This window comes from Tenrec ecaudatus, chromosome 12 (genome assembly GCF_050624435.1).
Source record: "Tenrec ecaudatus isolate mTenEca1 chromosome 12, mTenEca1.hap1, whole genome shotgun sequence".
Taxonomy (NCBI): domain Eukaryota; kingdom Metazoa; phylum Chordata; class Mammalia; order Afrosoricida; family Tenrecidae; genus Tenrec; species Tenrec ecaudatus.
In genome coordinates this window covers 9,023,078-9,087,441 of record NC_134541.1, presented here as the reverse complement: position 1 = coordinate 9,087,441, position 64,364 = coordinate 9,023,078, and the positions used below count along the sequence as shown (strand labels likewise).

The window sequence follows — 64,364 nt, the reverse complement described above, 5'->3', positions numbered from 1 at the left end:
GACAGTTCTACCTTGTCCTACAAGGGCTTATGATGAGTCAAAATCGACTTGATGGCTGAGAGCTATTTTTTTGAATTTTTATTTTTTGTTTGTAGAGGAAAACAAGACTGGTTCTTTGGGGGTTCTGGTGTGATTGTTGATGCACTCCCAGCCTCGAGGGGTGCAAATAACCCCCCACTGACTGCTGGGAGCCCCATCTCGGAAACTCCCTGCCCCTCCCTTGGCCCCAACCATCATTCATCCCTTAGCCTCGGTGAGCCGCCCTGCCTTTGCGGGGAGTTCCTGATGAGCGAGATCTGAAGGCGCCTTATTAATCTGGCCTTTGTTCTTAGACAGGTCCAGGCCTACTCTTGGGCTCCAGGGAAGCTCACCAAGTCCTGAGACGGGTGATGATGTTCCTGCGCCAGCCCCACAGTGAGTCACTGCAGACGGCTGTGTGTGTGTGTCCACCTGTGCACACACAACAATTTGAGGGCAAGGAGCTGGCAGGAGGGCAAGGGCTGGCAAACACAAACCCTGATGGCTTGCACTTGACTTCTAAACTAAAGGTTGGCAGTCTCGAGGATGGTGGATCCAGCACTCCTGCTGAGTGAGGTGGAAGAAAGGCCTGGCAGTCTGCGTCCATGATGGCCAAGAAAGCCCTACGGAGTGACATCCTACCCTGCAGCACAGTGGGGTAGGAGGAGGGGGGCACTGTCATGACTCAGAATGGGCGGGAGAGCAAAGACCCTAGATGCTTTGTTCCTTCAGTTTGGTTATTTTGCTTAATATCCTTTGCTTGGTCCTGGGTGGTGCACACAGTTCATCCTCCCGGTTACCCATCAGAAGGTTGGCAGTTCAAGCCTACCTACAGACAGCACGGAAGAACAAACAAGCAGTCCCTGAAGACCCTGTGGAGCACAGTTCTGCTCTGACGACACACGCAAGAGCACCAGGCATTCAAATCAGCGCCAAGGCAACTGGTTTCCTGGTGCAATGAGAAGTCTTGGAGCGGCACAAATGACAGAGCGCTTGGCTGCTGACTGAAAGATTGGCAGTTCAAATCCTCCCAGAAGGGGCTGGGAAGAAAGGCCTGGGAGTCTTCTATGAAAGGGCCAGGCCATGAAGAAGCTTAGGGCACACAGGTGTACCCGGAATCAGGCAGGGCTGCGCTGAGTCAGAACCCAGTTAAGTTGATGTTCACTGGGGCTTGCACGTTTTGCTCACACTTAGGCATGAGCGCTGCATGGTGAGATCTTGGACAACATTTGTTGGGTAGATGCAGTTACAGATACCCTCACAGTGCAGCTCAAGCCTCCTAAACAAACAAACCAACACCTCACTGCCCCCGAGTAGAGGCCGACTCACAGCGAGCCTGTAGGACAGGGTAGAACTGCTCCTGTGGGCTTCCGAGACGGTGCCTCCTGACAGGAGTAGAAGCCTCAGCACTCTCCCTCGGAGTGGCTGGTGGTTTCCAACTGTGGACCTTGTGGCTGGCAGCTCACGGTGGATCCACCAGGACTCTTCAAGTCTCCTAGACATAGGCATGGCCCTGTCAGCCAATCTCCTGAAATGCTCTGAGAAGAAGGCTCAGAAAGCAACATCTGCAACAAGCTCCGAGTTACCTGGAGTCATTGCTGATACAGAGAAGAACTGCCCCCATGGGGTTTCCGATCTTTCTGCAAGCTGACTGCCGCATCCTTTTCTAGCGCACTGGCTGGTGGGGTCCACCCTCTGACTTTCCAGTGAGCAGCTGAGTGCTTTAACCCCGGTGCAACCGAAGGATCCTCTGTAGCACAGAAACCCAGGCTAGCTACCGACTCGAAATATCTGCACATAACCAGGCTGTCCAACATGCCTTGGGTGTTTCGACTTCACAGCAAGGGGGCAACTTGGATGTCAATTTTTGTAGTGTGTGCTCAACTTAGTCGCTACAATTTCTACCCTGGAAATTGCATAACTGAATGAAGAAAACTATTTATTTTAAACACACACACACAACACCTTTCAATGATATCCATTCCTAATGGCAGGGCTACGCCTAGCCTACCAGACTAATACATATCATGATAAGTCAAAGAAGGCATTAGGATAGTAAATATATGATCGGTCTGGGCCACCATTCACTGTCCACCCTCAAGGCAAGAGATCTGAATCAAAGTCCAACAGCTGCCTGTCCTATGGCCTTGGGCTAGTAGTCATCTGCTTCTCACAGGTTGAAGTGCTCCAGGTGAGTCTGAGGTTAGTGAGTTCACTTAGTGGGTTTTCACAAGGAGTCCTTCTGGCATAGCCGGCGTAGGATGTTGGGTGCCTAGAAAAAGCAGAGTCTAAAGTCCCAGCACATGGCCTGGGTCACCAAGGGCTGGATAGATAGTAGGGCAAAAGTGTCCAATTAGGAACCTAATACCAGGTGTATTCTACAGTTGGGTTTGACATAAGCATTGTCCAGCACTTTTCTCGATGGGAGGTTTAGGTAGTTCAAATCCCAGTTCAGCCATTTAGCTGCTGGATAAACCTGAGACAAGTTTATTTATCTCTCTAAAATCCCTGACAGTGACAAAGTCATTGTAAGTCCCCGACATAAGCCAACTGCTCTGCCAAGGATCAGAGCAGAGGGTCCTAGGCCGGATGGGAGGAAAGAAAGAAGTAGGATAAAATTACAAAGAAAATAAAAATAAAATCCAACTCCCCAGTCTGATAGAGATGGGTGGAACTCTGAGATGGTGGCCCTTAGAATGAAGCCCTTAGAGGGGACTATAAAGTGAACCCTAACACCAGCGAGGAGGGGCTGCTCAGTTGAACAGAGGAGAGCCAGTGGGCAGAACTAACCAGGAAGCAAAGCTCAGAAGTCCGGAAGAGGCAGGAAAGATAGGGGGACAGAAAGTGGACCCCCAGAAGGAAGTGGGAAGAACACTGTTCACTGCGGGGATGGCACCTGTGTTATGAAACAGAATGTGCACAGATTGCTGGACGGAAAACTAACGCGCTCTGCACGCGTTCCCCTGAACTACAATAGAAAGTTTAAAGGAAAGCCCCTGAGTGTGGGGTTGGTGTCACACATACCACTCAGTGAATGTCACCACCTGCCCAGGGCTGAGGGCCTGACGCCTCCTGCCCCTCGTCCATGGCTCCTCTCTCCCATTGGCCAATGGGGAGACTGTCTTCTTTATCCGATGGTGGGCACTGGGTTGGAAACATTCAGATTTTGGCTGGAAGGTAACAGGTGACACCACCCTAGTGGCAGGATGCCATGGTGGTCCCTCCCCTACTACAAGTGCCTACCCACGGCCACTGGGGTCATTCTGGTGTCCCCTCTGACAGTGTCAGCAGGTGTGGTGCGCACCCTCCCCCTCCTTCAGTGCGCCCACACAAGCCCGTGAGAGCAGGACTTCCCCAGTGGTCGGCCAACCTTTCTGTTTTGACTTGTATCCAGACCCTGTTCTTTCTGTTTCTGTGTCTTAATGGAAAACACCGCGCTTCCCTTCTTCGGTGCGCTTCTGCCTTCTTCTGCCCTGACTTGTGCAGGTTTTACCGTAAAGACTCTAAAATCTTTACAGTTAAGAAGAAAGACAGGGGAGGTGGACACTGATAGAAAGGGGGAGAATGTGGGACAGGACCTCTAATTCTTAAAAGAAGCCAGACCTCCTCGGACCATGGAGCAGGGGAATCGCCAAGACCGTTGGCTCTGAGGTCATCTTAGCACCTGATACAAAGGCATTCCTGAAGTCACCTTTTACCTGAAGAGCAGTGTAGCTCAGACTGACGCCTTAGGTGCTGTGCTCATTTATAAAGGTATCCGGATGAGACCACCTGGGCAACAGGACCCCCAAAACATGGGGTAGACACTTGGGGAGCAGGGAGGTTGAGTGCATGGGGTGAAGCCACTAGAATGGGACAAGGAGAATGTTGACATGGTATGACGGCAGCAACCGAGGCCACCAATGTGTGTCGACATTGCTGAGTGTGCTGGCCTGTGGATATTTTCACCAAGAACCAATCGTTTACACACACACACACACACACACACACACACACACACAAAGAGGAGAAGAGACACACGGATTTGGCTCTCTCATCATTAATGTCATCATCTTTATCTATTACATTGGTCCTGGGGTTGTCTCCTTAACTAGACAAAGACCTTCCTGAAACTATGGGCCGCATCTCCTCCTTTGTTTCTTCCCCAGAGTCGTGGACACGGAGCTGTTTCCTTGGCAGGTGTGCAGTCGGCGCATAATAGGCAATTGATTATTGATTACTTCCTCATTCCCAGATAAACAGAAAGACATCCGCAACAATCCAGTCTTTGTTTTTGGAGGAAGCTGTTGTGGTTACATTCTGGAGCGTGTCATCGGAGGGCAGTCCCGTACAGCACAAATGCTCACTGGCTCTCACCAGCTTTCGGGGGACTGCGCTCCCTCCCCTAAGAGCCGAGTGGCTTCCAGGGCGTTCAGTAACCAGCCGGAGCCGGAGCCTGCTTTTCTCATGGGCACATTTGGGTCACGCGTATGTAAGGCCGAGGGAGGCTAAACCGAACACTTGAAATATCAGGAAGAACACAACTAACCATTGTTTTCATGAAAGTCATTTTGACCCTGTAGTAGTTTTATAATATTTTAGTATACTTTTGTCATTTTGGCGAGTGAAAGTATAGTGCAGGTTTAGCGTGTGCGAGCTCGTGTGTGGACACACACACACACACACACACACACACACACACAAAGTTAGCTTAAAAACCACACTTACTGCCTTCAAGTCAGTTCCAGCTCATAGTAACCTTATAGTGACTCTATGGGACACAGTAGAACTGTCCCCCTGGGTTCCTGAGACTGTAACTAGTGCAGGGAGGAGGGAGCCTCATCTTTGGCCCAAGGAGCGGCTGGTGGTTTGGAACTATGGGGCTTGCAGTGAGCAGCCCAATGTAACCACAATGCCACCGTAGCTGCCTACACAAAATTATAGATCTTAAAAAATACTCTTCAAAATGCAATTGCACGGGTAGAACTTTTGAACAGGTTCATCATTTAAAAATTGCTCCACTTCGAAGGAGAAGAAAAACTATAGTATGTACCCTGAAGTTCAAGTATAATTTTACTATTGCGCTGACAAGGCTGGTGGTTCAAACCTACCAGCAGCTCCGTGGGGAAAATATGAGCCTACATGTTCCTTTAAAGATTTATAGCCTCGGAGACCCTGTACTGCTGGCTGTAATTTACTGAGGCCCTACTATGTGCCAAGTATTTTATAATCATTAGCCATACAACAAGGAGCCCTGGGGCCTAATGGGCTACGAGTTGAGCTGCCAACCCCTAAGTCAGCAGCTTGAACCCCCCCACAAGCTCTGAGGGAGAAAGATGAAATGTTCTGCTTCAGTAGAGATCTACAGCCTCTGAGTGTTGATACTCTCAATTGACTCACCGTTTGCTCCATTAGGATGATTTTTATTCCCGATAAAATGATCCTGATATCTCTCAAGTGGACCAGTGACACATACAAACCATAGATATATGAACAGACTTTGAGTTCCCACTCAATCATACTCCCAATCTAAGAACAATTTCGTTCTTATGACGTGGCCCTACTCACTACTTTCCCTCGTGAAGAGATCATGAAGATATGGGAGTTATAGCCAAGGGTGGTGAAGTAATCAGATGGTGTCTAGCTCTCAGAAAGAATGGCATCTGTGGTCTTAAAAGGCTTATCTGAAAACAAGCAGCCATCTAGATGAGGAGTCAGCTAAGTCCACGTGGAAGAAGCATACCAGCCTGTGTGATCCAAGAATTGTAAACAATAACATCCAAGACTGGAGAAGGGGATTGTATTTGAACTTAAGTTCTGAGCACTTGGTTTGCAGTGCTCACAGTATGGATGACAGTGAAATCCAAAAATCCAATTGTAGGGTCCCCACAAGGACTCCACCGCTGGAGAATCTTCTGTGACCATTGGCCAGGATGTTAGTAGCCTTGTTATCAGACAGAATGCATAGAAAGAGGATGAATGAAATGTAGTTGAGGCAAAACTTAACACATTATTTGCTCTCCCTTTTGATGCATTTAAATTTTTTCTAGTTTGTATTTTATTTTCTGCTTTCTTTTCAATTGAGGTTTTCTCTGTTTCATTTTAGTATTGTTGTTGGGAGGTTATTTGTTGTGATTTCATATAAATCTACAGCGACAGTAACTAGATGACTGCTTTTTAGGGTTATGGTAGAGGAGGTGGGGAATGGGGAGCTAGTAATAGTGAACACAAAAAAAAAGAAAATGTTTTAAAGTTTATTGTGATGATGATTGCATTCAATTGCGTGATGTGTGACTGATAAGTAAATAAAACTGTTAACATTAAAACAAAAAATCTGTTAGAAAACTTTAATGTTTTAATAAAAATATTGATTTGCTTCCTTTCTACATAAAAATAATTTTCTATCTGTTTTAGTGTAAAAATTATATGCCTAGTATTTAAAGTCACTAATATATTTGCATCTAAAATATGTTCAGTAAGAATTAAAAATGCCAATGAACTGTAATTTCTAGTTATCAAGAGCTAATGATCTCAACTTTCCCCACAGTTCTCCCCCCATAAACTCAAACTCACTGCCATTGAGTTGAGGCCAACTAATAGTGACCCAGTGAGCTCCTGAGAATGAGACTGTTTACAGGGGTAGAAACTCCTATCTTTCTCTCTTGGAGTGGCCGGTGGTTTCAAACTACTGACCTTTTGGTTGGCAAACCAGTGTATAACCACTCCCTCAATAATAGGGGCACAATTACAAAATCGTTTCCTGACTTGTACTCTTTAATTTTTTTAACCCACTTCCTATATGGTGCAAGGCCAACCTGTGAAATCAGCCTTGCGTCTAACAAAGACGGGGAGGGCAGGTGCGACTCTGCAGACTGGAAAGTCACAGAGGAAATCGCTGAGTTCCTGATTTGTTTTGTACACCTGCCCCACATGTTATCTAATGATCACAGATTAGAGACACCATCATCAGCCGGAAAGGGAAAGGCAACTGAGGCAACTTTCATCAGAGGGAGGAGAATCAGCTGTTAATATTGCCAATGAGCAGAAACGAAGGAAAGCATGAATAGATATCCCGTCTCAACATAGTTGGCTTCCTTAGTCATAGAAAATAAAACAAGGCATAACATTAAAAGATCTAAAGTCTCGGAAACCCATGGAGAGAGTACTATTTAACTTGTCTTACTAGGGCAGTGGAGAGAAGTTAAATCTATTAGTGGTGCTTGTCTATCCACCAAATGCTTGGGTGGGGCCATGCAAATCAGGTGTAGAGGACGCTCACTCAGGGATTGGTCAGCTTTGGCTCTAAGGGTGAGGCATCTCAGAGGCAGGAAGAATGATCCAGGGACCATCAAGGAAGCCACTGGTGGAGCACATTCAAGACTCTGTTCAGAGTGGAGGGGGCTGAGACCAGAGGCACCAGAGACCACTGCACTGAGACGGGGGGACCAGAGAACAGAGCAAAGGAGCCATTCCAAGACAGAGCAGAAGGGCCTGGACACTGAGACCAGGACACTGTGAGGTGGAGCAGCCGGCAGGCTTCCTGGCCCACAGAACACGGAAGAGGCCAGCGGATCGTGTGGCTGAGGATCAGAGATTGACTGTGGGCTAACCACGACCCTGCTGTGGACCAAAGACTAACCTTCATGTTTTCTGATCCTGACGGGTGGTAACTATTCACTCTCTAATCAACCCCCATCATCATGAATATTGCCTGTGAGTTCTGAGTAGTCCTGGCAACAGGTTAACAAAGCCAGCGTGGTGGTTATATAATTTCATGTCAACTTGAAGATATATAAAAGTGTAGGGGTGGTGTTCAACCTGTCAATCAGGTCACAGCCTCATAGCGCCTCCTTGTGGAGTGTGGCCTTCTTATAAGGAGTGCCCTGGGAACTGACCCCCCACCCTCTCTCTGCCTTCACCTTCTCACTGGGGAGCCGCTTAGGGGACCTACCAGAGCCCTGTGATACTTCCACCGCCATTGGATCCACAAGACTTTGCAGCCATCGGCCTGTGATCTTCTAGCATTCTGCATCATTACATGCGGCTGGGTGATCCTGAAGAGGAACATATGGGCTAGCGTCAGACTCATGGACTTGAGTGGGACTGGGCTGGGATGTTTTTTTTTTTTATATAAAAATGCTTCTCGATATAAAGCTCTTGCTTACACATCTATGAATGTCACTGGATTTGTTTCTCTAGGTGACCCGGCCTCACACACCCAGCAAAGAAGTAAGAGTATAGTGGGAGGAAGGTTTGGTGTCAGCAGAGGGAGAAGGCCAGATGGAGGGTGGAGACATGTCCTACCTCTGCCTCATGGCAATCCATGTTGAGTGGGTGTGGAGCTAGTTTCTCCTCCCTTGTCTATACAGCCCAGAGGAGGTCAGATGTGGAAGCCGCATCATTTTCTCAGCCACTACGAGTCAGACCAGACTCAATGGGTTGTTGGTGGTGTTGCTGTCAGGGGCTGCTGGTGGGTTCCGGCCCATAGTGACCCTGTGTACCATAGAACAAAACAGCCCAGTCCTGCGCCATCCTCACAAGCATTGTTCTCTCTGAGCCCATTGTTGCAGCCGCTGGGTTAGTTCATCTCTTCGGAAACGGCTTGACAACACACACCAACGAGCCATGCATCCATGTGGGGAGGGACTGCTTTCTGTTTTACCTTGGGAAGATCTTGGATCCTTGCGGAGTTGAAGCCTGACCTAAGTTTGAATGTTCCCTGGTACACGGTGCCACGGTGGCCAAGTTTTCTCCCTTTGTCCCCTTCTATAAAACGTGCAGGATTATAGTGTTTCTTCTATGTTACTGTAATAGTATAGTTGTAACACAATTATGTAGCTTGCTACGGGATGTCAGCTACTCCCAGGATGCAAGAAGGGTGCTTTGATCTCTGCATTTCCAGGACCTTTGACGGTGCCTGGACAGGTCAGATTCTTAATAAGTATTTGCCAAAATAACATGCTGCAAAAATAGCAAAGATCAAGTGCCCTATTTTCCATAGCTGTGCTCATTGGATGTGTTGGACCACAGAGCACTAGTGGCCCAGGGGGCTAGGGGCCAGGCTGCTAACTGCAAAGCTGGTAGTTTGAGCCCATCAGCAGCTCCCGCAGAGAAAATGAGGCTTTCTGCTCCCATAAGGATTTACACTGTGGGAAACCCACAGGGGCAGTTCGATGCCTTCCTATAGGTTTGCTATGAGTCAGCATCAACCTCATGGCAGTGAAGTTCCCTCTCCCCTCCCATCCTTCCTCCCCTTCCCTCCTCCTCTCCCCACCCCTCTTCCCCTTCTCATTCCCCTTCCCTGCCATCAAGTTCATTCCCTTCCCTTCTCCCATTTTCCCCCTGAAGACCCCTAGTGGCGCTGTGGAGTAAGCGCTAGATGACTAACTAACAAGCCTGGTGATTCAAGACTACCAGGCACTTTGCAGGCGAAGGAGACCTGTGTGCCCCAGGGAAGATTTGCAGCCTGGATACCCTCCCTATGTGGATGACTCAGAGTTGGAATCGCCTTGACGGCAGTGGGTTTGGAATTTTCTGGATGGCTCCAGGAAAGCACAGCAGCTGATGAAAGCTGTGTTTGCTTGTTGTCAACTCTGTTCCAACCCAGAGCGATCTCGTGCAGCAGAAGACCAGAAATGCCCCGCGAGGAACTTCTGAACGGTGAGTTTTCTGGGAGCAGACTGCCGGGTCTTCCCTCCTGTGGAGTCGCAAGGTGGTTAACCAGGTCAGCACCAGGGCTGTTTGAATGTTTGGGAACACGTCTTAAAATAAATAGAAACAGTGTGCTTTATCATTGTTTTGAAATGCCTGAGATTGACCAAAGGAAGATACCCTTTCTTAAAAAAAAACAACCCAGCATCTTCTCCAGAAAGTGGGGGAAGGGACAGGTGGCTACCTGGGAAACACTTCTGGTAGCTGTAGTGCTTGGGTGGTATATAAAAGGTTAGTGGTTGGAACTAACCCAGAGGCACCTCAGAAGACCAGCCTGGCTATCTGCTTCTGAAAGCCCAGTGGAGCTTTGGCACTCTGCCCACGTAGGATCACCATGAGCCCAAAGAGACTCCACCATGAAGAACAAGAACAGCAGCAAATGCCTGGGAAATATTAGCTGTTCTTATGAATAATAATTCCTAAAAGATATAGAACTATCTGATCCAGACTGTGCCCCGGCGCCATAGTGGGCTATGCACTGATCTACTAATTCCAAGCTCAGCAGTTCAAACCCACCAGCCGCTCTGCAGGAGAAAGATGGGGCTGTCTACTCAAGTAACGAGTTACAGGCCCAGAAACCCACAGGGACAGCACACTCCATCCTATGGGGTTTCTATGAGTTGGAATTGACTTGGCGGCAGAGGTATTGTTTGGATCGGATCTGATCCAGAAGGAGCCTCGGTGGGGGCCAGAAGATGAGTGCTCTAATCCATGGGAGAATGACGAGGGCAACTTGGGACCCTCTGGGCACAGTTCTCCTCTGTCCTGCGGGCTCACTATGAGTCAGGATCCACTTCACTAAGGCACATTTGGCTGCTTTGTTTCCCTTTATCTGATCCAGAGTTGATTCAAGCCAGTTAATGAGAAAACAAACAAACAAACAAATAAACCCAACTTAAATTAAGAAAATCTTAGTGAAAAAATAAGACTGTACTCCATTAGAAAGTAAAACAAAAGATGTAGGTGGAGGAATAGCTGCACTTCCAGGAGTCACGAAGCATCCTACAGGAAAACACCACCCATGTCCTTCCTTGCTGGAGAAGTGGTCAGTGTTTAGCTGGTAAAGCAACCAAAGGGCAGTGGTTTCACATCAAAGAAAAGAAGCTGATGGTGCCCAGCTATCAAAAGATATAGCATATAGCATCTCGTGTCTTAAAGGCTTGAAGATAAACAAGTGGTCATCTAGCTCAGAAGCAACAAAGCCCACATGGAAGAAGTGCACCATCCTGTGTGACCATGAGCGGTTGAAGGGATCAGGTATCAAGCCTCACAGAACCAAAAAACCATATAATCACAAATGAGGGTGAGTGCAGAGTGGAAACTCAAAGCCCATCAGTAGGCAACTGGACAGCCCCTTACTGAAGGGTTGTGGGGAGGAGACGAGCCAGTCAGGGTGCAGGGTATCAACAATGAAACATACAACTTTCCTCTAGTTCTTAAATGCTTCCTCCCCCCACTATCATGATCCCAATTCTACCTTACAAATCTGGCTAGACCAGAGGATATACATTGGTACAGATAGCAACTGGAAACATAGGGAATCCAGGACAGATGACCCCTTCAGGACCAGTGGTGAGAGTGGAAATGCCTGGAGGGTGGAGGGAATGTGGGGTGGAAATGGGGAACTGATAACGAGAATCCACGTATAGCCTCCTCCCTGGGGGATGGACAGCAGATAAGAGGGTGGGGGGAGATGTCGGACAGTGTAACATATGACAAAATAATAATAATTTATGAATTATGAAGGGTTCACAAGGGAGGGGTAGTGGGGAGGGTGGAGAAAATGAGGAGCCGGTATTAAGGGCTCAAGTAGAAGGCAAATGCTTTGAGAATGATGATGGCAACAAATGTACCTATGTGCTTGACACAATGGATGGATGGATAGATTGTGATAAGAATTGTAGGGGCCCCAGTAAAATGATTTTAAAAACAACAAACAAACAAACAAACAAAAACAAAAGAGCAAGGGGAGAGAGGGACATTTACAAGGAGTTGTCAAGTCATAAACTTTCTTAACGGACACTTCCTAGTCAAGCAGTAGTTCCTGATCTCCTGAGACCACAGGATTAAGGCAATGTTTCCAAAGCACACATGGGGTAGATCTTGTGATCGAATGTCTTGAACTTGACTGTCATACCCTCCCAGTGACGAGCCGCTCCCTACAAATGGGGACCCTCAAGGACAGCATAGAACTGCTCCTGTGGATTTCCCAGGCTGTCACCCTCTAGGGGGGCACAAAGCCTCATCTTTCTCCTGCAGAAATGCTGGAGGTTTTGAACTGCTGACCTCCGGTTACCAGTCCAACAGGTAGCTCCCCATGCCACTTTAGACACCGAGAAATGAAACGTTTTGCTTATTTTAAAGTGGAGTTTTCATTGAGGGCTGAGTCGTCCTACTTAGATATGCGACTTCATCCCTCCCTCTGGAGAGCTTCTTTTGATGGTGGCACCACATGCATCACCCAAAGAGCACACGGAAAGTCCTTCTAGAGGAATCCTTCTAGAGGAATCAGTAAATAAAATGTGACGTTCACACACTAATATTTATACAGCTGCACATTGGCTGTCACTTGAATGTGGATTTTTTTGAACTTGACCGCCATGTGTTCTGTGCTGGAAAGGAATCAGGGTTTCACAGACGAGTTGTAGCCAAGAATCGGGAGACACTATGATTTGGGTGGGGAACCCTAGTGGTTATACCCTGGATACACTGGACTGCAGTCCACATGGTTGGCAGTTGAAAACCACCAGCCGCTCCTCAGGAGAAAGACTGGGTTTTCTAGTCGGGTCAACAGTCAGTCTCAGAAACCTGCAGGGGGTGCTGTGAGCTGGCAATGACTTGATGGCAGTGAGGGATAAGTTGATATCAACTCCATGGCAGTGAATTGTTTTTTGGGGGGTTATTAATTGGATTCATATAGTTGGGCAGTAAAATAAAAAATCCATTGCACTTATTTATATTCATATGTGTAGTATGCGTAGAACCATCTTGGGGTTAAATTTACATCTCCACATATCTTAAATACAAATGAAGAACCTGAACAAGACCATCATGAAGACATTCTGGGATGCTAAGAACATAAAGGCATGCCCAGGTTACATGGCTTCCCATTCAAGTGGAAGACCGCTCCGTAGTGATGGAAGTGGGAAGGTGAGGTGTCAGAGAAATATGTAAGGAACTCCACTTGTATGCTTTGTCTTCTATGTGATGGTGGTGTAGTCGTTATGCATTGGGGTAGTGGTGGGGTGGTGGCTATGCGATGGGGTAGTCCTGGGGTAGAGGATATGCACTGGGGTAGTGGCTGCTAACCACAAGGTCAGAAGTTTCAAACCACCAGTCTCTCTGAGGGAGAAAGACAAGGCTTCCTACTCCCGCAGAGAGTTACACTCCAGGAAACCCACAGGGGCAGTTCTACCCTGTCCTAGAGGGTCCGTGGGAGTCAGCATCGACTCCACGGCAGGGAGTTGGGTTTGGTTTGGTTTGGTGCTACAGTGGGTACATAGGAACTCACTCAACTATTTTCTAAATATTGGTGTGTGTCTGGTAGTTCATTCTTTAAATGACATCATCACTGATACCTACTCTCTGCTTTCTTTCATCCCATCAGCATGGAACTCAGGGACAGTTCCATAATGGATTTATTATTGCTAATTATTTTTGAACCCAAGGAAAATTTGCATTGCTTTTGAATAGCAAGAGCCTGCCTTGACGGATCTCACTGGGGCTGTTGGCTTGGTTGGAGCATTCATGAATAAGAGTTGATGCTATTTTGCCAACTGGAACACAAGAAAACTCAAGGCCTGTCCTCTTATCTTTGTGGGGGGGGTGTTCAATTCAATTCACAGGGTACTTAAAGAGCTAGGTTTTCATGCCATCTAGTCCTCACCATCTAGATTTCCATACCCGATGTTCCAGCAGCAGAGAATGTCTCTGTCACCTCCCGTCTCCTCATCCTTGAGCAATATCCCATGACCGTGTTTGCAGCAGCAAGGGGAAGTTCGCCAGAGCACAATGCCAGCCCCATGTGGATAGAGCAACTTGGGATCTTGGACGTTTACATCAACATTCAGCATTTTCTTCAGAGTCCATGACCTTCCACTGGAAACCAATTGAGTACATATCTTCGATGCGTTCTTGAATTTGTAAGTTGAACTTATTTACCTTTGCGGCTCCACTCGCAGGGACAGGCGTGCAGTGACCTCCCGCCTCAGGGAGATAGACACGCTATCCTGAGACTAATCAGCTGAGCTAGACCAACATTTGCTCAAGTATGAAGGTCATCAGAAAGTATACATGGACAAGAAAGAAGAACCGCCCGGAACAGGACCAAAGGGCAGGGAGGAAGTAGGAAGTGTGCTGTTACAGTGTAGCAATAGCCATGGAGACTGTCGTGAGACATACTGTGTATGGATTGTTGAGTGGAAAACCAATGTATGCTGAACTGTCTCCCAAAGAACAATAAGAGTTTAAGAAGACTGTGACCGTCCTGTGCCATTTTTACTGAGAGTGTACACAGCAGGGCAGGCGCCAAGGCCACGTTCTCTGCAGGCACAATTCGGTGATTTGGATCGGGGAGTTGGGCAGCCCGTCCCACGCTCCTCTGAACTTTTCATGGCACACACTCACTGCTCGCCGAGATTCCTTCCTAATCTAAAACCCAAACAAAACATGTCCTGGAGTCTAGCCTACATACAAAAATGGACTTTCAAAAAAATTTAACAACGAACTATATCTATTAGTTAAAGATGGACCATCCTCAGAAGCATAAACGTGGACATAAACCATCTTACTTTGGGATTCGAAGCGCGGATCCTCAAAATGAAACCTATCTTAGGCGCCGTTTCCCCCTTTTATTGTGCTTTCCATAGAGCGGCTTCATAGCATGTGGAGCAGGCAAAGACACCTCCTTGATTGAGATCTTGGGGGAAAGGCTCCATTCCCTTTCAATCATTCATCTCCTGGACCCATCACAACACGCAGTGAAAGTGCCTGCAGGTAAGACGAGTCCTCGCGTCAGTGATGGGAAGCACGCCTTCCTGGCACATAAGCAGCATTAGTTGTGGTGGGAAGGTACAGGAAGTCCTTGCTTAAGAACACTTGAGTCATGGGTGGAAAATCCTGCCCGTTCCTGAGTCCCCTAAGATCTTTCATGGTGGCACCTGCCCTCTTCCCCCCAACTCCAGAAGAGAACCAGTCGGGGCTGGTCTCTGTTCCGGAGGCTCTCCTTGTCTCTGCTGATGTAGGCGTTTGGCAAGCTATGGGAGCTGCAGGCTGATGTTCTCTGCGACCGACCGCTGTGAGGATTCCCGTAAACATCAGCTGGGAGGTAGCATCGGCGCAGCCATGCTGGGCTCACTTATCTTTCAGGCACTGGGAGGGCACCGTTGCTATTCTGTGCTCCTGGGTGTAAAGGCCATAAGGAGTGGTGGGAACTGGGCTGAACCAGGAACCACACAGAACCACAGCTTACTCACTCAGGAGTTCAATTCTAAATCAGGTCATAAATCAATCACTGTTGATAGTTCCGATCCCTTCGGCAGCTGTTCCTGGGAGACCCACTGCTCCCGGAGACCCACCAGGTGTCTCTCATGCTCGCCAGCGTGTCCCCCTGTGGTAGGGATTAAATTGTGTCTCTCCGGAAATACATGTCAAATGGGCTAAACCATGTCTCTGAGTCTAATCTAGACACCCACTTGCCTTCAGTCTGGCATCAAGAATTATCCTGTGTACTCTCAGTCCTCATCCGTGTGCTGTTAATGGGGCAACCTACCAGATTAGACTGTGCTTTGAGTTCATCTCTCGAGATATAAAAGAAATTAAACATATTTTTAAATTCCTTGACTCAAATTAGCATGAAAACACAACACACCCAAATCTTTCGGCTACAGCAAAAACAGAAGTCACAGGGCAGTTTCTAGCAATAAACACACACATCTGAAAGGAAGAAAGAACCCCAAACAACTAGTTCACCCCGTGTCTCCAATGCGTAGAAAAAGGGCACTGGAATACATCTACAGCTGCCAGAAGAAAAGAAATGATAAAGACGAGAGGAGAAATAAATGAAGCCGAAAACCAACAGAATCAAGACAAGAAGTCCGTTCTTTGAAAGGATTAACAAAATGGGGAACCCACTGGTGTGCCTAAAAAGGAAAAGCAGGAGACGAGGCAAATTACATGACAAGCAAACAACACGACATGAAATGGTCAACGGTGCCAACAGGACCAACTGAAATAAGAAGGATTGTAATACAACTCTATGGAAAAACTGTACTGCGACAGGTTTGAAAACCTCGAAGAAATGGGCAAATGTCCAGAAGCTCACTACCTGACTAAGCCAACACAGACTGATATGAAACAAAAGCTGATCTATAACAAAAGAAGAAATTGGCCCTTTCATTAAACTCTCATCCCCAAATAAAAAAGTCAGGATCCTGATGGCTTGACGGGTGAATTCTACCAAACATTCATCGAGGAGCAGAAACTGATTCTTCTCAAATCATTTCAGAGTATAGAAGATGGTGGGAAACTCCTGAATTCATTTTATGAAGCGAACATAACCTGGATACCAAACCCAGCCAGACTCATCACTAAAAATGAAAATTAGCCCCAGTATTTCTCATGAACAAATTCTCCACAAAGTACTAGCCCATGGAATCCAATAAAATATCCCCAAAGTAATACATCATGGACAAGAAGAACAAAGATGCCATTCACTTCCCACTGTCCAAAGCTACTACACAGCCGCTGTAGTCAAAACTGCCTGGCACTGACACCGTGAATTTAGTAAATCCATCTGCCTACGAACGGCTGATCATTTACAAAAGGCTAAGATGTGTTCAGTGGTGAAGAGATCATCTGTTGAAGAAATGGTGTGGCAAAACTGGATAACCATTTGCATAAGAATGAAACAGGACCCAAATCACATGCCTTAAACAAAAACATATTCTAGATGGTTCAAAGACCTGAAAGTAAAACCTAGAATACAGACACTAGGGACACACTTAGAGACCCTACTATACGGCATCAACCCATTATCAAACATAATGAAAAAAGACACACACAATACAAGACAAACTCGATGACTTGGGCTTCCTAAAACTTAGACACTGAAATGCATCCCAAAATTTTTTTTACCAAAAGAGTACAGAGAGTCCACAGACTGGGAAACCAAAATTAGCAATGGCGGATCACACGAGTGGCTAATCTCTATACTTTATAGAATCCTTCAACACCTCAACAAGAAAAAAGCAGATAATCCCAATGAAAGTGACCAGAGGACATGGACACCGCCAAAGAAGGCATATAGGTGGCCCACACCGATGAAGAACATTCTTGGTCATTAGCCATTCAAGAGATGCAAATCACAGCAACAGTGAGCTATCTATCATCCCACCCCAGCACGGACCGCAAAGTTCACAGAGGCAGAAGCAACAAATGCCCGTGAGGTTGTGGAGAAGCTGGAGCTCTCAGCCCCTAAAGGTGGGGTCCCTGGGGAAGGTGGGCCCTTGCTTCCTCACAACGCTAGCAATAGAAGCAGCTTATGACCCAGCACCACCCCCCCGCCCCCCGGTTGGAACCTATGCTAGAGAAATAAGAGCTAGGCCATGGGCAGGTATGTGCGCGCCCATGTCAGTCTCGATTCACAATAGCAGACAGATGGAAATAACCTAAATGCCACCCCGGCATGGACACACAGCGGAATCTGACGTGACTTGAAAGAACACCGATGAATCTGCCAAACACATGATGGCAGAGACGCACCAGGTTAACATCGAGTGAAATCCATCCGTCACAAAAAGACATGTTGTATGAGACCATTCTTACAAAAAGCCAAGAAAAGATCTCCACATTCTTTGATGGCTATTGGGAAAAGAGGAGAGGAGAAATCGTGGACCAGAGAGTAGGCAAGGGTTAACTTGGGGGAAGGGAAAAAAGAAATGATGGATGTTTGCAAGAGCTCAAGGCAACAGAGGCCAATACTGTTATATACACAATCCTGCAACAGTGGTGGTCTGTGAGGCGATGCTTACATAGATCCACAGGGGAATGGGGAGGAAGAATGGGACTGTAGACGCCTATCTGACAGGGGATATTTGTCCGTGTGCATGTACCTTTGCTGCAAAGGTGTCCCTGACTGTGGCGGAGCCCAGCCTGAGCAACATTATGGAAACGTCTTAGACAAAATGGACTTAAGCAGAGTTGATCCCGGGGCAGTGGGGTGGGATGATTTTTCAGAGGTGTAACATGCAACATTTTTCTCAGAAGGACAGGGGGCTGGTTGCAACAAACCAGGAATTGTTTCTTTATTACTTGTTACTTATACCTGCTGTGGGAACGTGGAGAAATGATGAGCCCTCCTTGCCCTTCCAGCGAAATGAAGATCCTGCCTGTCATTTGGACTGAATGAACCTGTCCAAGGTTAAGTGTCTCCTGCTCAGGGCCAGTACCAGCCTGTCGATGAGTCGACCCCATGTGGTTGAGAGTGGAATTGCACTCCGCGGGGGTTTTCAATGGCTGTGAGTACTTCCATTTCTGGGCCTTGTAGCCACCTTTCAACCAGCACCTGTTGGGTTAGTGGTGAAGTTCATAACTATATGCTTCATGTAGGGACTCGCAGGGAGAACGCCGACGTAGCATTCTCCCCCTCCTCCTGGAAAGCGTTGCAGTCCTGGAAACTCACAGGGGCTGTTCAACCCTGTCCCTAGGGTCGTTGAATCAGAATTGACCGGATGGTCTCGACTTGGCTTCTGAGTGTCTCCAAAGCGTGTGAAGTGTTTTTAAAGAGAGAGAGAATTTCCCCAGGGCTTGCAACAATGTAGCGATGTCTATCTTGCCCAAGTCTTTGCTAAACGCTCTTGCTCAGCTTTGCAAATAGCAGCTCGTTGTTACTGGACACCAAGAAGCCATGTTCCACAGGAGCCGAGCTGTAAGAACTAGTAAGATAAATGGGCTCAGCAAGAGTTTTCAGGTTCGTGGGATTCATGGCAGATCATGCAGGATTGACCATCTGCCAAATATTTGATATCTTTAGAAGCACAGGTATTCATAGGCCTTTTATTGAAGCAGGGTTTCATTAGGAAGAGTTCAGTATCGTATTTGGGTCTTGAAAACACCTTTACCTCAAATACACTTTAGTTCTACTATTGGAATCCTTGCTTATGTCAGGTGAGGATATAAAAACGGAAAAAGGTGAGGCTTTTTCTGCCTCAGAAACCCACCGGGCAGTTCTACCCTGCCCTGTAGCATCGCTGTGATTGGGAATTGACTCGATTGTGGTGAGAATCCTGACCCAGCCTCAAATAAAGCACACTCACTATCCTTGAGTCAATTCCAAGTACAGGGCAGGGTGGAATTGCCCTGTGGGTTTCTGGAGCTGTAACTCCATGGAAGTCAACACTCATCTCCCTCTCGAGGAGTGGCTGGTGGCTTTTAATGGACGACATTCCAGTTAGCAGCTCAATTCGGAACCACTAAGCCACCAGGGCCCCTCTGGTCGATTTTGGAGCCTCATAAAATGCAACGATTTTTCCATTCAAGGCACAACAATTGGTCTGTACAACAATTGCTTATAGAAATGGAGGAAGGAGAGTCAGGAATAGGAGTGGGGAAATGGACTGTCTGACTAACCACCTCCATGGACAGCTGCTTCCTTTGCCATGAGACCCGAAGAACTGGATGGTGCCCAACTACTATTCCTGAAAAATCGGACCAAAATTTCTATACAAAACTACCGATCAAAACTACTGACCAAAATTTCTACACAAAACTACTGTCACCAGGAGCACAACTTGACTGAGGCAGTAGGTGATGTGCTTGTGTGATGCGGACGCCAGGCTCAAGGTTAGAAGCGTGTTGCTACTGGTTGGGTGCCATGAGTCCTTTCCAACTCATGGTGACTCTGCAGGACAAGGAAGAACTGACCCCCTGGGGACTTTTGGCCCCATCATTACAGGAGCAGATTGGCATGTCTTTGTTGTTGTTGTTAGTGGCCATGAAGTTGGCGACCCTCTGTACAACAGAGCAAGACAGTCCCTGATCCTGCTTCATCCCCACAATTGTTCTTATGTTCAAGCCCATTGATGCAGCCACGGTGTCAGTCCATCCTGGTCAAGGTCTGTCTCTTTGTTTGCTGTCCCTTGATTTCACCAAGCGTGATGTCCTTCTCCTGGGATGGATTTCTCCTGACCACACGTCTAAAGTCTTAGGTTTTTAATAAATCATTGCTGAATAAACCACACCAGGGAAATCAATATTTTCATTCAAAGACATGCTATTTGGAACAAGTCCTGACCACCATAAATAACCCCCCAAACCTCGCAGTTTAAGAGTAGATTCATAGTGACCTTACAGGAGAGAACAGAACTGCTCCTGTGGGTGTCTGAGACTAATTCTGTCTCTCTCTCTCTCTCTCTCTCTCTCTCTCTCTCTCTCTCTCTCTCTCTCTCTCTCTCTCTCTCACTCACTCACTAAATCTTGACTGGAAGAGAAGGACTCATCTCTCTCTGGGAGGAATGGCTGGTCGTTTTGAACTGCTGCCCTTGCAGTTAGTAGCTCAACCTGTAACGGTCTGTTTGCTAAAGGCTTAAACGCACTGCACTGAAAGGCTTTGGGAAATGTGATGCTTCTTGCGAGGTAAAAATTAAGGTGAGTCTTCAAACTAGCCATCAGTAATGGCACTTCACCCACAGACAGCTAAGTTTCCTTGATACTGATTGGCTGAGTGAAGTATTCCTAGGACAGATGAGGGGTTTGCTAGGGGAACTCCTTCTGGAGCAAGAGCGCTACTTGGTGCACGAAGGAGGGATTGCTCGCGCAGCAAGTCCCACTGGTCGCCCTCTCTGCACCCCCTTCCAGGCGAGAGCTGCGACTACAGAGACGCGGGCCCGGAGGGAGACAGGAGCCACAGGAAGCACGCGCGAGGGCCACCCAGGATTTGATGGGGGTGGGGTGGGGTGGGGGAGCAGATGGTAGCGTTTAAGGACAACTTCCCTGGAGGCGGGGCACAGACTGGAGTCTAAGGATGAATAAAAAGTAAGCAGGTGGGAGAGTGGGGAAGAGCCTGTGGGCGGGGCGGTGGAACAGAATAGGCAAAGACCGCGAGGCGGGAGGCAGCAGGCGGTCTCCAAGGAGACGCAGGAGGGAGGAACGGAGGGAGTGAGCGGGGAGAGGCACTCCAACCGAGGTCAAGCTTCGTTCCGACATTCCGGACGCGGGACACCTTTTACTTCCCTGCGCCTGGTGCCCGGTCTCAGGTTCCACTCTGACCCGCGGCAGCCTTCGTGTGTCCACGTGGAAATGGGTTCTCAGTGACCGATTTGGGGCGAGGCTGTTGGCCAGACTATTCTTTGGAGACACGAACTCCAAAAGTTCGGCGACCCCCCTGAGGATGTCAGCGGTTCGGGGCACGGGGTGAATGCTACCCGTCAGTGCCCGGCAGCATACAGTAGGTTTTGCGCACTGCCAGAGAGAAAGCGAGGCCGGCGCACCAGAGCCCCGGTGCCGCAGCGGAGTGGCCGTTGGGCCGCTAACCGAAAGGTTAGCGGTGCCAAGCCACCAGCTCCTCGGCAGGAGGAAAGACCAGGTTTTCTACATCCGGAAGGATTTACAGTCAAGAAACCCACACGGTTGTATGAGCCCCTAATAAATCGATTAACAAATAATAAAATTCTACCTTGCAAGTCTGGCTAGACCAGAGGATGTACACTGGTACAGACAGGAACCGGAGGCACAGGGAATCCAAGACAGATGATCCCTTCAGGACCAGTGGTGTGAGGGGCTATACTGGGAGGGTGGAGGGAATGTGGGGTGGGAAGAGGGAACAGATTACAAGAATCTACATATGACTTCATCCCTGGGGAAAGGAAAACAGAAAAGTGGGTGAAGGGAGATGTCGGACAGGACAAGATATGACAAAATAATAATTTTAAATTATCAAGGGCTCATGAGGGAGAGGGGAGCGGAAAGGGAGGGGAAAAATGAGGACCTGATTTGGGGGGGGGGCTTAAGTGGAGAGCAAATGTTTTGAGAATGATGAGGGCAATGAATGTACAAATGTGCTTTACACAATTGATGTATGTATGGATTGTGATAAGAGTTGTATGAGACCCTAATAAAACGATTTTTTTAAAAAGTTAAAAAAAATAAAGTTTTAAAAAAAGAAGAAACCCACATGGGCCGTTCTACCCTCTCCTATAGGGTCGGGATGAGCCGGTTTGGGTACTGGGGTAAAACACTCGTGAAGGTGGATCCAAATCCAAACCCAAACTCACTGCCATCTATTGGATTCTGAACCGTCTCTGTGGGTTTCCCAGACTGTAGCTCTTTATGAGGATGGACAACCTTGTCGGTCTCCCGCAGAGCGGCTGGTGGTTTTGAACTACCGACCTTGTGTTTAGCAGCCCTGTGTGTTCCTTCAAGTCGGGGACGTTACCACGATCCTTGCGCGCCCCCTGCAGGCAACGCATAAAATGACAGCCTGGTAGGAAAGGTTTGCTCCTCCCTACCACTTGCTCCTCCTGGCAAGCCAAAAGGCAATTCCAATGGGGTGTTCCCCCTTAACTCTTAGACCCAGGAGCCAGGGAGAGAGCGGCAGGTTTCTGGGGCTCCCACGCTCGAACTGCTATTGTCAAGTGATGTGATGAGCTTAATATTGCTCTGTGATAGGGATCTAAATTAAGCAGCAACTTCAACGTGTCTGGACAATTTTTTTAGCTAGCATGCTAATTCCAGTAAGGATTATTCCCACCCCCACCCCCTGCTCTCAAATTTCCAGCCAAATATTTAAACTTCTTTCTTTGTATCTTCCTCGGGGTGCTTTTTTATGCTGGAAGTTAGATCGTGCTCTGTTTATGTCTATGCTTTGTTATTAATCACATTTTTACTAATAACGCTCCTCTAACATATGAAGGGGTACCATGCCCCCCAAGTGGGAAAAAAAACACCACTGGGTGGAGCTTTTGTTAGTTTGCATTTTTCCCTGTTGGGCGGGCATCCAGCAACTTTCTCTGAGTTAGTGCACCCAGTGGCATTGCCTAGGAAGGTTCTCTCTGGTCACAGTGAATTTTTTCATAAAAGCAGTTTCACTTGAAGCTCTGTTTTTGTGATGGCTGATTTAAAAGTACAGCATGTGGTTGTGAAAGTTTGTTTCCTTCTTGGGGAAAATGCCTCAGAAACTGTTATGATGTTGAACGCAGCTTACAAGGACAGTGCTTTGGGTAAAACTCAAGTGTATGAGTGGTTTTGTAGTTTCAAAAAAGGTGAAATGTCAATTTATGACAAACCTCATTTTGGATGTCTGTCAACTTCCCAAACAGATAAAAAATGTCAACAAAATTCATGCACTTGTGCTCGAAGACCAACAATGGACCATTGAGGAGATGGGGAAGTTATCCGGACAATCTGGGTACTCGGTTCAGCTAATTTCAACAGAAGATTTGGGAATGAGGAGGGTCACTGTGAACTTTGTGCCTTGGGTTCTGACTGACCGGCAAAAAGAGTGTTGAGTGGAAACATACTATGGTTTGAAAGAATAGCTCCAAAGCTACTTGACTTTTCCCCCAAGGTCATTACTGCTGATGAGACATGGTGCTATTCTGATGGCCCCCAAAGCAAACATCAATCAAGCCAGTGGAAGACACCATTGTCACCTCACCCCCCAAACCCCACAAGCTTGTCAAATGAAATCAAAGATCAAGAAGATGCTCATTTGTTTTTTGATGTGAGGGGGGGTTGTACATTTGGAATTTGTTCCACCAGGTCAGACTGTTAATCAAGCTTTCTATTTAGAGACCTGAAAAGATTGTGTAACAGTGTGTGACCAAAATGGCCTGATTGGTGTGTCTCCCTCCAGGGACTGGTGGGATTCTGGATTCTGAGTAGAGCATGCCAGTGAGCCCCCTCTCAAAAGTGGGACATTTGAAAGACCTAGTTCCACTCATTGCAACCTGATGAACCACAGAACGAAACACTGGCTGGTCCTCACAACCACTGCTCTGTCTGAACCCACTGATGCAGCCACAGTGTTGTCCTATCTCCTCGAGGGTCTTCCTGTTTTCTGCTGCCCCTCTACTTTACCAGGCAGGATGTCCTTTTCCAGGGACTGGTCTCTGCTGAAAACATGTCAAAGGCCATGAGATGACGTCTCGCCATCCTTGCTTCTGAGGAGACTTCTGGTTGGACCTCTCTGAGATAAATTTGTTCTCTTGGCAGGCCATGGTACTTGCAGATTCTTCACCAGCATCATAGACCAAATGCATCGATTCTGTTTCAGTCTTCCTTATTTCGTGTCCAACTTTCCCAAGCACATGAGGTGATTGAAAATACCGTGGCGTGGGTCAGGTGCACCTTAGTCCTCAAAGTAACCTCCTTACTTTTCAACACTTTAGAGATGCAATGTGTCGTTTGAGCTCTTGACTGCTGCCTCCATGAGCATTGATGGTGGATCCAGCAAGACAAGATCCTTGACAACTTTAACCCTTTCTCCATTTATCATGATGTCACTTATTGGTCTAGTTGTGAGGATTTTGGTTTCCTTGACACTGAGTTGTAACCCCAACGGAGGGCCGCAGTCCTTGATCTTCATCAGCCAGTGCTTCAAGTCCTGCCCCATGTCAGCAGGCAAGTTTCTGTTCTCTGCATTAAGAAAGCTGTTAATAAGCCCCCCTCCAAACTTCATGAAATACAAAACAATGCCATTTTCTCAATATTTGGTTTTTTGAAACTGAGCTTATTATTTTAAATAAAACTACACAGATTTTTATGTTTTGGAGAAGAAAAGATCATGCATCTAGAGGCAGAATCAAGCCCTCTGCGTCCAGTGGATTCCAACTCACAGAGACCCATGAGGGCAGAGTAGCACTGTCCCTTTGGGTTCCCGGGCTGCCCACATTTCCAGCAGCAAAAAGCCTCATCTCTCTCCCACTGCGTGACTATGGGATTTGAAGTGCTGACCCTGGAGTTAGCTATCCAGCTCCTAATCTACTAGCCTACCAGGGTTCTTATCTACTGTGGTTGTTGAATCATATCGTCAACGAATAAGATGAAACAAAATGTGTATGCACTGTTGAGGGTAATAATGAAAAGTGATGATCTCTTCAGTCAGACCCCAAAGGGATGAACATTAAAAAAACACACTGCACTTTAAAAAATAGTAATACTGTTGTTAGACACAGTGCTTTCTCCTTCACATCATCTGAGCTGTTGGGACACGGCACTTATGCACATGTTAGGCTGTTCCTTACAGGCGCTTTAGCAAAATCTCCCTTGGCTGCCAAGAGGGTGCAGAATTTCCCCTTTCTTCTTGTCCAGGCCCCACCCCCGGATCGGGCCCCGCCCCCGAACCGGGCCCCGCCCTCGGACAGGGCCCCGCCCCCACGCTCCCGGCGCTGGCGCCCCCTGCTGCCCGCGGCTGGTATCTGCGGCCGCTCGCCACACCCCCCTGTTTCTGTCGGCCCACAGGGGTTGCCTGTCCCTTTAATTGGGATGTACCAAGTATTTTCGGTTTTCAACTTCCTTTCTGAGTCCGGGACGGTAGGGGACACGGGCTGAAGGTCTCCAGACGGCGGCGTGGAGGCTCTGGCGCGTCCTCCAGGCGCTCGGGGCCCACAGGGAGGGAGGCAGGGCACGGGGGAGGCTGGCTGCCTAGCGCCCCTCCCCGCCGCGCGCCGTAGTCGGGCCCAAAGATGGCGGCCACCATGAAGAAGGCGGTGAGTGGTGCGCTCGGGGGACTCGGGGCTCGGGCCGGGGGCGGCCGGGGGGCCGGGGCCGCTGGTGGGGGGCGCGGTCTGAGCTCCGGCGTGGCGCCCGGGTCTGAGCTCTCGACCCCGAGGCGAGCCCTGCCCGCGTCGGCGGCCCCGGGCGCCCGCTCAGGCCGCCGCCCGACGGAGGCGAGGGTCGGGGTGGGGTGGGGACCCTGGGCGGGCGCCGGGCCCCGCTCGCCGTGCGGCCCCCGCGGCTCTCGGGGGTGAGGGCCCGCGGGCCGCGGTGACTGCCTCCTGCCGGGGTCCGGGAAGGCGCCCCCTCCCCCCCCCAAACTCCCCCCGCCCACACACGGCCGGCCTCAGGTGAGGCTGCGGGGCTGGGCGAGGTGGCGGGCGGGGCGGGGCGCGGCCTGCACCCCGAGTGTCCCGAGTGCCCCGTGTGCAGGCGGGGACATCCCTGAACTTGGGGGCGAGAGCTGGCGCTCCGGGGGGCAGACGGCGCATCCCTTCCCGCAGCCATCCAGCAGGCACCTTGGTCTCCCGCCCTTTCCTGGGGGGGGGGGGGAGAAACTTCCATGCGGAGAGCCCCAAGGTGACTCAGCTAATAAGTAGTGTACCCTCCTCCCCTAATGCAAATAAATAAACAACACCAACCAAAAAAAACAAACACCCCACTGCCCTAGAGTGTGTTCCCTTCATCCTCTAGGATGTGTGCGCGTACCCCTAGTTCACAAGTTAAGTAAGGATGCGGAAGCCCAGGGAGCCCTGGCATGCTGCAATGTGAACCTGCCACGCCCACAAGCTCCCCCTTTCCGAAAGCCTCGTTTTTCTGGGGTTAACTTGCCCACCCTGGTTCGTAGTGGGTATGTGTCTGGCCTCTCAACCACAGGCCAGCAGTTGGTAAACCCATCAGCGGGGTCACCAGAGAAAGATGAGGCTTTCCACTCTTGTGAAGAGTTAGCGTCTCAGAAACCTGGGGCAGTTCTACCCTGCCATATAGGGTCTTTGTGAGTTGGAATCAACACATGCCAGTGAATTCTCATCCATTCTGAGACTTCCTTGAAAGAGCCTACTGCTTTTGTGCACCCCAATTTCTAGGACCGCAGAGCCCCAGCCACCTTCCCCTGGTCAAGGTGACCAGCTGCCCTGCTTTTCCCAGTCTAGAGGGGTTTCCGGGGCCACTGGACTTTCAGGGCTGAAACCAGTAAAGTCCTGGGGAAAACAGATGAAGGCGTCACCCTACTGAACCCTAATGACCAGGGGCATCGGAAAGTGCGGACAAATGTGATTGAAAGACAAAGGAAGTGGTCGGGGTACGCTGTGACCCCCACACTACCCAGAACTCAGGGCCATTGTGGCGAGTCTAACAAGCTTTATGGGCTGGGGGCTTCGCTTCACTAAGCATCCTATCGCAGTCGACTGCCCCCTCTGGGTGTCTGAGACTTGCTCTTCACAGAGGTAGAAAGCTCATCGTTGGCCAACTAAAAGGGCTTTCTTATTTCAGGAGCCGTGAGATTCCCGAGCCATGTAGCTGCGCCCCTTTGGGTGTCCCAGGGTTAGGGTGAGCTGCGGTAGCTACTGGGACAGCGCCTTTTCCCTCCGCCCCCAGACCAGTAGACCAGAAGCCCCGTTGTCCGCCTGTGAGTGAGCCAGGCACTGCATATTGATGCTCGTTTGTGCCAAAAGGAAATCGTTTGGGATCTTGAGCACTTGTACCACACACTAGTTAGGCTGCTAACCGCATTGTCGGCAGTTCAGAACCACCAGCAGTTCCGAGGGAGAAAGGTGAGGCTTTCTACTCCCATAAAGATTTACCGTCTTGAAAATCCATAGGGGCTGTTCTACCCTGTGCTGTAGGGTTGCTCTGAGTCGGATTTGACTTGATGGCAGTGAGTTTGGGCACCTCCCATCTGATTCTGACTTCGCTGGGCAGTCTCAAGATAAGATGCAGCCTTCCTCTCTTATTGTCTTTCTAAGCCCTGGTTCAGGGGCTTAACCCTCTGAATTGTGTGAATGTCCCCGGAGTACAAGGGCCCTGCCTCATGTGTGTGTGTGTGTGTGTGTGTGTGTGTGTGTGTGTGTGTGTGTCTTCAAAGGGTTCGTGGGAAAATTCCACCATCTCTTCCATTTCTCCATGAGCTTTTTGAAGCCCTTCCTAAGTATCTCAGTCATGTGGAGGAGTGGAAGGTCTCCCTGGGTCCCTGCCGAGGGTCTGAGGTGGGAGCTGCTATGAGCCCGTTGCTGGTATTGACAAGAGCCCAGAGTCACACTTGCTGATGCTGCATATTTTCTAGGTCAGAATCAAGTCCCCTTATTCCTGGGAGCCCTGGTAGTGCAACGGTTAAGCACTGGGGTGCCAACAAAGGTCATCGGTTCACTGCCATCCCGGGAGCCCTGGAAGAAAGTATTGGCTCTGTGCAGCTTCCTGCCTGGGAAGCCCCGTGGGCAGTTCTGGTGGTCTGTCGCTGGGCGTGGCCGTGAGGCCTAACAGCATCAATGATTCTTGTCCCTGTTTTATAATCGAGGGGAAACCTAAAGCGAGGATGTTGTTAGGGCCCTGGCCAGGCTGCTGACTCTCACGGCCCTGTGGACAGCAGCGAGCCTGCCCGGTCCTGGACCGTCTGGACAGTCAGTGCTGCGCTTGAGCCCATCGCCGTAGCCACCCTGTCAGTCCATCTTGTCGAGGGTCTTGCTCTTTTTCACTGGCCTTTGACTTCACCAAGCACGATGTCCTTCTCCAGGGACTGCTGTCTCCTGACAACATTTCCAGAGTGTGAGGCGAGGCTCTCCGTTCTCACTTCTAAGAAGCATTTGTCCATTTTTAACTGCGAGGCCCACCTTTGAGAATCTGAGGAAAGCTCAGGACTCCTCCCATCTCCCCCAAACACATGTGCACACTTAATACCTGCGGGCTCCAGGTCAGAAGACTGGGTTGGAAGCCAGCGCCACCACATAACAGCCGAGCAGCACGAGGCAGTTTCCTTCAACTGAGGGCACGTTGCCTGTGAAACCGAGGTGCTAGTGGTCCTACTCAGTAAGATTGATTGAACGTGTAGCCCAGACAATAAAGCATCTAGACAGTGCTTTGCACATTCCAAGGGCTCACTAAATAGTAGCTATTATTTTACCGATTCCTCATAGTCACCAAACACTTACTTTAGCTGCAATGTAATCACATTAACTATTTAAAAATATACATTTGTTTGTTTTTTGAATGACAAACTCATTCATGTTGAAGACATGTAAACAGGTTTTACGTTAAAATGGGCCAGCCTTTCACTCTGGGGAAGAGTCTGAATACAATACCAGGCGTGTATCGTCTCCCCCCATGTACATACGCGCGCACACACACACACACACACACACACACACAGTCTGAATACAGTTCTGAATACAGCCACTGCCACACAGAGTGGGCCTCTGCCTGGTGTCTCATTGGACTGGAATCTCAAGTGTGCTCTACTGCTGGGAGGCTCAGTAAACGCATGGAAAATGCCCACCCTGTACATTCTCATCCACTCTTATTCTTAATTGTGGTTTAAATTTGCAGTGCTTTGTAGCCTAAGCATTATTCCACAGAAGAGGCTGTCACATTGGGAACGAACACTTCCAGGAAAGCAACAGCAGCCAAATCCGCTACCCCAGGATGCCGCGGGGCCCTGGAGGACAGGCTCACACTGCTCTGGAAGGTTGCTGGGATTTTAAAGCAGGAGTGCTCACACTAACTCACCACGCGAGTGCCTTACAAAATGATCAAGTCAAAATGATCTACCAACTACAAACATGCAAAACATGCATTTATTTATTATATTCATTCATAACTGCATTGAGAATTCTTTATATGTACAATGTATGTTTATGTACCTTGCATAACCTGCATGAGTCCATATTGCACAACACAATTCAATAACTATGTACATTTTTGGTCATGACCCGAGTTTACTGTGATGACATGCACTGAATGGAATGAGCCAGGGCTGGAGAGTCCGGACAGTAGCTGCTGCCAGCCAGCCTCAAACACACTTCCAAATGACCATCAGTCGTGGTGGAGCGGTACCTGGACTTAATGATCTTGATGTGGGCAAAGGCTGACTCGCGTCAATAAGTAGAGCCGAATCGTGCAGTCAAGGAGGTAGCACACTGTCTCATGTTTGGGTACTTTCCCTCTGCGAGTGAGTTCCAGAACTGTTCCTGCCTCTGGACTTCAGCTGAATGTCGGCTTGTAGTGTCAGAATCTCCTCTCATTCCTTTTGAGAGTGATGCATTTTTGACTTCTTTTTGGTCCAGCTCCCCCACTCATTTTAATACCCTTTTTTACGTTTAAGAGGAAAAAAACAAGGTCTAAAAATTGGCGATAACTCAGCTTGTCAGTTTTGTCGCACTTAGTGCCGTTGTTTGCACACATGTGTGACACCGAAGATTGCATCTGATTGGCCGCGCTGTACATCAGTTAAGTGACGGGATTGAGGATAGGCTTACGTCTATTTTGTCAATGCCATGAGATCTGCCCGCACTACATTTGCAGTCGACTAGGTCACGATCCACGTATTGAGCACCCTGCTTTAAATTCTCACAGTAGACAGCGGCGTCTTTCACAGAGCAGCTCGTGGGTTGAACCCTGACTTCATGGTTGGTGGTCTAAATGCATAAGGCACACGTTTGTGACAGTCTACAGCTCTTGTAATTCCTGAGGGCAAGTGGCTTCCCAAGTTACTTGGGAGCAAGTCAAACGTGAGCCTACGAGGTGAGGTCTTTGTTAAAGTTCACGTCACGGAAACGTTTGTTCACGTCACGGAAACATCGCGCATGTTTTTCAGGCTGCAGAAGACGTCAACGTGACTTTTGAAGACCAGCAGAAGATCAACAAATTTGCCCGCAATACGAGTAGAATCACAGAGCTGAAGGAAGAAATAGAAGTTAAAAAGGTATTGGCAATATTTCTCTTGGGAAATATTTTTACAGATTCTTTATAATACGGTTTTCTGTTCAATAGCAGCTCGGCTCATCAGATGAGTAACGCGCGTTTAGGCTCTGTGCGGGCTCATGGTTGAGGGGACAGAGCCTGCTCCAGGGTGGCTGGAGAGCCGGCCGGGAAGCAATGCGAGGCAGCAGGCTGAGTTCCTGGAATGGGTCTCAGCACCTCACCTCCTAGACCTGGCTGGTGACGGAACCCTGCTGGGGAGGGAGTTGTTTGCAGACTTCGCCTGAGGCGGTGCCATTGTCTCCCCGCCACCTGGCCTCTCCCCACGCAGCTCTCTCTAGCTCAGGTGCATTGGATGGGTGGAATCCAGGTCATTATGTGTTTCCCCCTCATGGTAGGAGAGCCTGAGAAATGTCTGTTTTCTTGGTTGTGGGCTTATTTCAGTTCTACCTCACAAACCAAATCCAACTGCCATCAAGAAGGTGCTGATGCCTGGCGACCCTAGGACACAGTAGAACTGCCCCTGTGGGTTTCTGAGGCTGACAGTCTTTACAGGAGCAGAAAGCCTCATCTTTCTCTCATGGAGCAGTTGGTGTGTTCCAACTGCTGACCTTGGTTAGCAGGCCAACTTGTAACCCACTTCATTACCAAGGGTCCTTCTGGTCCTGAAAGCATGCTGAAGGCACCTAGTTACTTCTTAAGGATTGCTTGGGAGAGGCATCTTAAGGTCTCTGAGATTAGTCTGAGTACAGTGTGCTGGTCCTTCCCGGGAAGCCTGGTGGCCCCAGACAAGGGCGTGGCTGGTCACTGAGAGGTCGGCAGGTGGACCCAGGAGCAGCAATGGCCTGGCTATCTGCCCCCAGGAAGGCTGCAGTCTGGGGGAATCCTGTGCAGTCCTCTCTTCCACAAATGCACATGTCCCTGTGGTGCCTGTGACAGCCCCACTTCTGGTTTCTCCGAGAGTGGGTCCCCTCATCTCAGGAGGGTGGGCTTCAGGCCTCTGTCCAGACTTCCTTTGCTCTTTGCTTTCGGGCCGATAGAAGCAACTGCAGAACCTAGAAGACGCTTGCGATGACATCCTGCTGGTAGAAGACGACTGCCTCATGATTCCGTATCAGGTTGGCGATGTCTTCATCAGCCACTCCCAAGAGGAAACGCAGGAGATGCTGGAAGATGCGAAGGTAGGTCGGAGTCTGTCTCCGGGAGTCTCATTTTAAAATAGGGGTTTGCACTGTGTATGAAAAACCACATAAGGCTTCTTCCCTTGGGGACATACAACAGAAAAGTTGATGAAGGGAGACACGGTGGGCAGGGTAAGATATGACAAAGTAATAATTTATAAGTTATCAAGGATTCATGAAGGAGGGGGCACGGGGAGGGAGGGGGAAAATGAGGAGCTGATGCCAGGGGCTTAAGTGGAGAGCAAATGTTTGAGAATGATGAGGGCAACGAATGTACAAATGTGCTTTGCACAATGGATGTATGTATGGATTGTGATAAGAGTTGTATGAGCCCCCAATAAAATGACTAAAAAAAAAAAGGAAAACCACGTAAGGGTCCGGGAACTGAGGCACTGGCCTGCCTCTGTTAAGCTCGTGCTGCATCTCAGTTTTATGTCGCCCCTCAGTGGCTCCCAGAGGTCCGCTTGCTGCTGTCCCCGTGCAGAGAGCAGTTTCACGGCTCACTTAGGGTGAAACACAGGAGGTGGTCTGCTAACTCCAGAAACGCGCGCACTGAGCACACACTATTTAGACAGAACAGTCTAGAAGGGAAAGAAAGATGGCCTGTCATCCCACGACCCAGAGATGCTGCTAGGTGCCATCCAGTTGGTTCCGGCTCAGCGGCCCTGGCGCGGCAGAAGGAACCACTCCCAGGCCCTGCGCCGTCCTCCCCTTGGTGGCCTGCCCCAGCCCCTAGGGACTGCCCCTGTGTCAGTTCGTCTTGTCAGGGCTCTTCCACTTTTTTGCTGCCCCTCTACTGTCCCAGGCCTGAGGTCCTTCTGCACGGCCGACAGGCCCCTCCGATAACGTGCCTCAGGTAGATGGAGTGAAGTTTCACCGTCCTCACTTCTAAGGGACATTCTTGCTGTACTGCCTCGAAGACAAATATGTCTGCAGTCCGTGTGACTTTGAGTCTTCCTCTCCAGCCCCCTAATTCAAATGCTTCAACTCTGACTCAGTCTGCCCAGCTGTCCCCTACATCTGAGGCCGTATTGAAAACACCATGGCTCGGGTCAGGAGCGCCATAGACCGCAGAGTGACATGCCTTTGCTTTTTAAGACTTGAAAGAGGTTTTTTGGCGCCTGACTTGCCGGCACAGTCCGCCGGTAGCTTCCTTGACCGCTGTTTCTGTGGGTGTGGACGGCGGGCCCTTCACGCCCCCATCTTTCCCTGTCGTTCGCCAAGTGGCTGACTGGCAGCAGGGCGGATCTCTGGTTTTTTATGGGAGGGGGCCTTTGAGCTAGTCTGTCCCGCCCGGGCGCTTCACAGGCAGTTCCTGCAGAGCGTGCCACCCTGCTGCTGTCACTGCAGTGCGGGGCTGGGTTGTGGGCAGCGGGTTGAACCCGAGTGAGCAGGTTACACCCCAGCGTGATCCATGCATTTCCACGTCGTGTGTTCTCTTTCACCCTTGGGTCAGTTACCGTTCTAGTTGAAGTATTTTATCATTCCATTTACTATCTATTTGCTTGACAGCGTATTTCCCACAGTTGGCAGGACTGACCCTGGAGGGCACTGGAAAGAGTGGGGGGCACACAAGCAGGTGCCGGCCCCTGACCCTGGACTCTACGCCAGAGTGGAACGTCTTTTGTTGACGGGGGTGGGGGGGGGGAATGTGTGCGGTGCTGAGTCATGCTTTCCGAAAGGTGGGTGGAAGACCATGCATTTGGGCCCCGGTGATTCATCTGACCCCCCTCCCTGACAACAACAGCCCACACCCGGCAGCATTTCATCCTGTCACACACGGGGGCTTCAAAAAGTTGGGAGAAAAGCGACGTTTTCATTCATTTTTTTTCACCAACTCTTTGAAGCCCCTTCCCCGTCTTTGGACGGGGTCACACTGAGTCACAGCCAGCCAGCTCATAGGGCAGCAGAAGCAGCAGGACCTCCTCTCTCCCGCCTGACCGCATGCCTGCCAGCTCTGAGCTGTCCCACCTGCATCCTCACCTCAGGGCTCCCCTGCTAGCCGCCCCCAGAGCTGGGTGGGCGGTCCCGGCCTGGGAGCCGCCTGTGTGCGAATCACTGACCCGATCACTGGCAGAGCTGCATCGCCAGTTCTTGGCCTCCTCGCTCTTGCTCCTGACACAAAGGGGTTGCTCTTGGTGGGCTCTGCTTGTTCTGTCATGTGTAGGATCCTAGCCCAGCAGGGGCTTGGCCGTGGCCCGTGGGCAGAGCTGTGTTGTCACACCCCACAGGGCACACAGTCCCCCTCGTCCTGAGGCCTGGGAGCTAATGAACTTCCGGCCCGATTCTGGTCATGGGCGGTTCGTTTAGATCAAGAGTGTCAAACTGGTGGCCTGCAGGCCACATGTGGCCCCCAAGGTAATATTTTGTGGCCCACGATGCTCTGAAATAAAATGAAAATAGAAAAATTTTCTATGAAGAAAATAGTGCTTAGAGGAGATTGAGGCAATACCATACACACAATTCCCTCGTTACATTTTATTTCAGAGCATCGTGGGCCACAAAAAATTTCCTTGGGGGCTGCATGCAGCCCGTGGGCCACCAGTTTGACACCCATGGTTTAGACTAGTGTTGGCATCGTGAGTTTACCTAGGATTCCTGGTGGTGCAAGGGTTACATGTTGGGCCGCTAATGTGCAAGGTTGGCAGTTCCAACCCAGCAGCCCCTTCCCTGGAGAACAATGAGGCCATCTGCTCCTGTGAAAATGACAGCCTTAGACACAGGGTCGCTGTGAGTTGGAATGGACGTGGAGGCAGGGATGTTGGTTCAGTGGGTTTATCATTTCCTGTCGTTTCTTAATTTGTTTTGTGGGAAGTTGGGGAAAGCTGTGTCAGAGACCCAACCCCTGTAATGGTTTGCCAGACGTCATATATACTTCATTTTATTAAAAAATCCCCACACTTGTTGATGAACTCCTAGCGAACCGTATCAGACAGGGCAGAAGTGCCTCGTAGGGTTGGGCACAGACTAGCGCGTGTCTGTCCTTTGCACGGCTGACGTGTTTGACCCTCCAGCCCTTCAGAGGGAGCTGTGCATTTAACCACTGCAGCACGAGCTCGGGCTCCCATTGTAAATTCCCAAACCAAACCAGTGCCCTCGAGTTGGTTCTGGCTCCCAGCGGCCCGGCTCGAGCCTGGGCAGGAGCAGGCAGCCTCGCCTTTCTCAGCTTGGAGGGGCTGTGGGCCTGAACTGCTGACCTTGCCGTGAGCGGCCCAGTGCTTCACCCATCATGTCACCACGACTCCTTTTTAAAGACTATCATGAGGAGAAGATAATTCAGCAATGAGTTTCTTCTTAACTCTTGTGGTTTTAAGTCAGCAGAAGCTGCAGGAAGAGGCGTGGCTTCTTCTGGGAGAAGTCCTTGAACATGGACTATGAGTGAAAGTGGTGTGGCGCCGATAACCAGTGCTGTGTGCCGGCTGGCCAAGTTTAGAAACTTCTTGACCTGAGATTTCTCCCCTCTGCTTCAGACCACATGTCTAGACATTATCGAGTGAATAGCATTAACATGTCCTCTTTCTTTTTCCTCCCCCAGAAAAATTTACAAGAAGAAATTGATGCCTTAGAGTCCCGAGTGCAGGCGATTCAGCGGGTGCTAGCAGACTTGAAAGTCCAGTTGTACGCAAAGTTTGGCAGTAACATAAACCTTGAAGCCGATGAAAGTTAAACCTTTTATAATACCTTTTCTTTTTTAAATTTGTTTAATAAACCTGAATATTGTTTAAAATGATAATTTCCCTTCTTCAAATGATAATGGAAAGCAAAACTTTTTTTTAAAATTTTCATTTATTTAATGGAAACTTGCCTATTTTCACATGTCTTGCTTATTTATTTTATATTTTTAAAAGAAGACAGTATTCATCTATGTATTTTGCATAACGATTATATCAAGTCTAGGGGCTGTATGTCATGTTATTAAAATCAGTTAAGCAACCTGTTTCCGTTTCCATATGAATCATTTAGAACATCGGTCCCAGCTGCCAGTTAGAAGAGCAGTCTTGTGTCGTGGCTCCGTCCGTCTGCACTCAGGCTGCTGTTTCCGGACGGTGAAGTCCTGCCCCGCCTGTGCCCTTTCCTTATCACACGGCTGAGGCGCTGGCACGCGGACAAGAGATGTGCGTGCCTTTTATTTAAGTGTGCACGCAACATAAGGAGCACTGGTGGTATAGTGGGTCACTCGTGGCTGCTGACCACAGAGTCAGCAGTTCAAACCTACCAGCTGCTCTGGGGGAGAAAGATGAGGCTTTCTCTGTACAGGGTGACGTTCTCAGAGACCCCCAGGGGCAGGTCTACTCTCCTGCAGGCTCTCCTGTGAGTCGGAAGGGACGATGGCACTGGGCTTGGTCTGTCTGCAGTGTACAAACTGACATCCAGCATGTCTTACGCAGAGAGCAGTAGCAATGACTGGGGTATGCATGATTCTGCTGAGATTCCTACAAGCAGAGCCTCACGAGCTGTGTGTGTGTGTGTGTGTGTGTGTGTGTGTGTGTGTGTGTGTGTGTGTGTGTGTGTGTGCAGGGATGTGGCACAGTGACACCTGTGAGAGCCGGAACCCGAAGGGGCCACCTCGTTTTTCTGGATCTGGTGAGTTTCCCGCCATTGGTGGGAGGCAGTCTTACCTTTCTGTGGCTCTATTACCGGGACCTCCTTGGCTGTGCGTCTGACAGGTTTCCACCTGGCCCAGCTTCCAGCTTTCACAGGTTGTACTGCATCGAAATGGTTCTGTACCTTCCTTTAAGGAGAAGTTGTAGACTTCATTTCTTCTTTGTAACTGACTTAGGTTTATATTGATAATGACGTGGACGTTGCGTAGGTACAATTCCGTAAAGTAAGGCTTGTTTCTTAGATAGAAGCCTGCCTTTACCTCCCTCACTTTTCCCAGCAAACCCCGTCATTTTGGTGTGTGGCAAACTATGATCATGTCAGCTTTCCAGCAGATGGCGCTGACAGGCCAAACTACTACTTGAAGGGCCACAATAGAAGAAACCCTCAGGATTAAATCTACACAATCTTAAAAGAAAGGTGGGCTTAACCTTCAAGACCAAACATCACATGGATTATTTTGTCATCGCTGAACGTTTATAAACACCAGGTCAGGCTTCAAGATGGACACGCGGTCTGTAAAACCCTAAACCACATACAGGGGGGACCTTGACTGCAAAGTCTCCCCGGATTCTGGAGATTGAGCCCCACAAGGCCGTGGTCAGCGCTCAGCTAGAGGAGCGAGGCCGGGGCAGGGGGTTGTCACTGTAGGAGGTGGGCAGATGCAGGGGGCTCATTTGATGTCGCCCAGGCAAAGGCAGGCAGTGTTAGAGGGCCAGGGCCAGGGGAGGGAGTGATTGCCTTTCACCCCAGAATCCAGGCAAAGCGACTTTCAGCTACCGAGAGCCATGGCCTCCGTCCAGGGAAAGTGCCAAAGTACCATCCCTGAACTCCCTCCGAAGTCCATCTGTCACCTAGCACCGGTCAAATGCAGCCAAAATCCAGAGGTGCTCCATGGATGCCAGGCTCACGGCGGGGTGCTGGAAGATGGCCAGCGGAGGGCAGGTAAGGGTTGAGCGGAGCCACCTGAACAGTGGGCACTCATCAGAGCTCAGTGCTGGGAAAGTGATCTACACGTAACTCAGCTGTCCAGTCGGTTCCGACTCCTAGTGACCCCGGGTACAGCAGAACTGTCCGGTCCCGCACCATCACAACTGTTAGGCCTCCGCCCATGGCTGCAGCCACCGTGTCCATCTATCTCATGGAGGCCTTCCTCTTTCACTGCCCTACTTCCCCAAGCAGGATGCCCTTCCCAAGGCCTGGTCTCTTGCGCACACGTCCAGAGTTTAGGAGACAAAACCTCATCAATCATTCTTGCTTCTATAGTCTGACTATATTCTAAAGACAGATTTGCCCAGCACATTAGCTCGGAAGCCTCATACCAGAAACCAAACATCTAACATCAGTGAGGGAGGGAACGCATTATTAACTTCATAGGTTGCTTTCATCCCCCTAGGAAATGCTGGGGCATCAGAAATACTTGCTATTATGTCCTCTGTGTTTTCTCATCTTGGTTAGTAGTTGGGGGAGATGAACTCAAACTTTGTGACCCCCTTACCCCCAATGCAGGGGCAATGCATGAACCCAGAGGGGCCATTGGACATCTTTGATCTGGGTTTGTCAATGCATTTAATACTGATGAGAATCTTAATTTTTACACCCAACCCTTACTTTTAACAACAGCCATTTCTGTTTTTAAGCCAAACGGACCAAAGACTCTTGCAGAATGAATTGGACTTTTGCATGTACAGTATGCTGTGTTAGCTTGGGGTTTTCATAAGGTGAAGAATAAACCCCTGATAATCCACTACTATTCAGTCGATTCTGAGTCAGGGACTCGACAAGGGGGTAACCCCCAAAACAGATTTTTTTCCCAAAGCTATGCATTCAATTTTTCTTACAAAATAAACCTTATTCACCTTCAAAGTACTCTCCATTACACTTAATACATTTGTCCAGTCTGTGATTCCATTCTTGGAAACAGTTTTCAAACTCATCTGTTTGGATGGCCGACAGCACCTCCCTTGTTTTTTTCTTCACTTATCTATCATCAAATTGCTGTCCTTCCATGTCCCTCTTTGTGGAAACAGAAAGAAGCCACACTAAACAAGATCAGGTGAGTCAGGTGCATTGGGCAAGAGAGCCATGCTGTTTTTTACCAAAAACTGGCACCCTGAGATGGTTGTGTAAACAGGTACATTGTCATGGTAGAAAAACCAGTTCCCTGTCTGCCACAAATCAGGCCTTATTTGTTGCACACTGTTACACAATCTTTAAAGCTTGATTAGCAGTCTGACCTTGTGGAATGTGTTCCAAATGCACTGTGAGTTGACATTTTCATCCATTCGGGATGTCCAGAACAAGGTTTGTCGTCAATCGACATCACCTTTTTTGAAATGAGAAAACTACTTGCACACTTGAGTTTCCCAGTGTATGCTGTGTTTAATATCACAACAGTTTTTGCAGCATTTTTCCCAAGCAGGAAACAAAATTTCACAGCCATACCCTATTCTTTTAAATCGGCTGTCTCAAAAAAACAAGGTTCACGCAAAACTGCTTTCATGTAAAAATCCACTGTGTCCAGAGAGAACCTTCCCAGGTGACGCCACTAGGGGTACTAAGTCAGAGCGAGTTGTCAGAGTGAGTTGCTTGATGCTTGCCTAGCGGGGAAAAATGCAGTTATTTTGGGGGTATCCCTCATATAAAGGATTTTCAAGGCTGTAAGCCTTCATGGGAGCAGCCAGCCTCACCTTGCTACCTCAGAGAGGTTAGTGGGTTTCAACTGCTGACCTCGTAGCTAGCAGCCCAATGCCTCGCCCGAGCGCCACCAGGACACCTTAAGGACATTGGAGAGAACGCTCAGTTACGGGTCTTACGAGATGCTACATGGTGCCACCATCTGGGCTTTTTAAATGCTCCAATCTGATCAGTAATTTTCCGTCGCCCCAACCACCACCACCCTCTCCAAGCCCTCAAAGCACCAGCCAACAGCACCTCAGGCGAATTGAGGGAAGGAAGAAGTGTTCCATGGGCTGGGTGGGGTTTTGGCCACTCAGGGCTGGGAGCGTAAAGGGTTTGGCACCACGATGGGAGCGGTACTTAAAGAAGTCATGCTGGCAGGCGTGAGGCGGGCTTTGCTGCAGAGACTCCAGGTGAACGCACTTCTGGTGCTTCTTGGAGCCAGTTGGCAGAAGAAAAGATAGGAGAGGGAGGCTGGGACTTGGAGCAGCGGTGACATGGATTGGGCTTGACAGTGATTTGAGAGCTGAAGGGAGCATGGGGAAAGGCCAAGCTCTTGTTCTGAGCACAGACCAAGAGAGAGCTCCCCGGGCCCAGAGTTTAAAGGCACTTGGAATGCATTTCTGTCACCAAATCATAAGCATGTGGTTAATCATGCAGGCAGTCTGGCAGTCTCTGGACCATTGTTCCCAAGGGTGGTCTTCCTCAGCTGGCCCACTAGACAAAGCTGGCTTCAACTACCCACTTCGAGGCTAGCCCACTTGTGCTACCCATTTGTCCTACCCAAGGAGGGCTAGCCGGCAGGGTGGAGGAAGAGGATGGCGGGGTGGACCTTGCCTTGGATACTGGGTTGGAGCTGTTGGATGAAGCTTGGGTGAGTCCTGGGCGGTGTGGACTAGGGAGCAGGGCAGATGAGGCAGCATGCAAGGTGAGCTGATCTGTGCTCATGGCTTAGTCGGCAATTCCAGATATGGGCCCTGGGGGCTGCTACCACAAGGTGGGCAGTTGGAAACCACCAGCCCCTTGGAAGGCAGGAAGACGAGGCTATGGCCCCTTACAAAGTAATTGTCTCAGAAACTCGCAGGGGCTGTGACTCAGGAGGAAGCTGCCGTCGGGTTGGGAGAGAGATGCTGGCCAGACCGAGGGGCAGAACCTTTGTTGTGCTTTGAGAATGTGAAATTATTTAGTATGGATTGTGAAGGAAGCACAAGTCAACCTGTGCTTGCCTTGCTTACTGGGCACTCCATATCTGTCAAGATTGTATCTCTGAAAAGAGGCCTTGATTCTGTAGGAAGGCGCTGTGGGGGCGGGGGAGGCGCAGGTTCCAGTGAGACCTAGAAGCACAATCTCTGGGGTGGTGAAAAAATATGATGCTCTCTACAGATGAGAAAGGAAGCGAATATCAGCCCGTGCTTACCTTGCTTACAGGGCGCCTGACACTGGGGAGGTCTGTTGGAGACCCGGCCGTCACGGCCTCCCATGCTTGAAGCAGACACAAATCACCTGGGGACCGATTAAGGCGCAGCCTTGGCATCGGTGGCACCTGGGGAACTTGTTAGCAACGTTGCCGTTTCCACAGGATGAAATCTGGAGAAAGAGTGGCCCCCTGTGGGCAATGGTAGTGTCATCTACTGGGCCTTATCTACACGAACCAAAAAGAAAAAGACCAAACATAAACCCAAACTCAACTGCCCTCAAGTTGATTCCACCCCTAGAGGACAGGGTAGAACTGCCCCTGAGATGGATGTAGAAAGCCTCACTTCTTGTCCTTGAGCTGCCTGGTGGTCTCCATCTGCTGACCTTGCAGTTAGCAGCCCCACCAGGAACCACTACCTGATCGGGACTCCTGCTTTCAACAACGGTCCCCAGACACTCCGGGCTAGGCCCGGGTCTTCACATGCTTCCCTAGGACATTCTGACTGACCACTATTGTGTCCCTCAGGCTGTGTGGGAGACTGGCCATCCCGAGGGATTTCAACCCCCCCACAGAACTGTAGTGTTGGAGAAAGAGGCAGGAGGAGTGCATTGTGGGGGAACCTAGCCACCTGGAGGAGGGATCAGGTGGAAAACAGATTCTAGAAGCTGTGGTAAGTTAACGATAGAAGGCTGGAGGGGACGTGTCACTTAAGACCTTGACAAGGCCAATGGAGGGCTTTTATTTATTTCTATGTTTTATAGGCGGCACGGTGGGTTATGCCTTGGGCTGTTCACCACAAGTCTAGGAGTTTGAAACCACCAGAAGCTCCACAGGGGAAAGATGAGACTTTCTACTCCCGTAAAGCATGACAGTCTCGGAAACCACAGGAGCAGTTCCGCACTGTCCTATAGGGTCACCATGAGCCGGAATGGACTCAATGGCCATGAGTTTGGTCAATATTAAGGTATAGATTATATATAAATACATGCAAATGCAAACATTTATTCAGACAAGAGTTAGATGCAAAGGAGTTGAACCAAGCAAGAAAACGGACAGACGTCCTGTGAGGAAAAGTGGGGAAAGCAGCTCAGTGGGTCACAAGAATCCACACCTCACAAGGACGAGCTTCCAGTAGCAAGGATGAAGACAGACCATGAGCCTCATCCCACTAGAAAGGTCTCTGGAGAAAGTACCTTTTTTCCCCGAAGACCAGATCTTGGGAAAAACCCAATTCCACTAAACAAAGAAACCTCCCCTTGGGAAAAACCCAACTCCACTAAACAAAGAAACCTCCCCTTCGGATACTGACTTTGAGCCGCATAACAGACACTCGCTCTTACAGGGGCTTCAGCACCATGTTGGCCATTCAACGCCCCAGGCGGCTAAGCTCCAGTCTAGCGCAAGAGGCCAGCCAAGGGCTGGTGATGAACAGCCTGCGTCCGTACGGCAGACCTTCCGTGTCAGGTGCTGTCGGAGCCCTGTCTGAGGAACTTCAGGAGAAACCCCACCCTGTTACCACCATCATGCTGCCGATGAGGACACAGATGGCCAGGGCATCCAGGAACCTGCGCAGGGTCCCACTGGCCCTCCACAGGGAAGCCAGCATCCCAACCTCAGCAGGACAGGCCCAACCTCTGCCGTCGGCCACTCCAGCACAACCCAGCCTGCAAATACAGTCTCTGCCAGCTGCGTCCTGATGGTTCCTGTGAGGAGGGGACCGTGACTGCCACAGGCGTAATTCCCAACACGTGACCCACTCCGCCATCTGATCTTCACAATCCCCCTGCAGTTTGGAGGACCCCTGCGGTTGTGGGTTTACTTGGTCTGGTGGAGTTCAATGAAACCTGTGCTAACACAGATACAGGTGAGCCTGTACACAAGGAACTGCATACAAACCTGCCTCGGGCGTGATCCTGTGGGAAATGGAGTGACTGGCTGGCAGAGGTAACAGAGCCCTTTAAGTAGCACCAGGGGCCCCGGCGGCTTCTGTGGGCTCTTGCACGTATGTCTGCTGTTGATCCTTTCAAGCAAGTCTTCCTGCCTCTTTAAGCCCCAAACCAACGCACTGCCCTCGTGTCAATTCCAACTCTACATAGGGTTTCTCAGATGGTCAATCTTTGGGGGAGCAGAGAGCCTCAACTTTCTCCCGTGGAGCAGCTAGTAGGTTTGAACCACCGACCATGTGGCTAGCAGCTCAATGGTTACCCAGCATGGCCACCAGGTCTCCTTCTGGCAAACCATAAGAACCAGTCCCGTGATCCAGCAAGACCACTCCTGGTTATGTATCTAGTTGGCATCATTGTCGAGGACCGTCAAAAGGCATTCCAGAATGCTCACGGGGGCCTCTTCCCTAACAGTCAAGATGAGTCTGAGTTATGGTACTGGGGAAGAACATTGAAAGCACATAGACTGCCAAAGAACCAATGCATCTGTCCTGGAAGAGGTACCGTCAAAATGCTCCTTAGAGGCAAGGATGGCGAGGCTAGGTCCCATGTGTTTTGGACATGTTGTCAGGAGAATTCAGTCCCTGGATATGTTAGACAGGGTTCTCTCAAGCAGCGGTTCTCAACCTGTGGGTCATGACCCTTTTGTGGGTCAAACAATCTTTTCACAGGGGTTCCTGATTCATAACAGTAGTGAAATTAGTTATGAGGTAGCAACAAAAATAATTTTATGGTTGGGGGGGTCACCACAACATAAGGAACTGTATCAAAGGGTCACGACATGAGAAAGGTTGAGAACCACTGCTCTAGAGAAACAAAACCAGGACCCTTATGATGATTGATAGATAGATAGATAGATAGATACATACATACATACATATATACATACATACATTGGTTTACACAGCAAGAAATAATATAACAGCTAATTAGTCCACACAGCAGTACACAGGGCTCAATTCAACTCACTTTCATGAAACAGTTAATATACTGGAAGTCTTTCAACTCATATGGAATGCTGGGTCCGAGGTCAAGGAAGCAGGAGGCAGAGTTCTCCCTCTGGCAAGGCAGGCAGAGTCTGCCCACAGGCAGCAAACAGCAGGGTGGGTCAGTAGCTTGGGAACTTAGGGAAGCCGGCCTGTAAGGGATATTGAACTCAAGCAATGCAAGGTGACAGGACCCACCAGCCTCAAGCTCAACGATGTATGCACCAGCAGCGTGGTGAAGCAGGTCTCAAAGAAGCCTCCAGCTCCAGTGACAAGATCCATGATCCACAGGTTGCTGGGCCCCCAGACGGTGTAGCACACAGGCTGAGGCAGAGAACTATCTAAAGCAGAAACACACCGGAGAGCAGGGGTGAGCCTTGCAGAGTCGTTTATCTCTTTGTCCTCCAATCAAAATGTGATCTGATTAATCCCCCATGTTCCAATTGGCCAGGTTGGGACAATAAACCTAAGGACCACATTGGAGAAGGACATCATGCTTGGTAAAGTTGCAGAGTGGCCAAAGCGAGGAAGCTCTTAGCTAAGATGGATTGATACAGTGGCTGCCATTCAGGGACTCAACTTAAGAACAACTGTAAAGACGGCACAGGACCGGGCAGTGTTTCATCTGCTGCACATACGGTCGCTAGGAGCTGGAACCTGCTCCACAGCACCTAGCAACAACAGCAACCCGGAGGACCAGGTCCCTAGGCAGCACAGACGCCTTGCGCTCCACTACTAACGTAAAGTTTGGCACTTGAAAGGCCCCCCGTTGTACTGCAGAAGATCTGGAGCCCTGTTTCTCCTATGAGCAGAGTCAAGAGAACATGATGGGCAAGTACTACTCTGAATCACTTGGGGCTGTCACGAGTCCTAAGCAACTCTAGCATGCCCAACAAGAAGCAACAGGCAGGTCTCTCAGTGGTGCACACAGCTATCATGCTAGGCTGGTAACCAGAGGCTTGGAAGTTCGGGTCTGCCCCGAAGGTCCTCGGTGGAAAGTCCTGGTGATCTACTTCTGAAGGAGCAGCCATTGAAAAGCCACTGAAAATGCTCCAACGCACGAGGGCCACCAGCGCTTCGAGTTGCCTCGATGACAAATGCTTCCTCTGATAAACCCAGGGCCTTGTAAGAAGGACGGGAGACTAGGTCATGAGAAAAACTACAACTCACTACCACCCAGGCAATTCTGACGCATGGAGCCTTGGCGGTGTACTGGTTAATGCATTTGGACTTCCGGCCAAAAGGTTAGCAGTTCTAAATCACCAGCCACTCCTGGAAAAATGAGGCTTTCTGCTCCCATAATGAGTGACCCACCGTGGTAGTTACATAATCTATTGTCAATTTGAGACTTAAGGAAGAGGGGGTGGAGTTTAGCCTGTGAATCAGGTCATAGCTTGGTGACCACATTAAGAGGTGCTAAGGAGATAAATAGCTCTGGAGGTGGGATACTGACCACTCCCTGTGAGACACTCCTGTTGACAAGACGCATGGAGCTACGCTAGAGCCCTGGAGCTGAAGGAGCCACACGGAGACCCCTGCCAGCATGGAGATGCTTCCACCGCCACTGGATCCACAAGACTTTCCACCCACTGGCCTGTGATCTTCCTGCATTTGGCGTCATTGAATGTGTTACGTAGGTCTGAAGATGAATTTATAGATTGCTACAGGACATATGGGCTAATATTGGACTTTTGGACTTGATCTGGACTGGGCTGGGATGTTTTCTCAATATTCAATTGCTCTTGTACATACAGCTATTTCTTATACACATGAGTCTCCCTGGATTTGTTTCTCTAGTCTACCCGAACTAACACACCTACATAATTTCCCCAATCCTCTATTATGGTAGAGGGGGAGGTTATCTTTTAATAATAATAATAATAATAATAGTCCTTCATGGAACTTATTAAGTCCTAGTATTTAGAATCCTAGTGGCCCTGTCAGGTAAGCATTGGTCTGCTAACTGCAAGGTCAGTGGTTCAAACCTATCAACCATTCCAATGTGGAAAGATGAGGCTATCTGTTCCTGTAAAAATTTAGTCTCAGAAACTCTACAAAGAGCCGCTATGAGTAGTAATCAGCTTGATGGAAGTGGTTTTGGGTTGGTTGTTTGGATTTGGTTTTGGGTAGAGTTTGATTAGCAGTTCTGGTGGAGTAGTTGGTTAAGCTTTGAACTGCTAACCACAAACAAGGTTGGCTGTTCAAACCGTCTAGCCACTCAGGAGACGAATGATGAGGCTGTCTGCTCTTCAAGTATTTACAGCCTTGAAAACCCTCAGGAGTAGATCTTCTTGGCCCTATAGGGTCACTGTGACTCAGAATCAACTTGTTAGGAGCAGCTTTTTTAGTAGGTGGCATTTGGTTGCAATTTGAAGCCACCCAGTGGTCCTCAGGCTAGTGCTGGTGATCGGTTTCCCAAATATTGCAGCTTACAATACCCTATGGAGCAGCTGTGCCCTGCTGCACGTGGTCCATGAGACGGCACTGAACAATGACAAGTGACAGGCTATGTTTGGAGCATAGCATGAGGCTTAGCTAGAGCAGCAGGCCTGAACCCTGTGAGGGGACGTCTCCTCAGCGTCACTTTTCAGGTGAGGAAACAAAGGCTCCGAGGGAGGAAGCTCCTTGCCCCAGATGACCTGGCTAGTTAAGTGCACAGCTATGTCCCCTCACCACGGAGCAGTCCCCTTGCATCTTGACAATGACAGGGCACACAAGACCCATTTCCCGAGACTCTCCTGTGAGGGGGGCGGGGTGCAAAAACCATTCAGGCAGAAAGCCTTCCTCATGAGGCCTAGGACATGGCCAGGCCTCGATGCAACGTGGCTATTTTGATTTGCCCTATTAAAAAATGGGGGCTCCGAGAGGTTGCTCAAGGCCATGCGATGATGTTAACACTGCATTTGTGCCGCTTGATGGGGACGCTATTGTGTGGTGGGTTCTAAGTGACTTACATAATTGACCTGAATCCTCCATCAGGTTGTGGTTGCCACAGGCCCCGGCCTGTTTGCCTCCCTCAGCTCCTTCATCCATAAAACAAATACTATTGAAAATGTATTTTCCAAGTGCATAAGAACACATATTAATGGGGTGCAAACAGTTCACATGCTTGGTGCTCAGCCAAGGTTGTAAGGTTAGAGGGGCCTCCGAAGAGAGGCCTGGGATCTTCCTCTGAAAAGTCAGCAGACAGAATCCCCGTGGAGCACAGTTCTACCCTGACCAACATGGGGACGCCGGGAGTTGGAGACAACTCCTTGGCAAATGGTGGCTTTTTGCTTTCTGGGTTTAGGTAATTTGGCCTTCTGCAGCCCTATCATCTATAAGAGAAATATTTTAAAAATATATTTCACAACTTCAGTGGCATAAAAAAGGTATTTAGTGTCTTCAGTTTTTAAGAGAAAGCATTCTAATGCGTCCCTAAAGTACCGAGGACCCTACATGTCCACTCTGCTCCGTAGAGAAAGCAGACCTGCCTGGATATGGCCACGCTGGTCAGGGTCCGACACGCAGAGTGGTGGCTGAAGACAGAGTTCATTTTTGCTACAAAGACTTCTCTTGCACTTTCCAAATGGCATAGTTACCATGACAGATTCAGCCATCAGCAGTAAATGGCATTTGGGATCCTATGCTGGTGAACACTTCAATTTAATGAAACAGCGTAAAATCATCCAGGAGAAGAAGAAGAGAAAGAAAACTGCCATTCATAGAAGCGACGAGTTTTATATAATTTTACCAGATTTGAACAGGGCTGGAGATAAGGAATGAATGAACTTCTATATAAGGCTAGAGTTTAAATAGAAAAGAAAAAAACAACTCACCACCATCGAGTTGATGCCAACTCATGCCAACTCTATAGGACAAGGTAGAACTGCCCCTGTGGGTTTCTGAGGTTGTAACTTTTTAATGGGAGCAAGAAGCCTCATCTTTCTCCCGTTGAGTAGCTGGTGGTTTTGAACTGCTTACATGGCAGAAAACAACCCAATAGGCCTTCCTATAAATGAGGAACCAAGTTTTCAAATACACCTTTCCAATTGCAGGCTAAAGACTAGCCCAGTGGAGCCCCTCTCAATAAAGAGATGGGTGGCATGAAATATCACAAAGGATACATATTTCCCCGGAGGTTTGTAATGACCTGTTTGTCAAGAGGCGGAACTATTCTAGAAGGTCTTTAAAAATGTGCTGTGAGGAAGGGGAAAGAATTTCCCTCCAACAACTCAGATGGTATTTATCCATGGGGTTGAAAAGCGCTTAGCTAGGAGTTTGTAACCTTTTTTATGGAGTTCTCAAAAAGCAAAGAAGTACACAGGAATGGGGAGCTGAAGATTCCAGTAAATTGCTCAAAAGGAAATCCGTTTAATAAACAGAACACCGAGGGAGGTCATTGAAAGCACCACTAACAGGCAAACCATTGGATCAACTGACAACAGGCAAAAACTCAGAAGCGGCAAATGGTCAAATTCAGAAACAAAATTGGTGACATTACAATGAGATAAAGCAAATCATAACTGATTAGGAGGAAAATTGTACTCCAACAAATTTGAAAACTTTGATGAAAATGGATAAATTCCTAGAAACACAGGACCTATCTAAACAAATACAATTAGAGGTAGAAAATGTAAACAGACCCATTACAAAAGAAGAGATAAATGATGTCATTGGAACACTGCCAACAAAAAATAGCCCAGGACCAGATGATTATGTTAGAGAATTCTATCAACAGTCACAGAAAAGTGGTCACCAATCCTATTCAATCTCTTCAAAATTATAGAAGAGGAAGAAAAAGTTCCAACCTCTTTCTATGAAGTCAGCATAACTCTGATGCCCAGAATGGGAAAAACATACCAAAAGAGGGAAAATTACAGACCAATATCCCTCATGAACATAAATGCAAACAATTCAACAAAATTCTAGCCAACGAACTTCAGCAGCGTATCAAATGACTCATGCACCGTCATCAAGTGGGTTTCAGAAAAGGATTACCAGGGTGGTTCAACATTTGAAAACCAATCAATGAAAGTCACCACATAAATAAAGAAAAAAACAAATCATCATGTCAATTGATGCATAAGGCATTTAGCGAAAGTAAACACCCTTTCCTGGCAAAAAAACGGCTCAGTAAAATAGGGAGAGAAGGGGAAATTTCTCGACCTAGTTCAGGATATATCTGTGAAACCAACAGCCAACATTTTACTCAAGAGAGAAAAACTGAAAGGACACTATTTGAGAATAGGCTTGAGACAGGGTGCTAATTATCACACCTTGTCAACCTTGCACTGGGCATCTGAGCTAAAGCAATAACAAAAGGAAGAGAAATACAAGGTACCCACATTGGAAAGGAAATACAAGAGGACCTCCATTTGCAGGTAACAAGATCCTACATATATAGACGACCCTAAAGATTACACACACACACACACACACACACATGCACACAACACAGTTGGAACTAATAGATGTATTGCAAGGTACAAGATCAACACACAAAAACAAATTAGGCTCTTCTACACCCCCAGAGACTACTTTGAAAAAGAAATCAAGAAAAAAATACAATCTACACTAATTCCTAAATTGGTACAATACTTAGGAATGAAGCTAGCACACAGACCCGCTAACCAGTAGTTAGAAACCACCACCCACTTCACAGGAGAAAGGCAGGCTTTACTCCTGTAAAGAATTACAGTTTGGAAAACTTACAGGGGCAGTTCTACCCTGTCCTATAGGGTTGCTATGAGTTGGAATTGACTCAATGATAGTAAATGAGTAGGGATCATAAAAGACTTATCCAATGAAAATGAGAAAGGAACATTCTAATAGACAAACATGAAAAGACATCCTTTGCTCATGGATTGGAAGATTTAACAGAATGAAAATGGCAGGCCTACTTCAAGTGATCTACAGATTGACTACAATACTGATACAAAATCCCAACACCATTCTTTACTGAAATCAAACCAAAAAAAAGAACCAAACAAATATGAACCAACTTAACATGGAAAAGAAAGGTACCCTCAGTAGCCAAAACAGTATTGAAGAACAACAGAGCAGGAGGTCTCATACTTCCCAATATCAAAGCATACTAGGCAGCCACGGTGTTAGCTTGGGTTCTCCGGAGAAGCAAAACCAGTGACGCTTGTATGTGCATGTATGTAGAAAGAGATTTATGTCCAGAAAAGGCTAACACAGTAGCAGATGTGGATTAATCCAGTCCAGTTCATGACAGTACTATGAAAGATAGAGGCAAACAGGAAGAGGAGAGGGGACTTTGCGGGCAGTAGCAGTCATGGTTTGAGTGTGGACATCTTGTTTCCCACAGAGCTGGCCACCCCTGGGCAGGCCCATGAAGGCTTGGGGGGCGGTGGTCCATGCCAGGCTGGGGTCTCCTGCAGTGCTAGCACCTGGCACATGGGCACCGGGTGCCATAGGGTGTGTGTGAGGGGAAGAGCAGCCAAGAAGAGACAAGAAGCAGGAAGATGAAGCGACATGCAGGAAGCTGTTGGATGCAGAGCTGAGTGGATCTGAGGTCTGATGTTTGAACCTGAGGTTGGCAGTTCATTGATGGCTCCTGGAATCAGAAGGCACTATAAGAGAAGGTTGACAAACCAGATGCTGGATTCAAATGCAGCAATAGAAGTCAGTTAGCTTCCCCCAAATGTCCATCTATACGAAGAGCAGGCCACACCCTGAAAGAAAGCTCCCTCAATCATATGAAGACTGTGACCAGATTAAGGAGGCCTAGTCCCCCACACCTGCTTGCCTGCTTCACAGAAGGGCTCATTGTGGAGCTGACCGCACTATGTTAGGTCATTGGATCGTGGCCCACCCACGTCAACACAAAACCTAACAAACTGTCTCAGACACCATCATCAAAGAAGTCTGGCATTTGCTCCATGATGGACGCATAGACCAGTGCAAGAGAGCTGAGAACTCAGAATGAAGCCCAACCATCTAGAGACAACTGGTTTTGACCATTCATGAGTCAGGAACAATCTCTTTAATAAATGGTAGGAATGGCCCAATGTACACGGAATGAAATGCTGTCTGGTCCTGCACCATCCTCACAAATGTCACGTTCATGTCCATTGTTGTAGCCACTGTGTCAATGCACCTATAAGTACATATCAATACAAACATGTTGTGCAGGCACCTATAATCGCTGAAGACAATCACAAATATTCCTCAGACATAACCAGACACTGTCCAGCATTGGTTGGGTTAGAAGACTTAGGGTCATTTGTTTCATGGGACAACTCAGTCAATTGGCAAAACACACTTTAAAAAAAGCCATGGTCTACATCCTTACAAGGTGAGTAGCTTCTGGATCTTAAAAGCTTGTGGGCAGCCACCCAAGTCACTGCTGTGGGTCTCAACTTGCCAGGAAGAGGACAGTCAGAAGGCAGCCAAAAACATAGAGTAGAAACAAAGCTACACAACCCACGATCTCATCAATTCCCAGAGGAATTAGATGGTGCCCGTTACAACCACTGATGGTTCTCACAGCAGACAAGAGAACTCATCTTGCTTATAATAGAAAAACAGAGAGCAGAGTGAAAATCCTTATCATTTATTTAAGGCCAGGAGAGAGCGAGAGCGAGAGACTAGAGAACTAAGACTGTTGCCCTGAGATATCATTTAATCTTAGAGCAGAGCCTGTCCTCTGTGGTCACTATTCAGTGACACAATAGAGTGGCCCGCAAAATGCAGCATATTGCACATAAGATCAGTGCCCTTCTTGAGCGCTGTCAGTCTGAGACTTCAAGGTGAACAATTTCTCGAAAGGAAAGTTGAGAAAACCAGGCAACAGGGAGGCTAGAGGACCAGAAAGGAAACAAAATGAACACCATTAAACAGAACGTGGGACTCTGTGATAAGTGTAACTACTGCCACAACACTATTTGTGGAAATTGCCAAATGGGAACATAATTTGCTGTCTGAAAGTTCCCCCAGAAAACTCTAAAAACGATATTTTTTTTAAGAAAAAGGAAGCAACGTGTGAACTTTTTCCAGTAGATGAGGTAGAGTCATGAACAAACTTTTAAAAATAATAGTTTAGAAAACATCTAAAGAAGCTTAAATAACCACCAGAGAGAGTTTGCCAGTAAGTCCATAAAGCGAGAGGTTACTAACCTCTAGAGCTGCTGTCGGGGATCATAGGGAACCCATCTGCCACGCACCATTTTTTATTGACACTTTGAGGCAAAACTAATAAAACTCTTCATATCTATTAAAATTTGGACACTCATGTTCACTCTTTCTCAAATGCTGCAGACCAGCAAATAGCAGGACAGCCCTTTCTCTAAAGCCTCCTCTTTGCTGAAAAATGGAAGCTGCTGACACAGTCTAGCATTTCCACCCCACCACGGTCCCTGGCCCGAAGCCTATAAGAAGTGATGGGAACAAAGTAGGTGATGTGGTTAAGTAGGTGAAGTTGAACACCCTTCACCAAGAAATAGCTTAGGTTAGTAAAGATTGTCTGTCTTGAGTGCTGCATGCTCTTAGAACTAGCCAGTGCTAAAGGTTTGATGGGAAACTTGGGAGGCAGTGAGCTTCCGTTAAAGAGGGGAGAACAATTTGGAAAAGGAGGGCGAGGAAGGCTGAGCGCCTTGCAGAATGCCATCACCGTCACAGAATGGTGCTTGCACAAACTGTTGATGTGGGGGGTGTTTTCAACAACAACAAATTAAAATGTTTTGTTAAAAAACACTTTGTTTCTGAAGGTGAGCTTAGGGAGCTGTTTTGAAATGAAATATAGTTTAAAAATGTGCTTTCTCTATCTTTCCAGGGACTCCAGAACCCAATGGTAGAACTGAAAGGAGTCTTCCATGTATACAAACCAAAGCCTACCCCACTGCCATGGAGTTGATTCCAATTCATAGTGAGCAATATGTTTCCAAGACTGCAAGTCTTCTCTGTCTCTCAGCCTCTTGGGATGGTGCCTTTCACACCACAGCCTTGGAAGAACTCAATTCTATTGACTACCTGAGTGAACTTGGAGACAGATTCTTCCCCAGTTGAGCCTTCAGATGAGATCTCAGCCCAGCTGGCACCTTGATGACAGCCTTGTGAGAGACCATGAATCAGAGGACCCTGCTAAGCCATGGGTGAATCGCTGACCCAGTCTAACTTTAGAAAGTGGAAGACTAAAGATTCACACCTGCAAAGTTCATGGTGTAGAGTCTATACTTCAAAAACTTGATTCTCCTGCTTCTAGCGAAATGGATAATGGGATGATATAAACAAATTCCATCCCTTGTTTGTCTGTTGGTTTGGTTTTTTCTGTCATGCTTAATTGCAGGTTGCTATGATACTGGGAGCTATATCACAGGTATTTGAAATACTGACAGTCATTTGTTAGTGGAGTTTCCAGACAGACTGAAGAATCACCTGGCAATTTTCTTCTGAAAATTAGCCAATGAAAATCCTATGGACTGACCAGTTATCAACCATCTGGAAGTTAGTGCAGCATTGAGGAGCCTTTTTCTCTGTTTTGCACAGGGTGGCTAGAAGCCAGAGTTTAGTTTAATGACAACCAGTTCCCACAACATGTGTACAGTGCTCCTCCCAGCACCTGATACACCCACGTGCTCAATATGTGGTTTTCATGGTTTTATGAAAGACGCACGGTGATTAGCTGACAACAACAGATCATGCACAGAACAAGGATTTTATGATGTTTTGATGAACAATACCCAAATCATTCAGACATTTCAGGAAAACTGCCAAGTCAGCAAAACTAGTATTTTTAAATCACTTAGCTCTGATGACATTAAGATATTTTCTGTTGCCTAGGACTGTGGTACAGTTAATACTTAATATGGCTTTACCTAGCCATTGTAATTCCCACACAGTACTTGGGTGGAATGTGATGGATTGAACTGTGTTCCTCCAAAGATGTGTCAACTTGGCTAGGCGATGATTCCCAGCTTGGTGTGGTTGTCTTTCACGACATGATCTGATGTAGTAATTATCCCCCACTTTGTGGTGTGTTGTCAGGCATGGTCTCTATGCCTCTGGTTATGGTCCCGTTGTGGACTGAGTTGTCTCATGTTAGTGAGACAGGGATAGAGTAGGATGCACCTTGAGATACTTGAAACTCTTACCTGAAGGTGCGACTCCAGTGACCACCTTTACACCCATACTCAAGTGACCGCCCTTATCGTTCTGACCAAAGTCATGTCCTTGCATGAGTCACACCTTTTATCTTACAACAGATCAGGCGAGAGAGAGGTGTGTAGAGGAGGAGACAGGAACGGAGCATGTCCTTTGGACTCTGAGTTCCCCTGCTGGAACCTCCTAGACCTGGAGACTGAGCTGTAACACCGAGATGGCAAGAAGCAATGGCGAAGCAACAGCACCAGCAAAGGATAAGGGGGGCGGGGGAGGGGGGAGAGAGAGAGAGAGAGAGAGAGATGCCTTTGCTCATGAGACATACTGACAGAATGGAGTGCCTCCAGGCACTTATTGGAGCTAGGCTTGCTGATTCAGGAAGGAGAGAGCTGAGCACCTTTGGGATGAGGCTTACTGGGGAAGTGGGCTACCCCAAGCCATTTGTTGGCAGAGCTAAAAGAGCATGGTCACACTTCTTTAAGGAGGGCCAGTGGGAGAGGCCTAAGGTGCTGAGACAGGAGTGCTTGCAGGCACAGCTGAGGGACAGTCCTAACGGAAACCTTGTATCCCGAGTCCATGCTGACGGTGCGTGCATGCAGCTGTGCATGGTGTGTGGCCACAGCAACCCCTGACCAAACCCGCAGGTAAGCAGGGAGTGCCATGGGAAGGACAACTGCTGTCAGAAATGGTAGAAAGATGGAGGGTGGAGTCTTATCTGACCTGCACCTCATAGAAAGCAGCCTCTGGGTGTTGCTGTGTTTTTTTGTTTTTGTAAACATTTTTAACAGTTTTATTGATCTAATTCACACATCTTATTTTTTAAATGATATAAAAAAGAGTGAGACAGTTAAAATTTATTGTGCCAACCTGGCCGATAAACACATTTGGGGTTAATTGAAGGGCAGAGGGATAAATGGCTCAGTGAGCTTTGCCTTTCTAGTTCTCAGGTCTCTTGTTTCTGATAGTCAGGCCAGGGTGCATCTGCCTTAGCCAGTTTCCTGCTTTACTTGGCAAGGCTCCCTTACTGCAAAACATCCCCGAGGAGAAGCCATATGGATCTACCCCGATGCAGCCCTGGGTGCTGGAGCAGCCGTGTGGAGATCCCTGCCAGGGCTGAGATGCTTACACGTTCACTGATTCAGCTTTCCTCCGGCAGTTGGCATCATTGCTTGTGTTTTGTGAGATGCAGGAGGACTTGGTGGATTGGTTTCAGATATATGGGCTAATGTTGGACTTGTGGGTTTGGGCAGCATGGGGTTGGGATGTTTTCTTGATGTGCACTTACCCTGTATATAAGCCTCTCTCTTATACACATGGGTTTCTGTGGATTTGTTTCTCTAATGCACCCAGATTAACACAAAGAGCATGCAATCACCACCACACCCAATTTTAGAACATCTCCTTCTGTCTTGTACCCCTGATTATTAGCTTCCTCTTTCCCTACAACCTTCCCTGCCATATTCCTGTTGTTGTTAGGGACTACCGAGTCAGTTCCAACCATAAAGGCCCTCTGAGCCACAGAACGAAACACTGCCCAGTCCTGCACCATCCTCGCCATTGTTTCTATGCTTGCACCTATTGTTGCAGCCACTGCATCAATCCATCTAATTGAGGGCCTTCCTCTTTTTCTCTGTTCCTCCACTTCACCAAACATGACGTCCTTCTTCATGGACTGGTCTCTCCATAACCCTAAGAAACTATTAATCAGTTACGGTCTCCATAGATTTCCTTATCCTGGATTTCGTATAGAGGAAAAACAAACAAAACAGAAACTCAACAACAACATAAAACAGAGCAAACCTCAATCAAAAAGAAAGCGGAAAACATTAAAAAAACTAGAACAAATCTAAAATGGGCCAAAGGGAGAACAGATGACAACCTGCCTACCTCTGCGTTAATGTACTTCCCTGTGTTCTCTGCCGGATAGCAAGGTCAGGCGGTCGCAGTTGACAGCGATTCTCCTTTGCCCGTGTGAAGTTAGAAACCCCCAAGCCCAACTCATTGCCATTGAGTCAATTCCAACTCAGTCAAGACCTACAGGACAAGGTAGAAATGCCCCTGTGGGTTTCCGAGACTGTGAACATTTATAGGAGTAGAAAGCCTCCTCCTTCCCTAGCAGAGATGCTGGTGGTTTTGAACTACTAACTTTGCAGTTAGCGTCCCAACGTGTAACTCACCTTGACACCAGGTCAGGTACCTCTGCTGTCACCTCAGTTATACAGAGATGCAAAAACAAACAAATCCCAACTACCCAACAACTCCTCCTCTTCCCTGAAGAAGGACATGACCTGGGCCCCATGGAAGGCTCAGAGGCAGGTTGGCTCCGGGTGTGGCTGGGTCATGACTCACGCAGTGTTATTAGAATTTGCTCCCCCTACTCTCTGTTGTGTTGATCTTCTCCTCAGAATCCATGCACTGAGGCCCACATCTCAAATCATCATGGAGAGATGGCTTCAGGGGCCCCATCTTCACATCTTTCAAGGTTTAAGCCCACAGGGAAGAAGGACAGCGTTCCCGTTTGTTCTTACAGACATCAGAGACCCAGTCAGGTTAGACTGTTTTAGGTTGCATGGAGATCTCTGGCTTGTACCAGGATGGTGTGCAGTTTCACTGGCTAGGCCTGGGTCATTTGCTCCATCTCCTGGAGTCGTAGGGGAAGCCCCGTATGAACCTAGAGAATGGGAGGGATTTTATCCACAGCAGTGGGAATTGATCAGCTGCTCCTGAGGAGGGAGTCGGGGTTTTCTATTCCCATGGAGAGTTACAGTGTGGGAAACTCACAGAGGGGCGGTTTTACCTTGACTTATTGGGTCACTATGAGTCGGCATTAGCTCAATGGTGGTGATTTGGGGCTGAGTCTTGAGTGAGAACTGAGGTCAGGAAGCAGCGAACGCTCTCCGCAGAAGCCTTGAAGTGCCTACACATCTTCGACCACCAGGTCATTTCAGAGAAATGTAGGAGACGAGCCTAATTTTGATTCTTGCTTCTTTGTCTTGTGTAATCTCTTTGATCACTCTCTTTTCAAGTCTGCTCTACATTTACCACCATTTATCCTCAAAACGCTTCCTTTTTGTTTTTTTTATAAACGTGCAAATTAAGAACTGATGGCTTCTGAGAGTAGGTCTGCTGCAGAAATGCAGGCCCTGATAATGACCTTAGTTTTCTTGTTTAACCGTTTGCAGTGCTTGACAGCTTTTCAGATCCTCTCTTTATATTTCATTTGAAGCAAGTGAAATGTGAGATCAACCCTTGGCATCAGGAGGAAATGACGGCCTAGCAAATTGTCATCATGCTGGAAACCAATTCCATGGCTAACCACACTTCAGCAGCTTTTCAGGGCGTAACCTTACCAGGCTGAGAAGTCTTCAATATCACATTAGGGGTTCATTTACCTCTTGTGTTAGTTTATGTCGATGTAACAAGTCACCCTAAGACTTAGCAGCTAGAAAAGACAGACCTTTGTCATCTCAGAGTGTCTGTGGATCGAGAATTTGGAAGTCACCTGCTGGGTACCTGTAGCTCAGGGTGTCCCAAGACTGTAATCAAGACCATGCTGGGTATGCTCTCACCCCAAGGATCTCCTGGGAATCTTCGAATCTCACTTCTGTGGCCATTGCCAGGTCTGAGACGATCTCTTCTCAAGCTCACAGTGTGGTTCTCTTCACCAGTCTTCCTGACCCCCTGGCACCTGACTTCAGAGCAAGCCGTGCAGAAGAGGATCAGAGCAACACCCAGTGCAGAAGCCCCAAGCCTTTGTATAGCCTAGTTTCAGAAATGACATCCCACCACTTCTACCATGTTCTATGACAAGCAAGCCAATAGGTCTTACTCAAAACATTAGAAGATAGTAGAAGAGCCCAGGCCTGCTGGGTGAGTGGAGCATGGTGGGGACACTCCCTCTTCCCCTGGGACTGTGGTCCTTGCCCTTGAGGTCTGGAACGGAACTTAACCCTGTGTTCAGAGGAGGCATAGAGTCAGGAAACACAGGGAGGAAGTGGGACAGGTGATGATTCATCGAGAGGATTGCGGTGCATGGGCTGAAACACAATGTGTATGGCAAGTTGAATGGAAAACACATGAGCTACACTGTAAACCTTCCCCTAATTCATAAAAGTTAAACTATTATATATTCCCATTTATATAAAATATCTAGACTAGGTAGGTGTCTTGAAATCAAAGATTGCTAGTGGTTACCAGGGGTGGGCAGACTTGGTGGTGTAGTGGTAATACACTGAGCTGCAATTCACAGGGTTGGCAATTTATAATCACCAGCTGATCTTCTGGAGAAAGACAGGGCTTTCCACTCCCATAAAAAGAGACAGTCTTGGAAACCCACTGTGTTAGACCGTGCTGACAGAGAAACAGATCCAGTGACACTCTCTGTGTGTAAGAAAGACCTTTATATCAAAGAGCAATTGGATATTGAGTAAACATCCCAGTCCAGTCTAGGTCAAGTCCATAAATTTGATATTAACTCATATATCTGATAATAGTCTATAAATTCCTCATTAGACTTATGCAGAACAGGCAATAATGCCAAATGAAAGAAGATCAGAGGCTGGCGGGTGAAAAGTCTTCTGGGTCCATTGGCATTGGGAGCATCTCAGTGCTGGCGCGAGTCTCCACATGGCTCCTGCAGCTGAGCGTGGCTCTCAACCAGAGAGAGAGTGGGTGATCTGCCTCTAGGTAGAAAGACAGGAAGTTCCCAGAATCCTCATGAGAAGGTCACGCCCACAAGGAGGCATCATCAGGCTGTGACCTGATTGGCAGGCTAAGCTCCACCCCTTCATTCTATTTATCAAGTTGACGTGAAATTATGTAACACCCACATGGACTGTTTTACCCTGTTTTATAGAGTTGCTATTGGTCAGCATCGACTCGATGGCAGTGAGCGCTTTTGGAGGGATGGGCAGGAGGCAGGGAGAAAGGAAGACAGTGCTTGGAGGACACTGAGCTTCTGCTGAGTGTGGCAGAGAAATCTGGGAGTGGTTTAACTTGAGGCTCGAACAACATGATGAACTTAATTGGTGTCACTGAGCTGTCAACTTAAACCATTCTCAAATGTTGCTGCCTCCTGCCTGCCTGTTACAGTGGGGCCTGTTTTGTTGCCTGTGTATGGACGACCAGAAAGATTAAAAAAAAAATGTGGGCAGAGTTCAGCTGACACCGAAGGAGAAAGGATTATCTGAAGAGATGAACCCCAGGAGGCAAATGTTAGTGGGGACCATCTTAGAAGACTGCCTACCATATCTCCGTGCCAAGAAGACCAAGTGATTAGATGGCTCCATTTCTAAGACCAACCCAGGACCCAGCCTACCTGCAGTGCCTCCTTGTGCAACATCTGAGAGTTGACCGTCCAGCCAGGTGGTTTTCCATAGAGATTGTCCTCTTTTTCTTCTCTTCGAGTTTACAACAGGGATGCGGTTGGAATAAAAAGAAAGGACAAAACCAGCGTCATTACTTATTTCATCTGAGAAGTCTTTTTAATGTGTGGTGTCTTCAAGGTACATGTCCTAGGAAGGGGGAAAACACCAGCAAAGCGGGACGCCATTTACCGACGCAACGCCTTGCACAGCTCTGTAGAGACAACCTCTCTTGAAGCCAACTGGGAAGGAAGTCATCCTGAGAAGCATGTCTGCCTGCAACAAAGGCGACACACCCCAGACCAGACGCTTGTGTGTGCTTACCCGTTCTGGAGATGGAAAATCGTCTAAAGGCACCGGTAAGTGGCATCTGTGTCACCTTCCCCCTGAAGCCTGTGAATGTAGTTTTGATTTTATTCAAAGTCCGACTTTTCTAATAAAGGCAGGGGACCTGCAGTTGCAAACCTTATTCGAGTCTCTTTGTGCCCGGAAGTCAAAGAAAGCATGCTCCACTTTCTAACCGTGGGCGCACCTTCTCTTTGACGGAGGTACCTCGCCAGGCCCAGGGAACAATAGCATTGGATTTCCCCTTCTTCACGGGCTACAATCCTCTCTAAAGGTTGCTGGAAATGTCATAACGGCTTTGTTTTCTGAAAAGTAATTTTCCTGTCGGCTTGGTTTGTTCCTTGGAGAGCCCCTGCTATTAGGCCAGGACAACTTCTTTAAAGTGCATCAAAGTATGTGCTTCAGCGGAGTTTCTGTGCCCTCACTACCTTCCAATGGCGCTCTTGCCACTTCAAGGCTTGTCTCTAAGGCACTAATTATTCATAAAGGGTGGCGAGATTGCTTTATTTTATCCTCCTAATGAAGTGCGTTAAAGTTTAAGGGGAGCCCTTTCCCAGTGCTTGAAATGCCAAAAAAAAAAAAAAAAAAAAAGAGCTTAGGAAATGAAAAGTCATTTCCAGCTGAAATGGGAAGGTTTCTTCTTTCTTTCTCTTTTTTAAGAAGAAGAAAAAGAAGGCTGGGCACACTTAGAAATGCTAATAGAGTGGGGCAGAGCGAGGGCCAGAGAGAAGATGAAAGGAGGGAGACATGGGGGTGGGGGAGTTTCATGGTTTCTGTATCATCAAGGGTCACAACGTCCATTAAAAAAAAAAATCCCAGGAATGAACAGGACAGGAAGGAAACTCCAAGGGTTTAAAACAAGACGCCTCCTCCGACACCGGAAGATCATGGGGGAAAAAAAGAAAAAAACTGCCCCAATCAAATGTTTTTCTATTTATATGTTAAGCAATCACTCAAATGTTTTTTTATTTATATGTTAAGCAATCACCGATCCAAGCTCCTGAGATGCCCTCATGCTTTATTCTGGGTACGAGTTATTCAAGAATCAATGACGATAGAATTAGTAAACAAGACGTTTGGAAAGGACATGACCTGCTTAATGTCATTGACTCTGGGTCCATAAGGGAGAAAGGTGTGCCCTTGATTTGTGGGACATATTGAATTAGGACCAAAAAAACCCCACCAGTCATTGCGCTTAACTTTGAAGGGTAAAGGTGAACTGAGGAGAGAGAAAATTGAAAACTGGAGGGAGAGAAAGTAAACATATATGTGAAAAGCAGTCTGCCCATAGACAGCCATTGCTGAAATTCAATTGATTATCTCAATTTGTTTTCCCCAAGTGGATATCTTCCAGACACAGAATTCATTTAAATTCAGATAAACACAAGCATGCAAAGAATCTATATATGGCTGAGGCCATCTGTAAACTAAATAAGAATCCCAGAGCCATTAAAAAAAATAAAATGAGCCAGGAAATATAGACAGACACTCATGTACCTTCCTCTACTTGGGTTCTTGGACCGGCATTTTCTTAGGACTTTAAACTTTGAGAGGGGTTTAAGATGCTCCGTAGTATCATTGGTCTAGTTGGATATCTAGGAATGCAATGATGACTTCTTAAAGAAAACATTAATCCTGGAAGGAGAAGGATAAAAACCCTTAAAAGTTGTTTGAAATTAGAATGAGCGAGCTTTCTGCCTCCTTTTGGAAAGGACAAGGAGCTTGTTAGCTCAGTTCCTCATTGCCTGTGTTTTTATCTGCCTTTTAAATCTTCTTCATTATCTGCTCTTTATTTTACGAAAGGTAATCACGACTTTATTAATCACTGCTCTGCTAGCCACCCTTGGGCTTGTAGTCACGTGATTTGGACTGAAATACACCGATCGAGGTTCAAACTTTGACCTCGTGACATGGTCTCCCTTGGCTTCCATGTGTTGAAATGTCATCAGTGGTCACAGAGCGTTTTGTGGGTTCAAAGCTTGGAGAAAAGAGATATAAAAATGCCCCCCCCCTCCCTCATGTTACATACCCCCCAGGTGTCCTGATCAGCCGCGAGGAGTTCTCATTGCTTAACTCTAGAGCTTGGTTCTCTTCAACAACAACAACAATTCTTGAAACTCTGATCATTTGTATCTGGCTTATTTTTTAGAGCTGGTGAGGTAAGCTCATTTTGTAGCTGATAATTCTTTTGTTTCCAAAAAGCATGATGTAGTTAGAAGTCAAAATACCGCCTGGTCCTGTCCCATCCTCCCAATTGCTCTTATGTTTGAGTCCGGTGTTGCTGCCGCCGTGTGTCCCTCCATCTCATTGAGGGCCTTCCTCTCTTTCACTGCGCCCCCACTTTACCAAACATGATGCCCTTTTCCAGGGACTGGTCTCTCCTGACAACAAGTCTCTTTGGGTTTCTAAAGAGCAGTGGCGATACTTCTTCCAAGACCTGTTTGTTCTTGGGCAGTCCATGGCACTTCAATCTTCTTAGTTAAAATGTATTGATTTTCCTTCAGCCTTCCTTATTAAACGTCCAACTTTCAACTGCTTTATGAGGCGATTGAGAATATCATGGCTAGGATCAGGTGTAATTTAATCCTCAACGCAAAACTTTAAAGTTTTCCAATTGTGCAGCACATTCACCTAATGCGATTCCCTCTTTCATTTTCGGGCCACAGCTGCCATGTATACTGATGTGAATCCAAGCAAAAGTCTTTGACATCAGTCTTTTCTCCATTTGTGATGCTGTTACCTATTGTCTAATTATGAGCATTTTGGTTTTCTTTACATTGACGATAATCCATACCGGAGGCTGCCATCCCTGATCTTCATCAGCAAGTGCTTCAAGCCCTCCTCACCGTCAGCAAGCAAGGTTGTGCCATCAGCATGCCAAAGTTGTGAATGCGTCTTCCTCAAATGCTGAGACTGCATTCTTCTCCATCGAGTCCAGTTTCTCTGGATACTGATTCAGCACACAAATTGAATAAGTATGATGAGAGGCTACAACCTTGATGCACACCTTTCCTGATTGTAAACCGTGCAGGAGTCCCTTGTTCTGTTCTCACAACTACTTCTTGATCCACGTACAGGTTCCACATGAGCACAACTAAGCATTATGGAAGTCCCATTCTTCTTAAAGAAAGACTCCTAAAAATGAATGGGACGTAGAGAAGCTTGGCTGAAATAACTCCAGTGATCAGAAGCATGCACATAGCACTTTCCCTAAAATTTCACTAGATTTTAAGGAATAATGGTTATGTAAACCCATGTAGCTGGACCATAGGAAGAGGCTGAAGTTGCTAGGAACTAAGTCTTGAAGCTTCTTTTCATTTCTCTTCCTCCACACCCCTTCAAGGGTCATTCAATGCAACTTCAACTCCAAGGCACTGATTCTTATCTGCAGCCTCCATCTTTCTTCTGAGCTCCAAAATTGGACTTACTTGCATACTCGACATCTTTGGATAGTTTAATATAAATTATTCTATCCAAGTCTGAGTTTTAAGCCAGCCCCCCTGAGCAGATTGCCGTTCCAGCTATCTGTGGGCACAGTTCCCCCCAACATAATTTCTAATACCAAGTCCTGGTGATTCTACCCTCAAATCATCATGGGAAAGCTTGCATCTCTTAATAGTATCCTTGTTGGAAAAAGTCCATCCATTACAAAGTCAAGGTAAATACTCTTATGGCGCACCCTCATCGCACAATCACTCAATCCCCCAAGACTCAACTCATGTCCAGTCTTGTTTCCCTTCGCTCCAATTTTCTTCATCTCTCCATCCTTATTTATTTTGAAGCAAATCCCAACGATCACATAATTTCTTCTGTGGATCTTTCCCTATACTTTAAAAAACAACCCCATAAACACATATCACTATTTCCTCTTAAAAAATAGATTTCTTATATCATCAAATACCTAATCTGGAGTTACATTTCAGAGTGAATATGAGTTCATGAGGTGTTTTGGCTTTGTTTTTTAAAGAGTGTAGTTTATCTAATTGGGATTCTAAGAAGATCCATATACTGGTCTGTGGAACTCTCTCCTCTTTATGGAAACCCAGCCTTCCTCACAGGGGTCCCTCCACCTGCTTTCTGTCCCATCATTACCCTCCGACAAGGAAACCCAAGAACTGTGGATGCATCCAGGATAAGCCCTCCAAACAGAACAAATGTTCCATCGGTTGCTACTGAGACTTTTTCCTCCTTAATTTTCCTGGTCCTTGGTCTCCAGGCAGTTCAATGAAACCAGAGTGGTGCAGACAGATGGTGTGAGTGGGTGGACATTTTAACTTCCTGCCCTAAGAGTTGTCGTCAGTTCCAACTCCGTTTCCTCCCTCTCCACTTCCCCAAATGACATCACAGCCGCCCAGCAGGTCTTAGCAACCCAAACGGAATCTCTCGGGCTGATTTCTGAGAAATAAAGTACATGAAGACAATATCAGAATCTCAGACCCTTTCCTAGGCAACTACCAAGTTAAGAGTTCTATGATCAACGATCCCTTTGTAACTTATAGTAATATAAGGCAAATGATAATGAATTGATTACCCTGTCGACTGTCAAAGGAACGAACAAATCTGACTCGGAAGTGTGGTTACAATGCTCCTTAGAAGTGACAATGGCAAGACTTTGACTCGTGTGCTTTAGCGAGGTTATCTGGAAAGACCAGTTCCTGTGGTAGTTACATAATCTGGTGTCAATTTAGGACTTGACAGGATTAAGAGTGAAGGGGTAGAGTCTAGTCTGTCAATCAGGTCATAGCCAATGAAGCCTCCCTGTGGGCATGGCTTTCTCCTGAGGATTCTGGGAAATCCGGTATTTCCTCCTTTGAGTTGGGAGACACGCCTCTCTTTGCTCACTCCCTGGAAGACATTGCAGTTCACAAGACACATGGAACTATGCTAGTGCCCTGAGCTGGAGGAGCCACATGGACCTACCCTGATGCAACCAGATCTCTGGAGCTGGAGAAGCCACGTGGAGACTCCTGCCAGCGCTGAGATGCTTACAACACCACTGGATCCAGAAGACTTCCAACCCACCATCCTATGATCTTTCTGCATCTGGCATCATTGTATGTGTTTTGTGAATCTGGAGAGGGCTTTATAGATTGGTATCCGAAATATGGGCTAATCTCAGACTTCAGGACTTGATTTGGACTGGGCTGGGATGTTTTAGCAATATTCAACTGCTGTTGTATATACACATACACAGGTGAGTTTCTATGGACTTGTTTCTCTAGTCCACCCAGACAAACACAGACATCAAACAAACAAACAAACAAACAGACTGCTGTTGAGTTGATTCTGACTGAGAGACTCTATAGTGAAAAGTAGAACAGTTCCTTTAGGTTTCCAAGATCTTAGATGGTGAGAAGATCAGACAGCCTCCTTTTTCCTGTGGATTGGCTGGGGAGTTTGAATTTCAGATTCTGTGG

At 47.8% G+C, this 64,364-nt stretch overlaps 1 protein-coding gene across 1 annotated transcript; it reads left to right on the top strand.

Annotated features, from left to right (window-relative positions):
• Positions 1 to 25,196: 25,196 nt before the first annotated feature.
• On the top strand, positions 25,197 to 35,446 carry PFDN4 (prefoldin subunit 4). Its single transcript, XM_075528486.1, has 4 exons — positions 25,197 to 25,412; positions 30,224 to 30,331; positions 31,368 to 31,508; positions 35,044 to 35,446. The coding sequence occupies exons 1-4, from the start codon at positions 25,389 to 25,391 to the stop codon at positions 35,173 to 35,175; spliced, it is 405 nt and encodes a 134-aa protein (XP_075384601.1). The 5' UTR covers positions 25,197 to 25,388; the 3' UTR covers positions 35,176 to 35,446.
• Positions 35,447 to 64,364: the final 28,918 nt, after the last annotated feature.

Coding starts and splice junctions, on each gene's coding strand:
- PFDN4 (XM_075528486.1), top strand. CDS start 25,389: ATGGCGGCCACCATGAAGAAGGCG. Junction 25,413..30,223: donor CGGCCACCATGAAGAAGGCG/GTGAGTGGTGCG, acceptor CATGTTTTTCAG/GCTGCAGAAGACGTCAACGT. Junction 30,332..31,367: donor AAGAAATAGAAGTTAAAAAG/GTATTGGCAATA, acceptor TCGGGCCGATAG/AAGCAACTGCAGAACCTAGA.